Source organism: Ceratotherium simum, chromosome 7 (assembly GCF_057802395.1).
Source record: "Ceratotherium simum simum isolate JZ-2026a chromosome 7, ASM5780239v1, whole genome shotgun sequence".
Classification (NCBI taxonomy): domain Eukaryota; kingdom Metazoa; phylum Chordata; class Mammalia; order Perissodactyla; family Rhinocerotidae; genus Ceratotherium; species Ceratotherium simum.
Window position 1 is genome coordinate 81,977,130 of NC_141906.1, and position 72,089 is coordinate 82,049,218.

General features: G+C 40.8%; 1 protein-coding gene across 5 annotated transcripts; it reads right to left on the bottom strand.

The window, feature by feature from the left end:
- Positions 1-8,852: 8,852 nt before the first annotated feature.
- Positions 8,853-48,639, bottom strand: SNX19 (sorting nexin 19). 5 transcript variants are annotated; one of them, XM_004438482.3, is made up of 11 exons: positions 46,457-48,637; positions 44,508-44,646; positions 43,289-43,389; positions 43,053-43,172; positions 40,596-40,726; positions 39,247-39,343; positions 38,573-38,753; positions 35,687-35,816; positions 11,206-11,390; positions 10,221-10,308; positions 8,853-9,118 (listed from the first exon to the last, which is right to left on the bottom strand). In XM_004438482.3, the coding sequence occupies exons 1-11, from the start codon at positions 48,146-48,148 to the stop codon at positions 8,986-8,988; spliced, it is 2,997 nt and encodes a 998-aa protein (XP_004438539.3). In that variant the 5' UTR covers positions 48,149-48,637; the 3' UTR covers positions 8,853-8,985. The 5 variants fall into 5 exon arrangements, 2 of the variants coding, with proteins under 2 accessions (XP_004438539.3, XP_087290066.1); XR_015552763.1 differs by lacking the exons at positions 8,853-9,118; positions 10,221-10,308 and adding exons at positions 27,516-27,587; positions 28,521-28,722 and having other exon boundaries at positions 11,251-11,390; positions 46,457-48,639; XR_015552762.1 differs by lacking the exons at positions 8,853-9,118; positions 10,221-10,308 and adding exons at positions 27,516-27,614; positions 28,521-28,722 and having other exon boundaries at positions 11,251-11,390; positions 46,457-48,639.
- Between the last annotated feature and the right edge of the window lie 23,450 nt (positions 48,640-72,089).

Below are 72,089 nucleotides of genomic sequence, written 5' to 3' on the forward strand. Positions count from 1 at the left end.
ATCTTCCTCATAGAATATTGAATGTGGAGTCAAGTAGAAGAAATGTATATTTAACCTTTATATGTAACCTTAAGTTGATGTCTATATTAATTTATCAAAAAGACAGACTAGTAGGGCAGTCAAGTCAACCCACAATGATTGGTAAGCTGATAGAGGAGAAAACTTTAGGGATAAAGAGCAAGAAATTTTGGAGCTGGAAAAGAAAAAGAAATGACAGAGATATGAAGTTTTTTAAAAAGGTGTTTTTTTTTCTTTTGTTGTTTGTTTAGTTTTGTTTTTAAGAAAAGGATTTCAGAAATAAACAGAGAAGGAGTTGGGTGAGGCAAACTACTGGTCCAAGGCTACTTGCTATGCAAGAGACTAGATGACGAAAATTTCTATCACTTGGGAAAAATTCACAGAAACCCTAATCTTATAAAGAACTCAGGTCATTCCACTCGAACAGTGGGCATTCTTCCATATCCAAACCTCAGTCTCAAGAGCTTGCTGAAATGCAAGCTCTTGCTTCAGTCCTCTCCAGACTGCTAAAAGGAGGTGTAGAGCCCTGCTCTTTGAGCATTAAGGCCACAGATATTACTGCTGTATCCACACATGCACACTTCTCTCCCCTCTTACCTGTCCATACAAGCTTTTGCCTTGTAAATGCCATATGTAAGCCCACACCTGTGCAACGTACACACCTGTACATGGGGACGACTTCTGTTTCAAACGTTAGAGCAAAAGCTTTCTCTATCTCATCCAAATGGATCACCAAAAAGGAAACTTTCTGGGTCCTCACCATATGCAGGATATACAAAGCTGTCTGGAACAGATCTGGTACTAATTATTCAGTGCTCTACACTGGAATAAGTGGTTAATCCCAAGGAGGTTTACACTGGAGACTGACCAACCTGCCTCGGGATGGATACACAACCACTCTTGGCTCTAGAGACTATCCCACATCACGTGTTGCGCAAATGTGCACTGGCACGAGAATTGGGCTTCATTCCACAGCAGATGGGATCCTTCTTATGCAGGCCTACTTTAAGATAATATATGACCCAAGCACTGAATTGTCTAGTTTCCTTCTTTTCATGAAATGCATCGTTTCAATTCTCAGACTAAACTTCTTCCTCCTTTGCTCCTTTACCTTCTCTTGCCCTCTTCCAAATCATGGCCTGGAGGCTCATTCTGGGCCCCCCACCCCCCCCAGAAAGAGCAGGTGATTTTATCCCCACAGGGCCAAGACGTTGACCTGCAGCTAACCCAGATGTCTTAGATTCATTAGTTTTCATTCTTATAGCAGCTGCTGAGTTTTGAGCTGTTGTATTTGGGCAAATAGCTGCAAGAGCAAATGTGGTGGGGAAGACAGCAAACACCTGTAAGAGCGAGGAGACATTTTTGCTATCCTTTCTTTTCTTCAAGGTTATTACTTTGTCTTCGAAGAGTTTCCCTTGTAGTATCTTAGACATGGCTTAGATAAGCTGTTAGAGAATGTGTGAAATAAAGAATTTTAAATCTGGGACCAAAGGATTTCCAAGATAACTTTAAAGTCAGAGACAGCAAGCAGAAGAGAAAGTTGTCTTTCTCTTCACGGTAATTGCATTCCTTACAAATTTGTGTCTGGGGCAGGAAGGAGTTGAGAATATTTCCTGCAGGCAGATTTTTTTTGTTTTCTGATCCCAGTGAGATAGAGTAGGTGAAGGTGTGGGACTGGGGAGCAGACAGGGTATGTTGGGTATTTTTGTGCCTGGATGATTTTAAAAACCGTTTTCAAATCAGGATCGATTTTCTTTTAAAAAGCATACAGTTTTAGAACCTTATGCCCACATAGTTAGACTGCAAACAGTACTGTTATAAAACCATGTGGATTTTGGCATTGGAAATACAAAACCAAACTTGTTTCATTTGATATTTGCTGCTGAATAAAGATATAAAGTGATAAAAATGAAAATTTGCCTCCCCCTTACCCCTCTCTCCATCTTTTGTTCCCAGCAAATTCTTCTTTCATTGAGTTTATTCATATATTTTTCCTCCTAAAAGTCAATAGGCATAATCTTCTTCAATTAAATGAGCTTCAGTATTTATTTTGTATCTACTATGCACTAGGTATATATATCGGAAGGTTGAGGAGGCATAGGGATAGAATGAGAATAAAACAGATACAAGATATGTTCCTCGCCCTTGAAGAATTATACTCTCTTACTGAAGTCCCTGTATATATGCACATTGATCTAGGAGGCAGTGTAAATAACTCACAGGAAGGAGAGGGAGTCTTGGCTGGCACAATCAGATAAACCTTCATGGGGAGAGTGGAACTTGAATTGGCCCTGACAGATCGAGGGTGCCACCCGGAGGAAGGAAGGTAATTTATGTGGTGAAAGAGCACGGACAGAAGGACAGAAGCAGAACAGAATGCAAACCCCAAGACTTCTGTGAAACGATCTCATCCTACCTCCTCCTAAACCATCTCCGTAACACACTCTGCCCCAAGTAAAAGTCCTACTGCCAATCAAACCCACATGACTCGCCTACAGACACATGAAGCCCTAATGAAAGGTGCCCTCACTATTCTTGAAAGAATCATTTGTGTTCATAGATAAGAGAAGGTAAACTTCTGACACAACCACATGAAGCTGGAAAGGAACTGGCATGCCATCACTGTGTTGAATTTGGACTCCATGTGAGTATTTGTAAAGGATGTAAACTCCAAAAGGGTTTTTAGTTTTTTTTCTTAATAGGGCTATCCTCCCTAAGGGCAAGATACGAAAGGCAGACATTTTGCTAAATCATGGTTAATCTTTTAGCTAGCTACAGGGCCGATGATTCTTCAAAAAGGGCACAGGCAAAAGTGCTGCTAACCTGGGCTTACAGATCACCAAATCCAATTCAACCAGCACAGAGAAGTCAGAGCTTCTGCAGACACATTAGTGCCTTTATCTGCAACCGCAGACTTTTGTGTTTATCTAGCTCGGTCTTCACCTTCATTGATTAATCCAAATGTCTGGAAGTAATTACACCTAACTCTTCGTTGCTCGCAATAAGAGGGTGCAACAATGGCATGGAACATAAAGGGAAGAAAAAAAAGCCAAAGTGTGGGTTATTTATAAGCCACAGACTTACCTTCTTAATTATTATAACACTGTAATATTAATAAAATTAGCTTGCATTTCCTAAACACACTGGTGAGAAAGAAGTCTATTTTGGGTTAAAATGAGGAGATAATATCACTTCAAGATATGTTTTCTAAGTTTGGATCTCAATACTATTTACTTTTACTTTTTTCTTTCATTTTTCCCTCCCAACCTTTCACAGCCCAGAACCAGTGTAACAGGAACTTATACAGATGTGCTGTAGGAAAGGTTTGAAGAATCAAGACATGTGGAGAAACCAGATATTGTCATGTTGGTAAAGAGCCAGTAGTTCTCTGTATTCCATCACATGCTTATTTTCACTTCTAAGAAAGCAGAGTTCAAATGTCTTTTCAGACCAGAGACAGGTGAGAAGGGATAGGGAGGTGGGCAAGGAGGCTCAGCAAAGTCTGAGAATAGCACAGTGTATCTGCCAAGGTGACTTGGTGCCCAAATTTCCTCCACCACTTCAGAGCTGCCTCTGCTTCAAACCCGCCTCTGCTTCAAACCCTGTTGCTATCGGGTCATAGCAGGAAAAAGTTCTGATGATTTCACTTGTTTCTTGCTTGACACATTCTTCAGGGTTTATGTCTCTTCTTTTTCAAACCAGCCAGTGTTGTTTTTGTGTAATAAGAAATATCAGACAAGTCTTAGGATGTGGAAGTAATGTTTGGGTTAGTTTGCCCTCCCTGGCTCTCTCCTGAGAAATACTGTTTTCTGTAGCAGCATCTACCATCTTTTATACCACAAAGGAGTGATGGAGGTTTGCTAGCTGAAATTCACCCTTCAATGGTTTCATTCTCTTGTCCATAAAGGCAGTGCGAGCAACTACTGCCCTGTGATTTCTGGCACTCCCAGTGGAAAGGAAACACAGGAGCTAAGTTAGGGCAGAGCTTGCCCAGTTGGGCCTTCAATTACAAAAGCATCATGGTTTCCCTTCCTCCCCAATTACCACTCCTTCCCTGGTTCCCACTTCCATTTGCATCCAGCTGAGTTGGCTAACCTTCCTTTCCTCACCCTGAAGGGTGAAAGAAAACACATCTTGCTCCAGAGCAAAGGAATACTAGGATAAATGGCAGGTTCTGAGGGGGCTACGGAACCTGAGGCTTGCCAGAGGACAGCTTGGCTGAATGGGTTCCTGAAGCAATGCATCTCCAACTGTCCCTCAAACAGCAAAGGAACGGGATAATGCCATTGGCATTCTCATAACACAGCACTTGTACTTCATAAAGCTTGTTCTTATATATTATCTCCTTCAATTCTCAAAATGGTTGTATTTGTCCCTTTTTCTAAGAGAGAAATTTAAATCTCAATGAAGCTAAGTCACCTGACCACATCCTCACAGCTGATTAAGTGGCAAAGCTAGCATTTCAATCAGGGTTTTATCACCTTGAGTTTATTATACTCCATAGACCCCTGAAGCTATCTCGTATATAAAAAATAGTGGAATAAACTTGAAGAAATTAAAGAGGGTCAGAAAGTGACTGAGACAGGAGTCAAATCCATAGGGGTAGGACTAAGGGCTATTTACATGTGTTATCAAACCCCCTTGAATGCCATAAGCGGGAACTGTCAACCTTGATGAAAACTACTCCTCAGGAAGATTCTTCGATTCCCTATTGTGGAGAGGGAAAACAACCTGAGGTTCCTTAGCACACCACGCCAGATAGGCCCTCTCCCTTCTGACTCCGTGCAGCTTTCAAGCCTCATCTCTTGCCACTCCTTTCCTGCACGCTGTGCTCCTACTGTGCTGTGCCACTTGCAGCTCTGCATGTTTCTAATTTTTAAATTTCTTAATTGTAGTAAATACAATTTTAAAATTTACCATCTTAACCACTTTTAAATGTACAGTTCAGTAGTGTTATGTATACTCACACTGTTGTAAAACAGATCTCCAGAACTTTTTCATCTTGCAAATTTGAAACCCTGTACCTATTACAGAACTCCTCACCCCCTCAACCTCCCACAACCACCACCCTACTCTGTTTCTATGAGCTTGACTACTCTAGGTACCTCAGATAAGTGGAATCATGTAGTATTTGTCTTTTTGTGACTACTCTTTGTCTTTACACACATTGTTCATTGTTTCCTCCATCTGGACACCCTCCCCATGCTTTCACTGGCTAATTCTTATTAATCCTTCAGGAGTCAATTCAGATATTATCACCCCAGACTTTCCATGGTCCCTCATTCTCAATTAAGGGCCTTCCTATATATTTAGTAGTGTATTAATCACACCCAATTGGAGTTGTCTGTGTTCTAACCCCTTGATACTCAAAGTGTGCCTGAAGATCTGCATTCTCATTGGCATACATCTGGGAGCTTGTTCAAGTACAACATACTAGGCCTTTAACAAGATTCCAGGTTAATCACAGTCACACTAAAGTTTGATAAGCACTCACTAGATAGACAAAGGGTGTGCAAACTACTCTTGGGCCAAATCTGGCCAGCTGCCTGTTTTTGTAAATAAAGTTTTATTGGAACACAGCCACAGTCATTTGTATATGTATTGTCAATGGCTGCTTTCATGCTACAATGGAAGAGGTGAGTAGTTGCAACAGAGACCTCCATGTGGCCACAAAGCCTAAAATATTTATTCTACGGGCCTTTACCAAGAGTTTGCTGACTTCTCTACTAGACTATAGGATCCTTAAAAGTGAGAACCTGGTCTTATTTGACTTTGTAAGAAGAAAGGCAGATATATAATAGTTATGCATGTAGGCTTGAGAGTAGACTGAAAAGATTTGTATCTAGGCTCTGCCATTTCCTTGCTAGTGACTGTGGCAAGTCACAACCTCTCTGTGCCTCATGTTCCTTATCTGTAAAATGGGGATATATAATATAACCTACCTTACAGGGTTGATGTGTGGGTTAAATAAGTTATTGTATGTGAAGTGCTTTAAGTGGCGCCTTGAGCAAATGTTACCTCTTAGCTGGTACCACCCCTGTAACAGACATTGTCTATCAACACCCATTCTCTGCTTCTTCCTTGCTAACATCTAATGATTTTTTTTAGGTATTTAACCTTCCTGGGGTGACCTCCTGTCTGGGGGGTAAATACTGTTACAAGCCAATCATGCTAATGCCCTTCTCAATGTCAGTGGATTGGCTTAGGGGTAGGCAGTTCTGGCCAATAAGTCATGAGAAGAGGATTCTTGAAGGGCTTCTGGGAAATGGTTTCCTCATACTTTAAAAGAAAACATGGAAGAGATACCCTGTTCTTTCATGGGTATCGTTAGGTATGAATACGATGCCCCAAACTGCAGCAACCATGAAGGTAGATAGTCTGAGAACAGAGCTAACACGTTTACAATGGCAGAGCACAAAGATGGAAAGAATCTGGGCCCTTTATGAAGTCAGAGTTGCTGAATCCATCAACGCCTGGGGCTTACCTACTTAGGTACTGATTTTATGGAAGAAAATGAATTTTCCTAGTAGTTGAACTTCAGTCTAAGGCAGCCTAACTCATCTACCCAGGGATCAAGTTCACACATATTTTTACTTCACCCAGAACCTAACAACTGTTGTTGGGTGCTATGAGCAAAGAAGAGTGGTAGTTGGAAATGAATGGGCTGGGTAGGGCAAAAGAATCAAGAATGTTCTGGGTTAGTGCAAGCCCAATTCTTCACTGCCTGTTATCCCTGTCTCATCTGGGAGTATCTTTTCCTGATACCTGTGGCTCTCTCCCAAATGCTTATCTTCTTTGTTGCCTGAACCTGCAAGCCAAACTTGGCAGGTCATTTCAAAGCCAGATGGGTTTTGATTATTTCCTTGGCAATATCCATTATTTCCCTCCTGGGTAGGAGAGTCTGAGAACAGCTTATCTTTTAGGGACAGAGAGAGTAGAGGTGGGGTCTCGTATACAGCATACAAGGAAGTTTTCTTTGGGTTGGAAGTGTCAAAAGATTCCTTAGAATTTATAACCACAGGGATTTTACGGTGTGTCAGCTTATGTACTGGTTTTGTGTCACATTTGAGCCAGAACTAGCAGCAGAGATGCAAAGTCATATAGGTGGCTAAGTACAGATGAGGGTAAAGTATGGGGAGAGAAGGGTACAGCAAACAGGCGGGCCACCTCCACCGATCCCAAAAAGCATCTTGGCCCCAGCTGAAGGAGGCAAAGGATCAGCTCCAATAAGTCAGGCTGGCCTCCCTGCAATTCCACACTCCTGCAAATACTTACCAAAGGTAGACATGCTGAGCTGCTTGTGCCTGTGAGTGTCTAGGGTCGGAGATGCTTTGAGAACCGTGGAGCCATAAAGTCACTGTAACAATCAACTTTTAAGGCTGGAAGGTGCCAAGAGATATTATCTCATTCATCTCCTTGCCTTCAGGCAATAATAGCACACCTAAAGTCTCCTAATTATAGCAGAACACATTTTATGGTTAAAAGCCTCCAGAAGGGGAAAAAAAAGTAAAAAGATTTCACAACTTTCTTCCATAAGTCACTTTAATTGTATGTACACCACCTACTTTAGAGTCAAAGAGAACCTTAACGCTTGTTCTAGATCCACCCCCTTCTCGTCAATCTAACTCCAAGACCCTCCTCCAAATGGGAGGATCTACAATTCAGCGAAAGCAGGGCACTAACAGGCAAGAGCGAAGCTAAAAGGATGAGGGGTGCTCCCAGTGACACCCTTTAAACCTTTTTTGTCAGCTAGCCACATGCATTTAATGTGTAGCACTTCCCTCATGACTTCCTGTCTGTCTCCTTTCCTACTAACGATTTCTCGTAATGGCTCCATTTTTCTAATAGACACTGCAGCCCGAGAGAGCTCCTTTGCCTTATCACTGGTGTTCTTAAAGACTAACTGGATCCTTAAGGAACAGGAAGCAAAGAGTTTTTCATAGGTAATCAATTTCCTGCAAGTTTGCTCATCTATCTTATCGGTGCAGATTAAAAGTTCCCTGCCAGAGACTTGTGAAGAGAGAACCCGTTATTGCCCTTGGTTTCCTTCTCTTTGGGCGTTCTCAGCCGTGAGCAAGTGTTTCCCCTCCCTTTGGAAGCACTGGGGTGAATATGCAACTTGCCATGCAATTTTGTTGAAGGCAGACAGAGAGAAGGTCACAAAGGAAAAAACTCAACTGCTCTTGGGGAGCGTGTTAGAAGGAAAGCTAATAAATAAAACCTGTGGTGCAACTCTCTTTCAGGAAAGGGTGTGGAGGGTGGGGTGGATCTACCAGAAGCTTTGTCAGTCTGCTTTGAAGTCTTCTGGACAGGAAAAGTGTAGCTACCCAGAGAAGTAGACTTCAATGGCATCCTCCATAGGGCTGATGTGTTGGAGAACAGCCAATGAGCAAGGAGTCCCTTGAGAAACATTTTCCCTCCCTCTTTTGGAATTGCTGGGAAACTAGGTAAGACGCACAGGTCTGGCTTTCAAGAGTGGTCCTGAAGGAATTTTCAGTTTCCTGGTGGGAACAGAGAGCTCAGAAGATTGTCTTCTACTCCACGGAAGTATGGCTATTGTTTTTTTCTTGGTCTATCTAGAGCCTGTCTGTTGGTGGATTAGGCACATGTATGCACAGGGCCAGGCTATCAGCAAACAATCTTAAGGAGGAAGGCAAAAGGAGGGGCAAAAGGGGCTCATTTTTCTACTTTACAGGTTCCTTTTCCAAAAGAAACAAGATCTACCCACCAGCAACAATCCAAACACTACAAAAAATGTATGGAAATTGATATGCATGCAAGTGGTACATAGAGCCCCCCGTCACCTGCTACAATCGGAGTAGAACTGGGGGGAAAACTGTGCCACTGAGATCCCATGCCTTCTGAGCAGCAGCCAGTTCCAGAAGGCACAGGCTTCCTGACTGGTCTCTGGGTGGCAGAGTAACTCTCCTTTCCCAACCTTCAAAGACTGGGTGGAATAACCTATGGCTAAGGGGAGTCACCCATCCTCTTGAGGTCGCCTGGGGTATCGGAGGCAGAGGTGGTTATGGTAGACTCCTCAAGGGAGGCACTGAGATCCAAGAATTCCAGGACGATGTCCCAAAGGCAGTAAATCAAATGCCTGAAATAAATGGACAAAACAACTTAGAGGAGGGTCTGGCTCAGTCAAAAGACATCGGATCCTGTTTATGCCATTTATTTTCCCTTCCCTCCTCACCCATTACTGATATCCTTAGTGGACACTAAACTTCAATAGCTTGATGAAGACTCTGCCATGAAATAAGTCTGTTGAACTAATAAAGGCTATGACCCCAATAAAGGTAGAAATAGTGCTTGAGACCAGATTTTAGGAAATTCCATATTTATTTATATAGCTACATTAGCACATCAGCACTGCTCCCAAGAACTGTGAGAGAGGAAAAATCCCTGTGATATCAACTTAAGAATTTTCAGAGCTTCTGACTACTGCTATTTCTCATAATTAATTACTATAGATTTACAGGTTACCTTATAGGTAATGAGGCAAAAACCAGGACCCTTAAGGACTGGGAGTTAATAGACGCAGTCTGCTTTGGGACAGGGTTTGAGAGAGGAGTATAAGTACTCCATACTTTTCAGAAGCATTCTATCCCAAGGTACCAGCCAGGGAAATACCTACCTCTTCTGGATTATTCTAGGAGTGTTCATCCAGCACTTCATTTCTGGTCCCTTTGTGGGAGTCCAACCTCATTATCTTGTCTACCTTATATTAAGCAAAGACAATTCCTGATCTTTACACTAATCATAGCTTTGCTGTGAGGTCATAAACCTATGGCTGAAAAATCATAATTTTATTATGTAATGCACAGGCCAGGGGATGTTCTTACGGTGTTCACAAGAGTTGGGAGATGTTGGAAAGAACCGTTAAGCACACTGAAAAGCCTGGAGGCTGACGGTATTTTCAGTGGTTCATGTGGGGGCCTGCATCAAGTTTTTCTAAATGCAACAGCGGCTGGTCCAACACTAGCTTACTACCACATGACAACCTACTCAGAAGCCGGCAGTGTGGGTTTTACTTAGTGTGCGTGGCCCTGGACTCCACACTCTGCAGTCAGGGCCCAGGGCAAGGAAAGACTGCAGTCCCATTCTTCTCAATGTGGGCTGTTCACTTAGAAACCCTGGATGCCTCTGATATCAGAGACAGCTTCAGCTGTGCTGATGTTGGGTACACATTTTCAGCCTACCTGTTGATGAGGGGTTGCTGTATTGACTCCAAGACTAGACTCCAGCTCAGCTGGCATTTGTTCACCCCAAGGATTTCTACTACAATATCTGAAGAGAAAACAATAGATACGATTTTAGTGTTACCACTGAAGCCTTAGATTCTAAGTGGATTATCTCCTCACGATATCTGCTACCTTTATTCAAACTGGGTATTTCTGGCATACCGCTGAACCACATAGCCATACTAAAATCCTCAGAAAACAGGGGAAAGCTAAGAAAAATATTTCTTAAGTTAGGTGTCTAAATAAGAACAGGCCTCAAGAAATAATTTTGTAATCTGTTACTAAAGTAACAGTGTAGGTACTTCTTATGTAACAGTTTAGGTTGGAGAACAGAGGGTAATAAGAGTAAACAAAATTGTCAAGAACTAAGAGTTCACTACTGTTCCCTGCTTACCATAGCATGGCCATAGGCAACAAACTGCCTTCCCTGCCCTCTAAAAACTACACAAAGTGAAGGAAAAAAAACCCTTTTCAGAGTTTATTTTTATCTACTGCTAAGGACCATGTACCTTACTCAATGGCTCTAATTTAGGAAGGTTGAGCTTCTGCAGGACATATTTTCTTCCCTGGTCCAAAATGCCATGAGCTGTCAGAGAACCTGAAGTCTTCATCTGGTAGGAATGGCTCTGAGACCTGCCCCTGTGGTGTACACAGAGCTTCCCCGGACCTGCCCCCAAGTTATTACCCCAAATATCTGCAGGATTCTCACCTACTACTTATGGTGTGGTCATAGCGATCCTTTCCATTCCCTCAGCATCACTTGGCTGAAGGGTAAAAGAATCAGAGCCCTGATCATTTTCCTATTAGCCTAAGAAATGGTGGCTTTCTGAGTATAGCCACATTCAAGGCCCTTTTACAAACAGGGAACGGTGAAGGGTAATGGTGGCAAAGCAGGATGGGAAGGGAATGGTTATCTGTAGAATCAATCTCATTGTCCAATTACCTGGCAAGACTCCCATCAGGCTCTGCAAAGCCTGTTTCTCAGCAGCCACCTTCTGCTCCTGGGTTCTTATAGGCCGCGGATACTTAGGCAAAACTCCACCAGGCCAGATGGATTCCTGAAGAAGCTGGAGGTACTGCACCCAGCGCTGTGGACATGTAAGATTAGCTACTTGCACCTCTAGCCACCTGTGGTGGAAGAGAGAAGGAAGGTCACATAAACCTAAAGAAAGTGCGCAGCAAGGTGTGAATCACGTGAGCAATCAAAACAGGGCAGAGCAAAATTAGCATCAACTCTCACAAATGAAACCAAGCCAACTCAACAACTTGGGATCACAGCATTCGAAGATCAGTAATAATAATAATAACAATATTGTTATTTACTGAGTGTCCACTATGAGCCATATATTGGAGCAGGGGTTTTACAGAACAGAACACTAAAGGGGCCTCTATCTCTTGGGCAAGGATGCACCTTTCAACTCTCTTCCAGTGGGAAGCATTGTAACTTCTCAGTAACGTGTACATGCAGCCTTTATAGTTACAGGTTTGGTGATTTTACACAAATCCGGTTGGTCTTTAAGTACCCCTGAGCTGTCTTGAGGATTTCCTACATTTGCCCTTTGCTCATAATAGTCCTCTCAGCGACAAGGCCCTCTCCTCTCCAGGAGAAGAAGTCTGCCCTTATGGCAAGATCTGTTCAAGTCCCATATCCTCCATGAAATCCTTCTTGACCATTCCAGCTAGAAGTAATCTCTCTTCCCTTAGACTTCCTTTGGCACTTAGTTCTACAGTACAGCTTTGGAACTAATATTTTTTTTAATTATAAATAATTATAAATAATAAACTAATTATTTTCTCATGTGTTTATAGCTTTACTTTTCCAACTAAATTATAAGTGCCACAAGAGTTCTGTGTCATACTTTCAAAAAATTTCCCACAGTGCCTTGGTGCTCAAGAAATGTTTGTTGATTGACTGACAATTGTTCTTATTAACAATGAAAAATTCCCCCTCTGTCTTACTTTCAAAAATGAGTCAATAACTCTGAGAGGGCAGATACAACAAACCTGCAGTTCCTGTAAGACATTTCAACCTTATTCTTTATTTGTCCCTGCATGTTTTCAGAGTGATACGTTACCAGCTGAGGCTCAGGACTGCTGAGGCCTCCTTAGTATGTACCACGGTTGAGACTGGCATGGCTATGACTATAATGGGTGGACGTCAACAACTTCTACTCATGCATGGAAGACTATTTGCTACTGACCACACGGCAGCTCATGCCATTGCTCCTATAACCAAGTTACTGGTCGCCCATCCAAGAGCAGAGGGAGCTGCCAACGCAAACTTTATTTAACCTCCACTCTGCCAGACAGTCTGCATTCCACTCAAGCTAAGCATTCCAGCCTTGGGGGCTGCAATCCCCCAAGCCCAGGGCTCACAAATGATTCTAAGAATAGGAAGTCTGAAAGGTAATGGCAGGGCAAGAATGGCAGACATCGACGGAGATCAAGAGCGGCACAAAGCTGCTCTTGCCCAAAATAGCCATCACGATCGTATTTGTTATTATTAGGGCTTCATCTCCTTTTTATAGGGCTTTTCATTCAGCGAGCCTAAGACGCCTGACGAAAGGGATCCAGTAGCAAGAATTCCTGTTCCTGTTTATAGAAGAGGGTCACCAAAGGGAGGTGGATTCAATGACCTGATCAGGTTCTCTGTAGGGAATCAAATGACTTCACTCTCTTAAGCCAAGTTTTCTCTTCTACACCTCAAGCCACATATGCTTGTGTGACTTTTGCTAAGGTCAATGCTTAGTCTCATCTAAGTGATGTGAGGGAGAGAGGCAAGGTCTTGAAAACCAACATCTTTAAGTCCTCCAAGGAGCCAGGCGAATCCTAAACAAGAACCATCAGCTAGAATTAGTTCTAGCTCAGTTTTTCATTTCCATGTGCATATCATAAGCCAGAGTGCTCTTACTTTTGTCCTCTGGAGCTAATAATGCCTGCCACTCAACTCTTCAAAGGTATCTCAGCATCCTCTCAATGTTTCCTAGACTAAGCATAATATACAACAGCAAATCTGGGTACCCTGGTCATCTTCTGGGCATGTCTTACGATAAGAGTCTAATTGTTTTGAATTAATGTTAATTCACCCCATGAGAACAGGACCTCATGCTGCATATGGTAAGGATGTCCTCTTTGTTCTCTTTCATGGTGACTTAGCAACTCAAGCACACAAGCTGGGTCCAAAACAAATTTTGGCATGTGGCAAAATATGAATTTATAAATTTATACAAATCCACAGGACTATAACTTATCAAGCACTAAATGGGAATGTTGGGAAGAAGAATCAAAGTTTTTTAAAAAGGGAAAATAAGCCCTTGATGATGAGGATGAGTCAGTGAGTCCAATCAAACTGTGGGAGCTAAGCAGAACTAACTGACAAAAACGACTGAAATCTCCAAGTAAAATATCAGCTGCTGATAAAACAAGGACACTGTCAAGCACTGTAAACCTTGAGGCACAGAACTGATCAACAGAAGGCCCCAGAAATAAGAAAAAGGACTTGTGCAAACTGGCAGAAATAAAACAAATTTCATGTCTAAAAAGAGGAAATAGTTTAGAAAGGGGCTTCTGCTGGCTAGGTGCTGCAGTTTCACTTTCCTTAGTCAGTTTCATACCTCAAGGTAAAAGACACCACACACACTTATACTACACAGATTGAAACAGTAACTCTTTTCAGGATTCTCCTCCTGCCCAGAATGCCTGTGCCTAAGAAAGTGCAGGCATTCTCCTGGACATTCGGGATTAGCCTGGTTTCATTTCCCAGCCCCAGGCAGTCTGTGGAGCAGACTAAGGGCAGCAAATCTTTCTTGTTCACAGAACTTTTCAGGTATGGTATCTCATCATGAGTGATGAATCCCAATCTGGAAGGAAAAAATGATAAAGCCCAAACCAAGAAAATCACCACCACCACTACCTCCATGACCCAAACTGCCCTGCCCCTCATACAATACAAAAAAATCTATGAGCTGTAGACCAATTTCTAAGGCATGCTTTATTATTACACACAATGCCTTTTTTAAGTTGTAAACGGCGAGATTCGAGGATTCCGTATAATGTGCCTTGCCTATCACCTAGCATAGAACCAACCACTGGTAACAATGAAGAGAATGGGATGTCTTCATCCGATGATCTCTTCTCTCCTTTCCATCTCCATTTTCCCTTTTATTCTATCATCCTCTCGAGGGAAGCTCCATACACACCACTAGTGCTTTAATCTAACTTTATTAACTCTCTCAGTCCTGCTCGACTTATTCTGAAACCGAGCTACAGCAGAGAAAGCAAAGAGATTAGGCATTGGAGTGTTAAAAGAGAGACTGACGCCTTGACTCCTCCTCACTAGTTCCCTTCATCTCTCTATCCTAGATGTTGTCTTTCTATTCTTAACCTAGGAGTGGGAAGGTTAAAAAGAAATCTGCATCCCTATAGCACTCTTGAAGCAAAAGGAATGGAATTTATGTGTCTGAAGTCCAATGTATCACAGGAGCTTTTCCAGCATCAGTTTCTGGAATCTGTTGGTACCACTTACTATTATGCTAACAGAAATCTAAAGTTTCAAGGTGGATACACACACATATCCCTCTGACTATTTATTATAAATTATTTATAAGAAATCCTTTACTAAATACTAACGCTAATGTTTATGTAATACAAGACAGATGAGGTAACTATGCTAAATTAAATATGGTAGAGAACAGCCTCAAATAGCATTGGCTTTATTTTCTACTACTATTCTAGTTTTGATATTTGATTTAGAGATACCTCCTTCTACCATCCTACCTTTTTCCCATAGGAAAGAAGAAGAAGAAAAAAAGCCAAACCAGGTCTGTTCTGTCAGGCCATCTCTGAATAACTCAGAGCACATGGAAGCCTTAACAGGGGGCCCAGAAATAGCCAATAAAACGAGAAAAAAGCAACAGCGGATTGACACTGAGACATTCAAGAGCTTCTCCGATGCCAGACATGGAAGGAGGGAGGACATGGAGATTAGAGCTTTCCACTACAGAGGGAGTGCACGTCTAGGCCATGTTCAAAGGAACCTGGTCTGAAATAGCTATAGATAGAGGAATGAAGCAGTGGCTAAAAAGGAGACAGTTTAATACTAGGGCTTACAATGGCACTTCAAGGTTAGTAGAAGGTCATTTCCCATCAAAACAGCAGAATCAAATTTCATGAGTAAGGGGAGAGAGCTTGAGGGACAATGTCAAATCTAATTAGCCCAATTCCCTTCACTTCTTTTCTAAGAAAGCTGCTATGGCTGAGGAGGAAGGGCCCTGAATGGCTTAATGGGGAAGACAGGGGGAGGAGGATAGTGAAATCATAACATAGAAAATATTCATAAGAGCAATAAACAATATTCTAACCAAATGCCTGGTGCAGTCTAAATGGAAGAGAAGAGCAGACTCATTCCTTGTACCCTATCAGCTGGGCTGTACCTCTGTAGACAGACCCAAGGGTGATTATGCTCCAACCTCATCTTAACGTACAAATACAGTTCAGAGGAAAAGAGAGAGGAAAGGAAGATCAGGTTCAAGCTTCTATCATTCTAAAGAGATCTACAGTAGATTGGAAGTGTCAACTCATTTTATTACCCTTAGAGCGGGCTTTTCCAATCTTGGCACTACTGACGTTTTGGACTAATTTTTTGTTGTGGAGGGCTGTCCTGTGCATTGTAAAATGTTTAGCAGCATTCCTAATCCCCCCAGATACCAGTTGTGACAATCAAAACTGTCTCCAGACATTGCCACATGTCCTCTGAGGGAAAGAAATTGCTCCCAGTTGAGAATCACTACCTTAGACTTAGGGTCTTTTGGATACAATGTGTCAGGCCACTTTTATAGTCATTTTAAACCTGGTGGACGTAGCACAACATTTTTCAAATTGTGTGCAGAACAGCATTAGAGGCCGTGTCATCAGCTTTGTGGTTTGTGACAACATTTAAAAACATCTAAATAAAAACAGATTAGAATAGAAAACATAAAAACGCATCTCATGTTTTGGGACCCTTTTGTTTCATATGTCTATGTATATATAGATATATCAGAAGTGTATCTGTGCGTGTGTGCGCGTGTTCATAGTGGGTCAGGATGTAAAATGTATTTCTTACTGTGGATTAAAGTTTTTAAAAAGTTTGAAAATGTTGATATAGTATAAGGAATTAGGAGTTTCAAGAGAAGGGGGGAAAAGCCTATGCCACATTTTTAGCTGCCTGGAAACACTCCCCACCTCCACCCACGCCCAAGCACCCTGTAACATGTTTATAATGGCATAAACCGTGAACACTGTGTTATGTACCCACAGTCCTCACACATTACTACAAGTATTTGTTCATTAAATCAGCAGCCCCAATCTATAGGGTGGAGAGAAAGGAAATCTTAAGGGTGATAGTGTGGATGCAGGGCATTTCCCATTAAACAACTGCTTTTGCCAATTTCGCATCTGATTAAAAAAAAAAAAAATCTGAAAAAAAAAAAAAGTAATACTTCCCTTCCCTCTGAATCCTTTCCCAGGCTTCTGCCTTCCTGCCATGGCCCCTTCACATGTTTACAGACAGTTCCTCCCTGTCAGCTCTCAGCTCTAGACTGCTCAGTCCTGTAACTAGCTAGACCCATGATATTCAGCTGTGTCTGAGAAAGTTTAGCATTGTTGCCCTCTGACTATGTATCTGGGTCACCATGCTTTCCTGCCTTGTGTTGGGAGAAGAATGTGGAGGAAATGAACTTCAAGGGCAAGAAACTCTTGTTTCTTTCTCCCAATGACTATCGTGAAATCTAAAATGGCTCATAGAGTCTACACAACTTCTTTGATTTTTGCTTTCATGTTTTAAATCACAGATCCACATCTTTAAAACACGTGCTTCAAGGGAAGACTAAATACTATCCACCACAATTTAAGAAGCTGAGTTCCGTACTTTTATATCAGCCACAAATAGTTTTTGTTTTTGATTAGCCATGTACAAATTACAGATATAAAATTAATATGCATTAAGAATTGAAGCATACTTACTCAAGGAAAGAAGTTAAAGAAATCATCTGCTGAACCTAAGAGGTTATCTATTCCAATCTCACCAATTCACACATAGGAACACCGAGAACCAGAAAGGAGCACTTCATAGCAAGAGGCTTATAGGAACACACAACTTTAGAGTTGGAAGGAAAGCAGTTATCTCTATCTAACCTCCTCCCAATCCTTGTGTAATGTCATGGCATAGCCAAGGGCTCTGGCCTGTGAACCCAGAAAGTTGGGCCTTTATCTTAGGTCTGCCACCAATTAGGAATGTGCCATTGGGGAGCTTAATTCCTGAAAAGGATAATTTCAATTCATTAGACATGCTTCTTAAATACTGGCAACCAAAATCTGTCTCCTTATAACCTCTAGTCTTCTACCCTCTGGAGTTGACAGAAGGTATTAAAGTTACTAGGTCAAATCTCTCTTCCAAAAGACAACACTTTGCATTTGTAAATTCAACTATTATTTCTCCCCTAAGTCTCTTCTGCAAGCTCTACGTACTTGATTCCGCCAACCTCAAAGTTGAGCACAGAGAAAACACTCAATAAATGTCTGATGAATGGACAGAAATGAACCATTCCTCATTCTGATTTCATCCTCTGGGTATGTGCTGCTTTGTTATTCTCTCTTAAAATGGAGTGCCCAGAAACAAACACAACCTCCAGATGTGCCCTGACCAGCAAAGAATGCAGAGGATTAGTGCCCTCCCTGATCCAGACACTATACTTCTATTAATATAGTCAAAAACTGTGTTGGCTTTTTGGGCACACACATCAAAGCACTTGACTCATTGGATTTGCAGTCAACCAGAACCCAGGTCCACATATGTACTTTAACAAAAAATCGCATGGCCCTCTGTTAAGTCTCGTCTTGCCCTTCTATACTTCTGCAATATTTTAAAAATCTAAATTCTGATTTATAATATTTGCTTCTATTAATTTTCATCTTGTTGGTTTTAGACTATCATTCTAACCTTTCTAAATCTTTTTGAATCTTGATTATTGTTATCCAGAGTATTAATTATACCTCTGAGATTAGAGTTACTTACAAATTTACTGATGAAAAATTGAACAGCATAAGAACAAGAGCAATACTCTATCAGAGAAATTTTCCTCCAGGTTGACATCCATGTATTAGATACTCTTGGGTTAATAATACTCAACTAGCCACGAATCACTTAAAAGTACTACAGTCCAGGCCACGTATGTCCATTTTTATCTATATGGATGTTATGAAAATATGGCAAAAGGTTGCTGAAATCTATACGCAGTGTAATGATCGCTGCATTCCTTTCATTTAACGGTCTAATAATCCTGCTAAAGAAAGAAACCATACTAATCAGGCAGTGTATGTTCCCAATGAACACAGACCAGTTTCTAGGGCTCGTCATTTCCCTTCCCAAGTGTTTACAAAACGTCTATTTAATAATCTGCTTCAGAAATTTCCAGAGATAAATATCAGGATCGACAATCTGTATCCCTTTTTTAAAAGGCAAGGTATTTGTCCATCTCCAACCCACACATCTCCATATGGCAATATTCTTAAGGATCTTAGGTTTTCAATGATAAATATAAATTCTTTCAATTCTATGGCATATAATTCATCTGGGTCAGGTACATGAGCTTTACAACAGGTTATATGCTCTTTTATTATTTTCATTCCCATTTTAGTCTTCAATTCTAATTTAATCATATTTGCTCAATTCATCTGTTAGACCATTTTCCTTGAAGGAGAAAATAGAAATCAAATGGCCTAGCAAATGATAGACCAATTCACTGTTGAATAAATGAATAAATACTTTCTCAATGTAACCAGTTAATACTGCAGCATCTGTTCCAAACAACTTACCTATATTTTCTTTGTTCTTCTTTTTGTTTTTTTGTTTTTTTTTTGTGAGGAAGATTGGCCCTGAGCTAACATCTTGCCAATCCTCCTCTTTTTGCTGAGGAAGACTGGTCCTGGGCTAACATCCATGCCCATCTTCCTCCACTTTACAAGGGATGCCGCCACAGCATGGCTTGACAAGCGGTCTGTCGGTGCACGCCCGGGATCCGAACCAGTGAACCCAGGGCTGCCGCAGTGGAGCGCGCACACTTAACTGCTTGCGCCACCAGGCTGGCCCCCGGTTTTCTTGTTTTTAATATGTGTTTTTTTTAAAAAAGTATTCTCATAACATTTATCCACAACTTCAGCTCCTTCTGAGTTTAAGCTTACTGAACACCATTCTTATTAGTTCTATTGCTTATTATTTTCCATTACTCACTATGTGTCCCATCTCTCTACTTTTTATATATGTTCCTCTAGAATCTGATCCCAGTTAACTACCCTCGTTTCATGAGATGATGATTCTTTTCCTTCCTCACTGGAATCATGTGTTTGTTTATTCCATCTACGCAACACACATTGGTTGAGCTTCTTCTAAGTGCCAAAAGAATAAGACTGTAAGGTTTTGAGGGCAGGGATCTTACTTAATTCATTTGGATATCTTCCGCAGCACTTACTGTAATAGTCTCATTCGTGCAATTAGCCATCAAATATTTACTGAATGAATTAATCATATTTCAAAACTCTCAATGATAACTTCTCATGTTAAAATTTTAAGTTCATGTGTTATTATGGCATATAAAACTATTATTCTTTATCTCATTCTGTTACATGCTTCTGTAAATTCTAGTACCTCTCATTACCTCCACTGTCCTTTCTCTGTCAAGTGTTTTCCATAATATCCAGTTTTAGCTTTGTCTCAATTTTTGTTTTTTCAGTTTCTTCCTCTTCACTGAGTTGATGGGTCTCCTGGCAAGTACATCTTTCCACTATCCTTGAGTTACTCTAACTACAGCCATCTATAGTTAGGAGTCCACCATGTGAGTATCCCATGCCAAGGTGCAAAAAATTAAAAAATCTTCCCTTTGTATTAGCTACACAGTTTACTATTCATTCCACATTTTCCTTTTTCTTCCAAAGACAGAACTTACAGATAGAAAAAAAGATGAAAATGCAATCTAGGTCTCCAGGTCTTTTTCTATCAAAAATCTCAAAATTATTAGAGATACAGTCCATGCTTCCTCATTTATTTTTACACAAAAGTAGATAATCTATTGATACGCTGTTGATTTAATAAGCAACAACAGACTTTTAATCAAAACTCAGATACACTGTTCAAAAAGATACTATACCATCCTATCAGTTATGCTTCTCAAACCACAAGGTAGAAAACTGAGTCATTCTTGATTTGCCCTTTTCCTTGTCCCTAGCCACGTTTCCCTGCAATACTACATAATTATTTAAACAATTACTAAATCGAGTTGAGGTAGCCCTGGTGGCCTAGAGGTTAAGGTTTGGCAGTCTCACTGCTGCAGTCCGAGTCCCAATCAGGGAACCACATCACTATCTATCAGTTGTCACACTGTGGCAGCTGCATGTTGCTGTGATGCTGAAAGCTCTGCCACCAGTATGTCAAATACCAGCAGGGTCACCCATGGTGGGCAGGTTTCAGTGTCATTCCAGAGTAGACGGACTAGGAAGAAGGACCTGGCCACCCACTTCTGAAAAACTTGGCCATGAAAGCCTTATGAATGGCAGCAGAATGTTGTCTGATGGAGCATTGGAAGGTGAGAGGATGGTGCAAAAAGACCAGGCAGGGTTCCACTCTGCTGTCCACAGGGGTGCTAGGAGTCAGAATCAACTCAACGGCACTAACAACAACAAAAACAACTCTAGTTGATCCTACCTCCCATATCTCAGGAATTCATCACCCCTTTACCATCTTGATAGCAATGATCTTAGTTTAGGTCCTCACCACCTTTCATTTCTATCAGTGCAATTCTTTCCTAATTTGTCTCCGTGGTTCTAACTTCGCCTCCTATAATTAACCCTCCATAGCACTATTTAAGTGATTTCTGTAAATTACAAAGTTGATCATGTCATCACCTGTTTAAATTTTGTAAACGGTTTCCCACCAAATGGGGGACAAACTCTATGTTCTCTGAATGGCTCAGAGGGCTCTGTATGAGTCAGCTCCTATTAAACTCTTCACTGTAATCTTTGGCCACTCTTGTTGCACATCACGTATTCCCAATCATACCTGACTTCTCTGAGTACCACAAACATGCCATACTTTTTTACTGCTCTGCCTTCAATCCTTTATTTTCCAATGTCTGCTCTCAACTTCCCTTCATCCTTTAAATCCTGTCTCAGATGTCATCTCCTCTTTAAGCCTTCCCTGGGCCTCTCATAATTGATTACTTAGCCCCTGCTCTGAATCGCATATACAGTTCTTTTTAAAATGCTAACACTACGCTCTGTTTATTTATAAAACTGCACCTCTGATGGGATATCAAACTTCCTAGGGTAGGAATTTGGGTCTTTTCTGTATTTTGATAATTTAACATAGTGTCTGACACAGAGCAGGTAATCAATAAATATTATTTACTAAGTGAATTAATGCTGTATGTGGGACAAACACCGGTCTTAAAGCATGGCACATTGCTCAAAATAAGCTCTGCAGAAAGCAAACACCCCAATGCTTAAAGCAGCAACAGAATAGTGAGCTCTTAAATATTCAAGCATATGGACGTGGACAATAAAAGATTAAAAAAAAGTGGACAATCTAGAAATCTTTTGTATTTGGCATTTTATATCTATTTATATAAACATTTGGCAGATTTATTTTCCTAATAATCTTTTGTTTAAGCTAATATTAAAATTAAACTATGTGCCAATACACCAGCTGGAGGGTAGATGTTGTAAGAAGTATACTGGCTAATAAGTCTGCTGAACTAGAATTAAGAAGTCATCATGATTAATCCATGCAATTCACTCCTGGTTATACACTCCCCTAGAAAGGAAGAGAGGTGGAAGTCAAGGGAGTGGGTCAGCCATGCTTCATATCCGGCACATTCTATAGATCCTAGAGGAGAGAGACAGCTGCCAGCAGCCTATGTTTTTGTCAGTTCTCCTGGCAAATAGGCCCAGAGAATAGAGGAGACTGAAAGTCAAACAAAAGCAAAGGGCTTATAAAGACTGAGAGCCACACTTGTGTTCTGGGAAGTGTCCCTAATGGATGGAGCAGCATCGAACTGATTCCAACCCATTACTTGAAACTGGTAAGAAGAAACGAAGGCAGCAGAATGTTTAGGGGAAAAAATGAACAAAAGCAAAGGTCAGGTTACCTTTCTAACAGATACAGAATGAGGGGGAGACACTTGGGGGTTCTGTGTTCATGGGATAAACGAGACTGACTGCAAAGGGAGATGTCTAGAAATTTGTTCTAGATTTGAGTATTGTGACACCCTTAGGATTCCTATTTGAAAGCTTATTACACAAATCTAGTGTACCTCTGAAGACCTTCAGATCAACTTTTCTCAGCCCCATACTATGTTGCTATCAATGCACCATAATCCAGCTCTGAAAAATCAGGGGTGACAGACTCGAAAGCTAGGCAGAATCAAAGTCATGCTTTTTGGGCAACTGCCTGCTATTCATCTGATGCATGTAAAAGCAGCAGCAGGACATCTTTCTCCCAATCAGCAACTCCCTCAGAGTCTCTGGAACAGTGAAGGTCTCTGCTCCAAGCCAGAGAGATTCCTCTGTCAGGAAGACGCCATCAAAGCTTGACCCCAATACCGAGCATAAAACTAGTTCATACCCTTCTGGGGAAAAGATAAACTTGGTAGTCAGAAGAGTCACAAAAGTTTCACAAAGGCAGTGTGCTGTAATGAGTGAATATAACACTGAAAAGCCACAGACAGGTTTGAGGCTGGTGTGACCACTTAAAAATTGAATAAACACTGAGTTCTGGCTTCCTTCTTAATAAAATGGACTAATTCTTGCCTTGCCTTCTTCACAAAGTTATCAAGATCAAATGAGAAAAATGAAAGCATTTTTGAAACTGCTTCTGTGGGTTTGTGCATGTGTCAGAGAAAGACTCCTTTAGATCCTCTTAAAAAATTCTGCCAGGTCCAAGGAACTAAATGATGGCAAAATCCTGAATGAGTTTTGGATTTCACGCCTGTTTTCCCTTTTGTAAAATTTACCTTCCTCTCAGCAGGCTCAGGGATATAAATATTAGAGCAGTGAACCACTTTTGTACGGAATGTTTAAAAAGATTGGAGAGGGACCTCATGGGGTTATGGGTAATTTGAAGACTACAGTTCAAAATCCTTCTTAAAATTAGACCTCCATATATTAAACAATGAAACTTCCATTCTGCAGAGACTGCAGAATCCAAAATGTCTCTTTCCTTCTTTCCTTGGTCCCAAGTGAACAGCAAGCCTGGCTCATTCTCAGTCACCACGTAGTTATCCTGACCCTTTCCTTTCTCAGTGCCTAGGGAAGTGAGGCGGGTAGAGAAGAGGAAGGCTGATTGAAATGGCCACCCATTCAGAAGAATATTGGTAGAGGGGAAAGAGGAGTGAGAGGGAAAGAAACATTTAGAGCTGGAGCACTAGGAAGAAAGGCAAGACACAAAGGAGGGCAGAAGGCAGGAATTTAGAGGTTGTCTTAACAATAGACCCCCTGTTTTTCTCCCACAGGGAAATCTCCAGGCTCTGCTCTGGGCAAAAACCACCACTACAGGAGAGGAGGGAGGAGGGAAGACTGCAGGAGGGAGAGGTGATAAGTATGTGCTCTACTTGATGGGGCCGACCCCCAACTTCTACAAATATTAGAGATCAGAGAATCAAGAGTATGCTCCGCTCTTCTGATTTGGAAGAGAAGAATTAGGGATTATATTTAAGTAAGCAGACGTGGTAGGGTTCCAAATTATGCTGTGAAAATGGCTAGAGTAAGCTGGAAAAAACTAGCCTTGAAGAGAACAAAGGATAAACATGAGAAGCAGATGTCGAAGTTAAGAAAGCAAGAAAAACATTGGGAGGAGCATGGGAAGGAGAAATGACTATAATAAACAGAATTACCTTGGGGTAGAAGGGCTACCTGAAGGTATTTCTTTCCAGGTTCCTGTCTACAGGCTGAATTTTAAACGCTTTCCAAATAGAAAGCTATCTATTCTGACATTAAGGATAGAGAACAATGCAGTGGCATCTCCAGTATCTCCACATAGTAAGGACTTTACGGGTACCACTCGTGGTTAGAAAACAAGAGGGAAAGAACAGGAGGTGGTCAAGGAACTAACCTTGAAGCTGTATTTACACAGCAAGCATACTGTGTTTACAGAGATTATATGTTTATTGGCGGAGGGCTAAATTTCCCTCAAGACAACCTTTGGTGCCATAATTACATCAATACTAGATTAAGGTGTATTTCCCACCAATTCATCCCTATTCCCTCCCTGTTCCAGTACCAAATAGGTCTATTCCTCCATGGGGCAGTTGGTGAAGTCTATGTCTAAAGACAGAGATCAAAACTGAAGCATTTAAGCAAAATAAGTGAGAGGGAGAAAGTCAAACACTGTATGATCTCAGTCATAAATAGAAGATAATAGCAACAACAAACAAATGCGTAGAGACAGAGATTAGACTGGTGGTTACCAGAGGGAGATGGAGGAGGGAGAAAGGAATGATTAGGCACATGTGTGTGGTGATGGATTGTAATTAAATCTTTGGGTGGTGATCATGATGTAATCTACACAGAAATTGAAATATAATGATGTACACTTGAAATTTTTATAACTTTATAAACCAACGTTACCTCAATTAAAAAGAAAAAGAAGCCATGTGATCATACACATGGCCAGGGTCAGAAAAAAAACCCCAAAAAACCGAAGTATTAACATGTGGCTACGTCTGTAAAACTAAGTTCATAGGAAAGAGCCAAATGACTCCATCTATGGCTGAAAGCAATAGTAAATACCCTTGATTATTTAACATGTTGATAAGATTCCCAATATCAGTGCAATCTAGCACAGACAATCTCTACCTCAGTGAGATGTGTATCTAACACTTTGGTATCCAAAAAGGCTCTGAAGATAAGACCTACTAGCTTATAGAGAGTACTAACAAAATTTTTCAACTTCAGATGTCCAGCTGGTTTCATTAATGTAGGCTTTCTGGTTCCCTTTGGGGTCCTGAGTCAAAACTGTTCTTAACGAATCAGCTCTGGCACTGAATCCTTGAGGAGTGGATGCACTCAAAGGGGCAACTTCTGGCAGTACACACTGCTCAGAGAAGCAAGTGTATGCTGAAGACCAATCAGAACAGAAGGCAGAAGGGTGAAAGCTGAAAGAAACTGGACTTGTCTAAAAGTCAGTGGCAGATAAGTAGCCTCTGAATCCTGGAGCAAGAGAGCGAATGGTTTTGATTACTATCACCACCAAGGCAAGGACCTGTAATTGCAAAATAAACTATGGCTCCCTCAAAGGTGAATGGGTATTGTTTAACCTGCAGCGCCACCTGGTGCCCAGAGGGAGAATCCCTGTCCTAACTCCCCCAAATAGCATTAGCCTGGTGGGCTTTCCATAATGTATTTAACAAAACAAAAGGATCTCTCTTTCTGTTTTGTGTGTGCGCACACACACAAAGGGGTGTGGCTGAAAGGGGCTGGCTGAAAATATTCAAAGTATGTTTAAAGCTTACTTTTTATTTAAAAGTAGAAATACCCCTTCCCCTCTTTAAAAATGTTTCAGTGCCTGAAATATTATTTACCCTAAACCAGTGTAAACCAGTGTAAATGATATCTATCTTACAAGGTCTAGCTTTAAACACTTTCTTCTATAAAGCCTACCTAACATTTACTCCCAAGAATCCTTCTGATTTTTTTACTGTGTTTATGATCTATATCTCATATTGTTCAATATTTCTAATTGATTCTTAAGGGTTATCTCTTCTCTTAGGCTGAAAGGGCTTTGAAGTAGAAACAATGCCACACTATGTCTGAAGAATTAATAAGTACACATAGGTGTCAAATCTTACACAGACTTTTCAAAAATTATGTGTAAACAGGTCACCATAACAAGAACTAAATAAAGTTAATTTCCTAGAAAGCAAAGGAAGAGGGTTAAGAATACTTGGGTTAAGGGGTAGTTCCCTTGTTCTAAAGAAACTGAATTTCTGCTCTGGATATGACTGGGGGAGATTTTAAGTATGTGAGTAAGATAGGATGAAGTACATAGATAGATAGATAGATAATATGAAGGAAGAGACCCTGATTTGAAGGATGCAGAAATCACTTTCTGTCTCTTAGGGTCTTTGCTATTAACAGATCACCAAGAAAGCTCACTATAAAGACCTCTCCAAAAAAACCATTAAAATGTAAACATATTATCTACTCTGCTCTACATCAGATGTGTTACTATCCTAGCAAATAAGAATCCCCAAGGAAAAGGAATATGGAGCTTGTAAGGACGGATGAGAACTCACATTTACTGAGTGCTACCACGTGCCAGGCATGCAACAAGAGACTTTCATTTATTATCTCTTATCCTCCAAAGAACTTCATGAGCTAGGCACTGTTATTCCCATTTGGATAATAACTGAGGCAAAAGGAGGTTAAGTGACTTATTTTAAGTCACACAGATAGTATGCCTCAAAGAGAATTTGAATTGAGATCTGTCTGACTTCAAAGCCCATATTCTTATTTCACCATGTGGAAGGAAAGAGGTTGAGAAGACACAACATCTCTCAGGAGATGCTTCCAGAGAGGGCAAGCTTAGATGGGGCCTCCCAGTGGGAGGCCCATGATGGCAGAGGGCACTGTGTTCTTTTGGAAAATAGTGCGCCACCAGAATGGGAGACGCCTGAAGGGCCTAAAGGAAAAACCTCTTTGCTCAGGCCCAACCATGGCTCTGGAAATTGGAGCTGTCAATTAAACAAATGTGGGGGAGGGATGTAAGACAGATTCAGTTTACATTTGTGTTTCATGTCTCTCAGCACTGCTGAGGAACTCCTGAGATTCTTACTAGTGATAAGCAGAGGGACTGATTAAATTGGAATGGCACGTGATCTTCATTCATTTGACACATATTTATTAAGTGCGTTCCATGCATACGGCTAGGTGCTTACAACAGAATGGTGAATAAGACATAGTCCCTGCTCTCAAGATGCTTACAGTCTGAAACTGTCCTCAAAAGCTGTCTTGGGTTCCTATTTGTAGTTACAGATGGGCAAGAGATACCAATAACCTGATCTGAAAAAAAGGTTCTGAGGTTTAAATACCTCATGAAGATGTTTTTTTCTTAACTGTTACAATGATCAATTCTGTATCTCTGTTTGAGTGTATGAGGATTTAAGAACATGCACCACACACAGGAGTGCAAAAACAAACATGCATAGGCACACACAAGTTACTACCTACCTGGTACAACCTTAAAGATGTATTCAAGTAGAAGCTATCAGTACATGATAGGAAAGGCATGATGTCTTCATCCTAAGATGGGTGTAGAATAAGTGACACCTAAGAAATATGACAGGGAGGCCACTCATATATTAGAAGAGACTCTTGGGGCCCATCCTGGCCCAGTCTATAGAAGTCAACAGCTTCTCTTTGTCAAGGTCTCGTGGAAGAAGCGTGGGACAAGCAGCTTTCCTTTTCCCCAAGGAAGCACAATACAATCTGAGCAAAGCCATCACTGCAAAAAATTAATTTCGGCATCTCTAAAAACAGTCTGAGTCAATAATTAGAGGGCCAGTAAATAATTTGAAAGGAAAATTTGAAGACTTGGAGATAATTTTGTATCTGGGGCTCTTGAAAAGGTATGCATTTTTCTATGGAGGCTGTGCATAGAAGGAGATCAGGTGTAAGATACAACAAGGCACCAGAGCTGAACTGAAGGAAAGAGTTTACAGAGCAAGGGAAAAAACTGTTAATTTGTGTTTCCTGAGAAACTGTGCATCTTAACTTTGATAATCTTTTTCTGATTGGGAATAGGATGAAGAATAGAAATACCTCAGGGAGATCATACAATCTTTGATCCAGGAGTGCTTTAAGAATAAAATCAGAATATGCAGATGGAAATGAATTTATATGCTACTATTATATGCATGTGTCCCTGAGGCCAATCAGATGGAAAGCAAGAGAGAGGAGATGAGAATAAGGCACAGCAACTTTCAAGTGAGGCCAATTATAGTGGCCCCTGCTTTGTAAGAAAGCTTGCACAGTGGGGAGGCTGTATGGAATAGTAGAAAGGGCTTTGAGGCCAGGATAACTTAAGTGGAATCTTGGGTGTGGCACTTATTAGCTCTATGATTCTGGGAAGGTTATTTAATCTGAGTATCATTTTCCTCGCTTGTAAAATGTGGAAACATGCGTCTATCTCAGAACTGCATTGTACATTAGTACATAAAGTACATAGCTGCTTACCTGGTACAGTTAGTATTTAATAAATGTCAGTTCCTTTCCTGTTACAATTGCTTGTGCCCTTTAGGTGGCAGGCCTGGAGTTTCCCTTAAGATATAATCAATGTCAGAAAGAGGCTTTATCCATCTGCTACTTAGTTATGCCCACTGAGAAAGAGGCCGTTGAATGGACTCCACTCAGAGAACACCTAAGATTCTGGAGTGACCTAAGAGAATAGAGGAGGCAAAAAAGTTCGTGGTCATCCATTCACAATTGTCCTTAAGGAAGATGAATGTTCCCACCTCATAACACAGCACTCTCCAATGGCATCATACTGTCCACAAACCTTCCCCTGACCTTTCCTGAGAGATGGTTTGTAGAGAAACCTCTTTTCTATGAAGATAATTCTCTGGCCTGGCATAAGGTCCAGAGCTTGCCATTTAATTTTCTCCTGGGTCCACTGCTTGTTGGACTCCTTAAACCCGACACATTCTTTCTTTTCTTCTTCCTTCTATATACTATATCCTGACTTCACATACTTTTCTACTCTCCTTTGCCCACAGATCACAGAACCTTCTTGTTTTCCTTACTCTTTTTGCCATGCTATTCCATTCCCTAGTGCCCTGAACACACACACACACACACACTCACTCTTCAACTAAGAAATCCTGATGCAGATGCCAGGAATGTGTCTGCTGCCCTTTTGACACAGAGTCTGATGCCATCTTCGGGGCCATGGGGAGGGCAGAACCACAGGACGTGGCATTCGTGTACTCTACTGCTGGCCTGGCTCATATTTTTATCATGGCATTGCTCTGGGCATCCAGGCAGGGAACCGGTCCAGCTTCTTCTCATTCCTTCACTCTACATCAGGACTCCATAATAATCTCACTCCTTACCTTGGCTGGATCTTCCTGCCTAAAACCTTCTACCATCAATGGAGCATAGTACATCTCTCCTCTTTCCCTCCAACCCCATCTATGCCTGCATATTTGTCCAGTTTCCTAAACCTGATTCTGATACATGCAGGGACATTGTCAAATTTCTTCTGTTTTCAGATATGAGCAGTCTGCACAAGCTGGATTCACTCCTTGGCTTAGACTGCTACTCCCACGCCTCTTCCCCTCCCTTGTCTCTAATTCCAAATAAGGAGTACTCTTTTTTACATAATTGGATGTTCCAGCACAGAAGCTAACAGAAGAGGTCAGGCGCATGCGTGCAAGACTTCCCTTTGACTTAACAATGCCTTTTTTGGGCATCTAACTTCTCTTCAGCTCCCCTCCCCCACTCTCTCCACACCATCAACAATCAAGCGAGATTTATGAAGCTTGGCTCAGATCAGAACTCTTCCAACCTTGGCTTAGAAGAAGGGGTCATGAGGTTGAATTTACTCTCTTTTTTTTTCCCTTGCAGGCTAGAGAGAGAGAGAGAGAGCAGGCAAGAGAGAGAGCACGCGAGAGTGAGAGAGTGCACGCTTAGGATTTGGCAGGAGTCCTTGGCATCCAAGGCAGTTATGTTATAAGTCTTTTAAGGGAGCAAGGAGAGTAAACAAAGCTGAAAGCAGAAGAAATTAACTTATCTTCTTGGCGATGATAATGCTGGAGGTTAGAAGATGACATTCTAAGGAGGAGATGCATCTAAATCTAGATGGCTGTACCATCCCTGATGCCAAAACTGCAGTGTGTTCAAGATAACTAGAGCAGCAGCAGTAGCTACCTGTGACAACAATATCAACTATTCTTCTCTTTAAAGTGCAGAACTTAAAGAAATAGAACCCAAGTACTCTGCAAAAGGATACAGCTCAGATACTTGTGGTGTCAGAGAGAGAACAAGCATGCTGCTTCCTAGGCAGCAGTCATGGGGACAGCATCAGAGAGGTCAACACTGAACTGGGCTGGGACTATACCACACTTCTTGTAGGGGGTAGCAGAGGCAGGTGGAGGGGGGAGGTGCTGCAGCTTTGGGGAGATATCAAATTCCAGCTTATTTGTTTACCAAGGCAAATAAAGCCAAAGAATGTAGCACTGCATGAACTTCTTTTCAAAAATAAAAAATTCAAGCTGTCCAGGGGACAAGTAACATGGCTGACTTCAGGATGTTGCAGGTCCCTTTGTGTTATATGTGAGTGTGCATACATGGAAACGCGGCTTGGATTTTACAAACTAAATAATCATCTTCTCTTGGGGAATGTATACTCTTCTGAGTCAAAGATTTTTGGGGTGGCTTTTATCCCTCAGTCATTATAGCTGAAAATCAAATAAACCTGGGTTCACATTCTGCCTGTGATACTTACCACCTCTGTGATCTTGGTTAAATAACCAATTCTTGGAAATCCTGGGTTTCCTCATCTTTGAAATTGCGTTCATAATACCTCTCTTACAGAGCTTTTGAGGGGATTAAATGATACAATATGCTTATAGTTAGTGTTCAGCACAGTGTCTGCACAAATTCAACTCTCAATCAATGTTTGCTGGATAGTAAATATCCTGAAGCTGATAAGATGATCAATGTCTATACTCTGAATTCTTAAATAAGCCCTGTCTTTTCCACGTGTACTATGCACATGGGAACTTGCTGGTAAGAGACCATGAGCCACAGGCATCAGATCCTTCGAGTCTCTGGAGGGGGAATTGGGATTCTTTCTCTGGATACCCATGACTTCTTGATTCCTATCTTAAAAAAAAACTTCAGGAACACTGTGGACCCAGCACAAGATATTTGAGAAGAGGGCCAAGATTACCATTAAAAAGATGGAAATAATGATTCATAGGGAAAGATGAAAGGCCTTGAACAGGGAAAGATAAGACTCTTCATTTAATTCTAGTCTATGGAGGCTTAGGGTGAGGAGGTGTCAACCAAGTGTGTTCCTATTTCCGTTGCAGCTAATACGAAACAAAATGGACTTAAGGATAAAGTTTCATCAGATATAAGTAAAAACTGTTTGTCAGGAAGGGATATGAGACAACTGAACAAGTACAAAAAAAATCACCACCTGGAAATATCTATGATGAACAAAGGTAAGAGACCACAGTTACAAAGAATTTTCCAAAAGCAGCTAGCCAGAAAATTCTGTTCTTGTACAATATTCATATTGGTTTCATTCAAATTCACTAAATATATTAAAAAATTCCCCCCTTTAACAAATAGAGATGCTATCCCATTAAAAAAAAAGTGAAAAGAAAGTCAAGGGAAATTCAGCTGTAAGTCTTCTCCCTGATTTTTTTTATGGCATGAGCTACATGTGGGTCTTCCTCATTTCCATTCACCAGACAGCCATCTACCCAGCTAACTAGAGTTGCGGTTCTAGTGAAGTGTCAGGGGAGGAGGATGGAAAAGTGAGGAACTTACCCCGATTCAAAACTTCTTCGCATGAGGAAAGGCACTACTTGATTCCAGTAGCTCTCCCCACCCATGTACCCAGGAGCACCAGTAAACCTGGAAAATACTATGAACTTGGTACTTAGCCTATGCTTGTCTGTGCTGGAAAGAGACCTGAGTGGTCTGCTTCCTGATGTAAGACATGGGGATGCTCTGGTTGTTGCTTTAACAAATGAGCCCACTGGCACAAAGTCACCTTGAAAGGATTCACAAACCCTTGACTGTTTAGAAGCCCTATTCTGTGTAACTCAGAGACACGGGTATAACAGGAATAGTGGTAGCTGCAGGAGACTGGTATGGGGTGGGGCATCCTGAAGACATAAAAAGTAGAGAGAATTTGAGGCCACTAGCTGGAGGAATTAAAAACAGAAAATACTTTTTATCCTTTTTTCCTTTTTCTGAAGAGCAAATATTAAGACTTAACATTTACTGGACGTGTTCTATGCACCTAGATACCTAGAGATAGATATCATCATTATTCCTGTTTTGTAGATAAGGAAACCAAAGCTCAGAGAGACTAAATACAGCAGAGTAGTAGTATATTGTAGTTGATAAGAACTTGGGCTTTGGAACACCTGGGTTTGATTTCTGGCTCTACCTCACATTAGCTTTGTGATCATAGATAAGGCCCTCAGCTCTCAATCCCACTAAACTGTAAAATACGTGAAAGTAGAGACTTGGTCTGTTTTGTTCACTACTGATCAGCCCTTAATATTTTTTCAATGAATAAAGGAATAAGACCAAAACAATTTCCCAGTTGGACAGAGAGAGATGAGTATTTTAAGGTGACGTGGGATGAATGCTACAAACAGCCTGGACAAATTTCTACCTGTCAAGCCAAGAAATAGCTTAGACTGGAGTGCATAATAGACTTACTTCTTTACATCCCATCCACTCCATTTTATTCTTGTCTCTTCCCTATCACTAGAGAATTTGTATCATCAGCTACTGAGGTAATGCAACCCGGCTTTGAATTCTCACAGCCTGCAATTCCCTTGCATTTAATCTTCCTGTTTTACACCTCCAAGAACCCTAGCTACATAAAATACTACTTTTTGAATGATCTTCCTGTAATTCCCAAAATATACTTCTCTCTCCTTTACCTGGTACTAGCCCAAGCCCTTTAATATTCTGAGTTAGTCAAACTTTAGGAAAACTTCTTTCTACCTCTTTTATATATGAATCTTAATCTTTTTTTGAGTTTCTCCTGAGTCATCTATACTTTTCTGTTCCTACTGAATAATTTCTTGTTTTCTGAAACAAATTCATCACGTAAATAACTTCGAGGAGGAAGAAGTAATCAATTATCGCATACTAGCTAGTTTTAGGATCTTCCCATTTTTTTGAAAACACTTGGAAGATCAGCAAAAGAAAGCCTAACAGAGGCAGAAGAGAAATGAAGGTTCAATAAGCAATATTCACAAGTGACTGAATACAACATGACTATACTTTCAAGTATAAAGGTATTGAAAAGGGAATTGTTTATTTTTTTATCCAATATTTAATGAGCATCTTCTACGGCCCTGTGTAAGTTGCTGGGCAGATAAGCTGGTTCTGGCCCTTAAAGAACTGATAGTCTAGGACAAGGTTTCTCAACCTCTGCACTACTGATATTTTGGGCAGGATAATTCACTGTTGTTCAGGGTGGCGAGGGTGCTGTCTTGTGTAGTGTAGGATGTTTAGCAGCATCCCTGGCCTCTATCCACTGGATGAAATAGCTTCCTGCCTCCCTTCCCAGTTGCAACAACCAAAAAGGTCTCCATATATTGCCAAATACACCTGGGGGAAAACTGCCCCTCAGTTGAGAACCACTAGTTTATGGAAAGTAGATCATTTCTCTAATACACTGTGATAAGGATTATTAAAACTTTGAGAGTAGAGAATAGGGCTTCTTAATACTGGGGGAAAGTGGGAAAGGATGCCATAGAAAGTTTCACAAAATAAACGACATTTAATGCTTAATTTTTAAAAAACATTTAGCAGTAGGCCAAGCAGACAAGAAAAGGGAAAGTTTGGGATATAGGTAGGAGAACAATGAGTAGAACAAGACAATTCAGGCAGAGACAAGAGGATGAGTAAAGGCCTGAAGGAAGGAGTCCAGAGAGCGTTCAGGCCATGACAGATGATTTGCATGTGGGAGAACTAGAAATAAGGCTGGGACCAGATCATGCCATGTAAGAAAGGAACTGGAATTTTAATATAATAAATAAATGTGTATTTTAAACACAGTGGAGCCCTCAAAAAAAAACCTTACCTAGATCCCCAGTCTACTAAACTGATCAAAATGGAACTGCTTTGATTGGATCATGGTCCACTCAGTTTTCCCCTTAGCTTCTAAGCTGGCTTCTGAAGCATCTCTGCGGAACCCTAGAACTCTGGGTAACATACTAGAAAAATCACTCTTGCAGGCAAGAGGATACCACTGAAGGATATTAAGCACAGAATATATGTTCATATTTGCTTTTCAGAAAAAAGCACTCTAGTAGCAGATCTGAGTATGGAGGAGGGACAAGGGAGAAAGCCTAAGGTACACAGAATAGGCAGCATTTTATGTGTGGGTTTCACTTGGAGACCAGTCTTCAGTCTAAAATACGTAGGAAAAAGCACATCGGCTTTGGAGTTGTACACATTCAGCTTCAAATTCCACATCTATCATTAATGTGACCTTGGACATGTTAGTTGACCTTGCCAAACTCTACTTTCTTATTCTGTAAAATGGGGCTACCAACCTCACTTGGTGGCTGTAAGAAAATATCAGTAAACAGAGGTCAGGTGCTGGCATACGATAAGCACTCAGCAAATATAAATGTGCATCCTATTCTTTCACTTAGTCTCTGTCTGATTAAAGCTTTTTAGGCTTTCCTGATCCTATGTAACATTGAGTGTGTGAGGCAAGACCTCACAGTTTGTTGTTAATGCATTTTCTACTTGTAGAATAGATACATAATTCTTTTTTTAAGAGAAGTTTTTGTTTTTGGAGTGATCTATTAGCATGAACCACATGCTAACAGAAGAGGTCAGGATTTGGCTTCTTACTTTGGGATCTGCCAGGATGTCTTATAAGAGAGAGATCAAAACAAGAGTGGCCAAAGCTCAGCACGACATGTGCTGTCTGGTTCAGAGAGTGTCTCTGGCCTTCCCCAGTTTAACAAAGCTTGTATTGGTTTCATGGTTAGGAAGTCAGCAGCTAAAAACTCCTTCTATGTACACCTCTTTCAGGAAATTCAAGTGGTGTTGGGATCATAAAGCTGATTTATACAATCCAAGTTTTAAATTCAAGTATCCTTCCATTCCTTACCATCCTGTGTAAGTACTTCTTCAGTTGTGAATATTTACACCCCCTTCAGAGAAAACAATTTATATTTTGAGAGCACTGATTTGTTTTCTCCTTGTCTTTCTCATTGTTTATCATCACAGTGACTATATATCATCACTTAAGAAAAATGTCCATTGTAATAAGGTGAAAGGTACAGGGCTTAGGGGTATAACTGGGTGGAGAAGTGATCCCAGAGTAGGAAGAATTCAGCTGAAGTATTTTGAGATCACAGCAGTGTCTGTAACGCAGTGGATTATGCCAGAATTTTTACAGAAGCAGACCCATTCCAACTTTACACAACAAGGCAATTAATGAACGCTTTCTGATATTTTCCAGGCAGTCTTCATCCCTGGACCCCTATAATGCAAGTGTATCTTTCCTTACGGCCACAGGTTTCCTGGACTCTATACTTTCTCTTTCTAGTGGAGAATTTAGCATCACATCCAACCCATGTCCATTTGAGACTCTAATGTGAAGGAGAACTTAGTGGTCTTACCTCTGAATCAGGGTCCCAAAGATAAGATGAAGAACTTTCTGCATGTTTTCCGTACATAACCACTTCCACTGTTCCATTAGTAGCAAGAGAAGCAGATCCAGGGCTGTGTCAGCTAACGCTGTCTCTGTTCCTGGAGAATGAAAAGGCATCAAAAGTAATTCCGAAAAGACACATACTGGAGGAATATATTTCAATGTACTGGGTCTTTTCCACCTTTTTATCAATCATCTTGTATTTCTGTAATCCTACTGTACTTAAATCAAGTCAAGAGATGTTTACATCATATTTAAAAAGTTCAGTGACAGGCTCTATTTCTTTACATTTCCTTTTTTCTTTTTTTGGTGAGGAAGACTGGCACTGAGCTAACATTTGTTGCCAATCTTCCTCTCTTTGCCGAGAAAGATTGGCCCTGAACTAACATCTGTGCCCATCTTCCTCTATTTTGTATATGGGATGCTGCCACAGCATAGCTTGATGAGTGGTGCATCAGTCCATGACTGGGATTCGAACCTGCGAACCCCGGGCCGCTGAAGTGGAGTGCGCGAACTTAACCAATAGGCAACCGGGCCGGCCTCACGTTACAATTTTTTTGTGTTCCTTAGCCACTTAGTAAGTATTTTTTATCTTTTTAAAAGATTTTGCATATAATTCTTTTGCTTACCTAGCTTCTCTTTCTTTTCTATTTCCCCCAGGGAGCTGAATACATTTTGTTCTAAGTAAGTGCTCACAACTGGTGACTAACTGGAATTGGCAAGGCCCAGTCTCTTCCATCCTTATATTCCACTTGCTTCCACAAAGCATCATGGAAATGTTGTGGGCAGCAGACTTAGAGAAAGATTTGGGATTCATTTTCCCAAAAGAGTTGCTTTGAAAGCATCTCCATTACTCAGAGCTGTTGGGTTGTGATCCAGGAAGCTTCAGTTTGATTTTGAGATAACATGTAGTTGTAGGAAGAGCATTACACCTCTGGGAAAATGTCATGACAATTACCGATTTCTTTCCTGTTTCAAAGACTGGAAAGGCCACAAATGAGCTCATACCCACACTAAGCTGAAGTCTCCTAAACAGATGTGTTTGATGGATGGAAGCATCTGTTTTCTAACCCTGTTCAGGGGGTCCCATGTCACCTCTGATTTGCTTCCTGGGAGACCTCCCCAGGTGTACATAATGTTCCAGAATGAATCTCAGCTTTCTGGTGCCACTGCTGTGATTAATATTATAAGTAATCATCAACAATAATTTTGTTAGTTTAGGACCAGTGGGTATTCTCTGGGCCAGCTTGCCCAAGCTGTCCTCCCTTAAGGGTTCTTTTGGAACATGAATGACGTCAAATTTGGATGAATCTGCTGGAAATGAATCCTATTTTCTTCTTAATCCCATCTAATATATATTTTCTTTTTTCTGCATTGTATTTCAAGGTGTCATGGGAGCTTATGTATTTGCTTTCTACTCATTTGCTCAAAGAGGGGATATTCAGTTCCTTGGGAAACAGCATCATCCTGAGCCTTAGTCACCCTCTCCAATTCTATTACTCAAGGTTAGCATCTACCTAGAGCTGCCACCATGTGGTGACAATTAGTCATAGCAGCAAAAAATAAGAAGGCAAACAAGGCATCAATCTTCTTAAAGAAGAGAGTAAATTTTCTATCATATGATGAGCATTTTGAGTCTCTCAGGGTTAGAAGAGAGGTTTTAGAGATATGATGTTCAAAATTTACAGGCTTGATTTTGGCTATAATTATTGTTTTACCCATGCCATTTTATTTATAATTTCTCACACTTCTCTGATGCTTTTGCTGTCATAATACTTCATTTATTTAACCAGTGAGATAAGTGTGAAGAGATGGGGTTGTAAACTCCATTTTTCACACAGTTAAGTTGAGGTCCATAGAGCAGAGGACAGGTGACTGTTCATGAGCACCTGAGAAACAATGGTGAAATCAGCCTTTTTTTCTTTCTGAACCCAAGATTTTGTGATCTTTTATTTTCAGTGGGAGACTGTCTTGGTGGAATTGAAAAACTTTTTTCTTCTAAGTTCTAGCTCAGCAAACACACTAATATCTGGGGCTCCCAATTTTTCCTCTGTAGAAAACATCTGCACTTCTTCTGGGAAGCAAACCCGCCCTGCCTCAAATCCTTACAAGGAGAGAGCAGTGTCCTCCTCTCTTCTCCCTCCCTGCTCTACCTTTGGTAACTAGGTGGTGTCATTTGCCATGGCTAATAAATAAAACAGAAGGAACAGATCTAGGGAAAAAGATGAATTCCATTTTGCACATGTTGTACTTCAGTTGCCCTGTGGTATATCTAAGTGGAGATTTCCAGAAGGCAATTGGAAATACAACATCCAATATTTAGGCATCATCAGCACATGTGTTAGAGTTGAAGCCAATAGTACGGATGAGATCACCCAGGGGGAGCGTGCAGAGTAAGAACAGTGAGCCAAAAATAAAGCTCTGGAAAGCTAATAAGAGAGCCAACAAAGGGGACTGAGAAGGGACCCCAAGAGAGGCAGACAGAAAACCAGGAAAAGTGGTACTAAAGACACTAAAGGAAGAAAGTTTCTAGATAAAGGGAGTAGTCCCAAGATACGCCAAAGCATGCCAAAAATATCTTAAATAAGATAATGATACTATAAGTATGGATCCTATCTTGCTGGATTGGAACTCACTGTTTTTGTGCCTTGCTCTTCTGCTCGATTCCGTTCCAGGGACTGTGCATATCCTTTGTATCCCAGCACTCTGCACAGTACCTGACACTGGTGTTTAACACATGGCTTGCTTAGCTGAACAGAAGAGAAATTACAGCAACGAATCCCAACTACGACAAGTCCCAAGTGGACGGTACCCTGGCTCCCTTCTCTGTGGGTGCAGAGATCTTGTCACTCACCTGGATCCCCGTGGCTGAGGTCTTGGGCTGGCACAGCTGCATGTGACAAGTAACCATCCACACATCCTTGGGGAATTTGTTCAGGATCTTTTTCTGGGGTTTCTGCTGGCTGCATTTCTAGTAACTTTGTCTGTTTTTCAATAAAGGATTCCATTCCAGACATGGATAGTATCTCTGACTCCTGAAGAAAGAGCCAGTGGCATTATCAGATAAAGATGCAGAAAGCAGGAGAGCAACCACAGCACTTTAGGTCTTCCCTGTTCCTTCTCTGTGAAAGTATCATGAGGACAGAACCCAAATGACTCTGTGACCACCTTCGGAAAGTTTTTATCTTTTACCTAGGTTCCAAGTAAAACAGTGCCTTTGTATCCTCACCTGCTGCAAACAGTTTCGGGTCATGTGTTCGCTTCCAGGAACTGGCTTTCTTTCTCATTCTTGCATCCATTATCCCAAACCCATGACCCTTGAGAAGCCAACCTGCCAACCTAGGACTAGTAGAAATTCCAAACCACTCAAAGAAAATACTTTTAAGAATAAAAATTAGAGCTTCCAGATGTTGGTTAAGTCCTTCAGCAAGTCCTAAGTCCTTTCTGACTTTGGAGACTGTCTCAACTGCCTATAACTGCAGGATCAACACCCCAGCTATTAATTCTAGTTCTCTAGGAACTTCTTACCACACTGCCTTCCTGGAGACAATAGAGAATCTTCTCATGTGCTTCAGTCATATTCAGTGCTGGAGCAATTTTACTGGATGAGAACCTCAGTCTGGACCTGGAACAGAAACAAAGAGCAGAAACGGAATGTAATTCCTGGTCTTGATCCCCATACAAAGGGCTGACAAGTATTAATACCTCACAACAAGAACACCCATACTTGTTCTTGGGAGCTTTCTGTGGTTAGAGTTGCCAGGAGAGATCTGGCCCTGAAATCTTCCAAACAATATATATTCTGGCAATCCTTAATATACAGTGCAACTCTTACACTAAGCTATGTCTACAATGCATTTGTGAAAGGGCTTTTGCTAATGTAAAATAGGGACCAGTATCCCCATAGGCTAGAAAAGTGGCTAGCACATACTATGCACTCATGAAAATTTTGTTGAGGATTAAACAGATAAGTGGCATTGACCAAAGTTTTTGTTGTTGTTGGTACTCTTTGTGCACATCCACTTATTCCCCTTGTGTTCCAAATAAAACCAGAGAAGGTTTGCAAGTGCTAACCTCAGTGCTTCAAGGAATAGTGTTCTCATAAGCACAGGCATCATGGTCATCCTTCAAAATACGGGTCTGGTAAAAAAAAGGCTAAGAACTGTGAGTCTGTTATTGCTCACCCGTGAAACGAACACAGAGACAAAGACAGACAGTCAGACAGACACGCATACATACAAACACTCTCTACTGCCTCCCCTATCACACACACATTCTTTCTTCATAATGGCCCAGATACAGATAAGAAGTTTCCAGTAAGGGTAAGTATGGTGCCCTTCCCTTCCACATGTTTGTTGGCTTTGAGTGATGCCAGGGAACATCTGGGACCTCAGTGTAGGAGAGAGTAGCAGCAGTAACCAGTTACTAAAACAGAGCCTGCAGGTGTCCATTCTAGTCCGTTTCTGTTTATTGCTAGTATATGCAACTTCTGAGCCAAGATTTCTAGAAATGATGGCAAACAGAGATTGGTTATAAGCCTTAATTCTTAATAGGAAAGAAACATCTCAATTTTCCAGGAAAACAGAAAAAGAGAATATCCATATTCTAGAGTTTTCCTTCTAGTCGAAAATCCCTGGCCACTTTGGGCTCTGAGTTCCCATAGCAAGACAAACATTCAGCAGGGCTGCCTATGCAGGATCTCAGGCTCCTCTGGGTGGAGCATCGAGGAGTCTGGGGTCTGGCTTCACATAAAAACTGGTATGTATGACACATCTCCTCTCTTCTTGGGCTTGAGAGTGGGGATAGGCTTTGGCTGAGGATTGGGGATCAACCTGAGAACTGGGAAAGAGTCCCTGGGTGACTGAAGGGCTTCTCACTTGCTAGCCTTCTTGCCTTCTGTCTGGGGCTTGCTTTCTGTCTCGGCCTCACTCAGCTCCTCTGTGGGGCTCTGGGGTTCAGAGCGAGGAAATGCTGTCTTCAAGGTGTCCACGATAGCACTCACCACCATCTGCAGGGGTCAGAGGTGCAGTGTCAGATGGAAACCACCAAAAGAGCAGTTGTCTTTCGGTGCTTTATGCAATCAGGACAAGTAGATAGTTAGGCTATCTAGCAGAGCGTTATCCATCAGTACAGTCAAATACTAGCTAATGACAGTGGCAAATATCCTCCCTTTTCTCTACAGTCATAAAAATCTTCTTCATCACAGAGTTAAGACAAATAATGCCATGGGAAAAGAAGCCAAAACAAACAATGGGATAAATAAAAACCTGGGAGCTCAGCGGGCTGGTGAAATATTTTTCATTTTCAATTTCTTACTTTGTATATAAAAGAATGATTTTTAGTTTCCAAATTGATAATACTTTCACCCAGATGTGAATAAGTAGAAGTTACATAGGTAGGAATATATGGAGAAAAGAAAGAGTGAAGAAGATTATCAAAATAAGAAATACAGTCTAGAGGCATATATAATGTAAACATGCTCAGTGTAATTCACACAGAGTAAAGAACTGTTTTTTTCCAGTTAATTCAAACAATTTCTCTTCTTTAAGTACAGAAAAAATAACAAAAATCACTCAGGTCAAAATTAAGGAATTTGGAATTGATATAAACTTCTCTATTCATAAAGACCAAATAAAACAATCCTCACTGAAAAGTAAGAATTATCTCTATTTCTCAGAATGAGAAAATGACATATTTGCTAAAAAGGAAAATGTACAATCAAGTGAAATCCTAAAATATCAAAGAAACGCAAAGAAACATTTTCTTTCCCTTTGGTGCCTCTTGCTAATTAACACTGCTAGCTGACAGCAGCACCATGCCTTCTTTAACTCATTCCTGCGTTAACCCTCTACAAGGAGCATAGCTAGCACAGCTAAGACAAGGCTGAAATGGTTGAGCCAGACTGCAACAAAGACTAGGGGATAACAAAGCAGGGAAAGAACAAAGACGATAGCGTGAATGTAGACAATGTAGTTTAGAAAATATAACTTGCTCTTTAGCCTCACAAAATTGTAGTGTGTGGGGAGGGTCCTTACCTGTCTTGCTGACTGTTCTATCATGAGCAAGTAGTACAGTACATGGCTTTCAATAGGCAAGCAGTAAGTACATGCTGAAAGAATTAATGAATGAACACATCTGCATGGAACTCTGGGGATTTTACTTCATTCATCCTTTTCTAGTTTGGTTTCTTCCTCATAGCAGGGAATGCCTCCTGACTCCTACCACATGAAATTCCACATCATCATTTTATCCCCTGAAGTCTAGATGAGAAGAGGGAGGTCCCTCTTCTACCAATAAGTCAGTTTTCTAACCTTTTAAAACATATGCCATTTTTTGATAAACATAAACCTCAGACTTCTGCCCCGAGACTCTAAAAATCAGTTGGTAATCACTGCTTACAGGCTCCAACGTGTTACACAAATGTCCTTCTCCTATCATCTCCAAAGGTTCTGATACAGGCTCTTGAAGGTACAATTTTCTCCACACTCTGTTCTCTAGCAGAGAATCACTTTGTTGTTAGTGATGCTGAGTTGATTTCAACTCCTACCGACTCTGTGTATAGCAGAGCAGAACCCCGCCCAATCTTTTTTGCGCCATCCTCTCACCTTTTGGCGCTATATCAGACAATGCTCTGCTGCTGTTCACAGGGTTTTCATAGCCAATTTTTTCCGAAGTGGGTGGCCAGGTCCTTCTTCCTAGTCTGTCTTAGTCTGGAAGCTCCACTGAAACCTGTCCACCATAGGTGACCCTGCTGGTATTTGACATACTGGTGGCATAGCTTTCAGCATCACAGCAACACGCAGCTGCACAGCTGCGACAACCTACAGACAGGTGGTATGGTTCCCCAACTGGGAAAGGAACCTGGGCCATGGCGGTGACAGCACCGAATCTTAATCACTAGACCACCAGGGCTGGCTATAGAGAATCACTAAATCAACCTAAATTCAGCTTAATGTCCTGCCTTAGCGCTCTCTTTCCTGAGTGACCAACACTGGGAATGATCTTCACCTCCAGAAGAGACCTTCCCGCCCCCACTTATTTATAGAGGGACTGACCTATCCTTACATCTCTCTACTAGAATGACAATCTCTTGATATCCCCAGGAGATAGGTGTACATTTATAGTGGCAGGGGTATTGTATCCTCATAGTTGCTCATTGTAATTCAGCAAGTTGATGATCCAACCAATATTTGACAAAAGGTCTTGAAAATTCTAGTCTATGTTCCACTGACTCCTCTGTGCTACCTTTCCCCACCTCCCACCTCCCTTATTTTTCAAGCATTGCCTCCACTCTGATGAGACACTAAGACTGAGTACAGTGGCCCTGCTAGTACCTTGTCTATCCTGGAGACCATGAACGGTTTCTTGACAAAGGCAATACGAGCATCTGTGTTCAGAGCAAGGAACTCCTGCACCTCCTCACTGTTAGCGATCTCAGGAATAGAACACAGTTGCTGCAAAAGACACAAGAAGGACTTCAAAGAGAAATCCTGGTCCCCAGATCTCTCCAACATGGCTTGAGTGTCTGGTGGTTAGAAGGAGAGCAGAGCCAAAACAGAAGGATGCTGACCTTTAAGAATGATTCCAGGAGGCTCTTACGGGCTTCTACTCTGTCACTATCCATGTTTCCAAATGGAAGATCTGGAAAGAGTTTTTTAGGACCCTTCACATCTTAAAAAAAAAAAAAGAGCTCAGTCACTTAACATTCACTGAGAGCTATTCCATATAAAACACATCATATATGTCAAGAAAAGAGAACTGTTATTTCCCTGAGATTTTTTTATTTCAGGAGTTCCAAATATACCCAAATATAAAAATAATAATAATAAATAGAATAAAATAAAATAAAAAATAAAAATAATTCCAAATATAAAAATAAGGAGAGAATACATACAACCTTCTCTCATTATTAATGTGAATATTAAGGTATAAGAGGCCACACACTACAGTGGTTATGAATCAAGGCTCTGAAATCCAACTGCGCAAGTTTAAATTTTGGCTCCAATCTATACTATAATGACCTTAGGCAAGTTGCTTAATTTTTGTTTCTTTTCTGTAAAATGGGGATAGTTGTAGTATCTATCTCATAAGCTGTTATGAGAATTAAACGAACTAATGCGTGTAAAGTGCTTGGAAGAGAACCTGGCATATATTGTCAAGGATGACTGAGTATTATCTAATCTTATTAAGCTATGTTATTATTAAACTAATGTTATTAAGAAAGAAAATGCATAATCGAAATCCACAATTTATGCCTAATTTATTAAAATGTTTGTGTGAGCGTCAGCATTCTTTTAAAAAACAAAGTAGCTGCTTACTAGCTGATTTTTAGAGTTAAATTTTATTACATTTTCTGACATCCCTGTGCCTTATGGGTGTCAAACAGCACACAAAAAAAGCCTGGTTGTTAAAGAAAAAGTGGCAAGGATTTCTGGATAATATTTTAATATTTAAGAGCAATCTATGAATCTAGAAAAGTTAATTTAACTCTTCATGCTACCTCATAGGCACAGATGGCAATGTGAAAGTTTCTTTCTTAAGTTTAAACTAGATAGGGTCCCAGAACAAAGCATTCAGTGGCGAAGCAGCACCTCAACAAGAATGTGATCAGTGCTGTCTAGCACTAAAACCCTAAAACACCTGAAAGCAACCTGGGGGAGCACAGTAGGACCTTTGATGCTGCATTCTCCTCCATCCCGCCCCACAAACCAATAGGCCTCCAGCCTCTCAATCAGGGTGGTTGGATATGAAAAGCAAGCAGGCAGTCCGGGGCTGGGGAAACTCCTGACTTTTGACGAACTTTCGCAGATCTGATTTCTCCTCCAGACGGGTCTGCAAATTCAGGAATTCGCGGTAGCGGCGATTCACAGTGTGGTAGGCCAACTGCTGCAGGCCGCTGCTGTTCTCACTGTCAAGGGCTGTCTCATACTGTTGAATGAACAAATCTGTTTACTGCATCAGCTCAATGGCCACAAAGAAAGAGCAGAATAGGGGTAAAGGGAGGGAGATGTTCCTATTCTGTTCCTGAACCAATGATGTCTGATTGCTACTCTAGGTTGTAATGAATAACTCAAATTCCAAGGGTGGCTGAAATAACGAATGAGATGCATTTCCCAATATATGTGGCCCAGAACGCGAGAAATGACTTTTACTGTTCTCCACTCCTTCTTCCATCTCAAAGCTCCCTCCAACAACACTTCCTTTACTTATAAAAATGGCTACATAACTATTTTTCAAATCCGTAAGACAGAGAATAAAACAGAAGGTACAACACCAATAAAAATGATACCACCTCTTTCACCCCTAAATTGTGGGGTTGGACATTATAAGGGGATCATCATTTTGCCATTATTCTCAACCAGTGGTTATCTATGTTAGTTGGGGGAAGAACAAATAATCCAAAACAGCTGATGAACAAAAATCATTTGTTTGCCTGAAATGCATTAAAGGGACATGTGTTTTGTTTTGCTTTGGGCAGATTATCATTCTTGGAGCTAAACTGAATTTTATTTTCCTAAGCGTGTATCATCTGTATGATTAGAAGTCATGTGAAGATTGGAGGTGTTGTAAGGAGTCAAAGGCTGTCTTCATATGCTTGGAAGGCCAGAATGTGGGAAAAGAACTTGAATTGTATGTTCCCCCTAAGCGAACACCCTAAACAGCGTGAAAGCTGCAACTTAGTACAGGGGAACACTTTTTGACAGAGTACTTAAGATATAATGAAATGCTGTGGAAGAACTATATATGTGCTTGTTCTCATTACAAGTAGGTTACCATTATTACTTGGTCGAGGTATTATACTGTGGGCAAGTGATGGAAGAAATGATCTCCTTGTTGGTGGGACTTGAGGACGGTATTTTAAAATTCTTTAGAGCCAGAGAGAGAGCTGACATGAGCAAAGTCATCCCTCAGACCAGTACTGAGAAGGAAAGGCCTAGGTAAGAGACAAAGGTGGAATTCACGGTGGGGATCTTAAACTTGGAGCACTTAGAGTTATGATGCTTTCTGTGGAATATTCTGCTCCTTGAAGAACACTATTCAATACTGATATATTCCCAAATCTGGCTGCACCTCAAAATTATTTGGGCTGCTTTTTAAATATACAGATTTTGATAGGCTTTGGTGGAATCTGAATGAGAATTTCTAAGAGTGGGTCCCAAGATTCTATATTTTTTTAAAAATACAACTCTCCAGGTGACTTACAAGCAGCCTACCCTAAAGCCAGTTTTAGGGAACTGTTGTTCTAATCGAACCAGCCATCTGATACATGAACCTCCTTCATATCATCTCCGCCAAGCAGCTCCTACTTCTGTGCTTAAACATCGCTAGGAATGAGGAACTTGCTGCCTTCTAAGGTATGTACAGGTATATAATAGGTATATAATAACCTTCCTTCCTAAAACAAATTAGAAACAAAACTAGTCTTTAAAAAAAAAAAGAGAGAAATTAGCAGGGAAGAAGTTTGGGAAGAGAATTTCTGGACAAGACTCTCTACATTGGGAACCACGGAAAAATATAACCCTCGATATCCTAACAATCCTGAGATTCTAGGATTGTTTGTGGGGGTATTGCATAGAAGCCTACTCTGCTTTACAAATGAGCTTCAGACCGTTCATGTCTGAATTAAACACAGCAAACTAAGTAAGAGTAGCTTCTCTCAGAACACTAGCTTCACTGACTCTGCTTTCCAAACCACTTCCCAGCCCAGAGTGGATGACCACAGTTCTAATCCTGTTACCTTCACTGTGTAGAGTGTGTATGGGTGGAATCCGGTGCCACTGTGCTCTCGAGCAGTAATAGTGCCAGTGATTCGAAGGTTCTGGATGACAACAGGGCCATCTGGACTGCTCAGGGGCTCAAAGCTGAAGGTGGCTGAGCTGAGAGGACCGGGTGGAGAAGAGGAAAGCAGAACCTGTGGCAGTCTAGGATCTGGGGAGCTCACATCATTTGTGAGATCCTTCTCTAAGCATGAGGGTCGTGGGGGGCAGGTCCTTTCCGAACCTGCCAGCAAAGGTGTAAGAGAGGTGACATCTCCTTGCTCTACCTCCTTGTCTGCTGTGTCAATCTGGATCTCTGGGCAGGAATTCAGCATGGAGACCAGGAGGCCTGACTCTGCACCCTCCTCAGGCTCTGCTTCTTCAATTCCTTCAGATCCTTCACCATCCTTAGACTCTGGAGACTGGGAACTCCGTAAGGTACACAGGGCATCCTGGATCCTGTCAGAGAGGAAGTTGCCTGGGGTCATGAGCATGATGGTTTCTTTGCCCAGTTCAGACAATGGAGACTCCAGCTCTGCATCTTCACATAAGAACAGAGGGCCTCGAACATCTGGCTGTAGGAAATGAGATGAGTTATTTCCTACCTTTCTTTCTTCTGGCACTCCACCCAAATCTCCCTCTATAGCTTCATGGCCTTCTTCAACTTCTGGGGAGCGGCGTGAAGACCCCTCTGGCTCCCTACAGTTTAGGAGCACTGGGGCTGCTGCTGGAGAAGGGGCTCTCACTTCTGGTAGGTTCTGTACTTCAACAATCAGTGGCAGAGATGTAGGCACTGTGGGATGTTCCAGGGCACTTCCTGGGCGGAGTGGTTTAACCACTCCTGCCGGATTATTTCTGGCCTTGGAAAAGATGCCCACGAGTACAAGGTGGATCCAGTCAGGATCTGACAGCTTGCTGATCAGCGGTAAGATAACATTGCAAGTAATGAGTTCCACCACCACATGGCGTCCGGTCCGGGTCTCTAAGTGGGGCTTTGGTACCAGCCCTTGAAGCAACAAATTCACAGTGCCCCGTGTATAGGCGACCTCAGCACTGGGGCTTTGTACAGCAGGGTGTGGGGCAGCAGCCCGGCAGTAAGCCTCCCAGAGCTGGGAGGGCTCCAGAGTACCACTCTGCTTCCCTGCGGCGGCCTCCTTTGCCCGAATATAGCTCTGCAGGTGACAACCGCAGAGCGTCAGAACCCTCTGGGCGAGAGCACGACTGTCCACCACGCCCATCCTCCTCCGGAGTTCCTGGACCAACCCTCTCATGGCTGCCTCCATTTCTTCCTCGAAGGCTGGCTCCCGGCTCACTGAGCGATACCAGGATGACACAAAGTCTCGAACAATCATCTGGATGGTGCGGTTGATCTCCTGTTCCAACTGCTTCTCTGCCTCAGGGTTGGGAGCGCAGACGGCCATCGGGATGAAGCGTTCCAAGTGCAGTCGACCTGAAGCCCCCACCACGGCGTCTGAGCCCAGCCATCCTCCCAGCACCGCCAGCAATGCACACAGAAGGCACAGGAGCCACACGTTGACCAGAAACTGGATGACCAGGAGCCAGCAGAGCACGACCCCTACGGCCATCAGCTTCCGGCTGCTCAGCAGATTACTGAGGCCACAGCCGGACCCCGCTGGGGTCGCCTGGAACGCGGACCCTGTCTCCGCCTTCATGGCTGAGAGGCCCAGGCGGCTCCGCGCGACGACCGCCCTGTTTTGCTTCAGAGCCGGGGACCGGGGCACTCGCTGTCCGGATCCGGGAGACCCGGGCCGCTCCCCAGGCCCCGGGGGCTCGGGGCGCTGCACGGCCTACAGGCGCCGCGGCTCGCCCGCGCTCCAGCCCCTGCCCGCGGGGCCGCTGCTCTCCAGGAAAACTCGGCGGCCCTCACGAGCCGCGCTCGGCCACAAGAGCCTCTCGGCCGCCTCCGGGGGCCGGGGCGGGCCTCCGCGGCCCTCACCCAACTTACAGACGCCGACCGCCGGGGCCGCACGACCGGGCCGCACACCGCGGGGGCGCGCCCAGCCCGAGCCCGGGGGCGCGCCCAGCCCGAGCCCGGAGGCGCAGTGGGCTCAAGGGTGTCTTCTCCGCAGGCCCTTGAGAAGACCTCCGCCGGGCGCGGCGGCCCAGGTCCCCGCGCTCCACAGGTCGCCTTCCGTCAAGGCTGTCGGCCGGCAGCGGCCGGCGACAGCTTCCGGGTCGACGTCGGCGGAGCGTGGCACGCTGGGAGAGCGTCCGCGCGCCCCAGGGCGCGGCACTGCCCGGCGCCCCCTGGTGGTGATGAGCCGCAGTGAACGCACCGGCGCCAACTGATCTCGGAACCGGAGTGCAGGCGGGGCGCGTGCTCGCGTAGGGTGGGCCAAAATTCCCACAGCGATTGGGACAGAGAGCGGCCTTGCAGGCAGTGACGCTCAAAGACTCAGACTTTCAGCTCTAATAACTAAATGAAGTCTGCAAACACCTTTTGCTGCTTAGGCAAACTCTCAATAATCCAGTTTATTTTAATCCCATGTGGGCATGTTTTCATTGGCCTGATACATTTTAAAATTCACCCGGCTTCCCCCAGTACCCCCTCAATCCCCAATACACAGCCCACTGAACTTGTTTTGGGGAATTGCAGAGTGCAAGGCATAAAACATTAATACAGAGACAGACTCTTCCTTAAATTTCATATAATGTATGACAAAATCATATTTGTGATTTGGGGTTATTTGCTGGTGGCATTACCCAAGCAATCAAATATTTTGAGACTCTGCTATATTCAGTGGCTGTGATAGGTGGTGTAGAGCAACAGAAGCAGCCCTTGTCCTCAAGTACCTTGCAGCTAATTGGGTAGAAAGTTCTTGGATCATGAATGGATATCTCATAATGCAAGTCAATATGGGATATAGCAAAATGAAAAATCTTATAGGTATTCAGGGGAAGGAACGATCACTGTGGGTTGCAGTGGTTAAGGAGGACCTCATGGAGAAAGTAGGCTTTCTGCTGGATCTCCAAGAGTGTGAGTTTCTTTCTGTTCTCCTCCATCTCTTTTTCCCCTTTTCTCCCCAAATATATAGGAAAGAAGGCAGAAGTAAAGAAGTGTTTTCAGGCAATCTTCGAATATATTTGCTTTGGAATGTGCTCTATGTCTGATTGTTTTTGGTTTTAGTAAATTTGCCTTCAGTTGTCTACTCAGACAGAGTTACCTATAGGAAGATTAAATATCTGACAGTAGTGGTGACACATGCAGAAAAGTGTTTATGCCAGTTTCGTGTAAAGCTAGCTTCCTTCCCCATCTTGCTTCCTAGGAACTCTGTCTGTAATGTGGCTCTCCTTTTTATTTTGGCACAAGATGTACACTATTTGTATAGAGCTGCTCATGGTTGCTCATCTTCAGCCTTCTCTATGCTGTTAGCAGCCTTTCACCATTATAGCATTAGTCCCCAGATGTTTAGAGGAATCTTCAGGCAAACTCCCACCAAAAATGTGCCGACAAGAAGCATATTACATCTTCGTCTCTCATCTGCACTTCTACTGTTGGGGCAAAAATTTCTTTTGTATGCAAAAGGAATCATGATTCAGATGTGGGGCATAGTTCATGACTATTACTTCTACAGCAAAAAGTTTGATTTAGGATCAAAGCATTCATGAAGCTGTCTGAGCACATCCCTGAGGTCCCAGAATGCTGGTCAGTATTTCCAGCGTTTCTGAGATCCCAGAATTCTGGCCACTTCATTGCTGCTCTCCCTCACTTCTCTCCACAGAAAAGGAACATCAGAAGTGGGTGCTGCTCGTCTTTGTCCTCTCAGACCATTCCATTGTCCTCAGGGGCAGTTGGAAGATCACAATGATGCTCAAGAGAAATATCCCTGCCACCTAACTGAGAACTAAAATAGAGAAGTGGCTGAGGGGAAGACTAACGATGATTCTGAAACTTCCCTATGACAGTTCAGAGAGAAAGTTTACTCTGCAGCATAATCTGGAATGTTCAGGGCAGTAAGAAACTGACCTTGTACATGGGAGCTGTGCCACCTGAGCAGATGGTCTGGAGCACCACGGTAGCTAAGAGTGCCTTCCTGATTCTGAGTGGATTTGATGAAGCAGGACTTTCAGATGAATATGCCAGTGCACTTGTCATTTTGACTGGTGTGAGCTTCTGCATAGGGGTCTGGGGCAAGCCTCAATCTCCAAATAGATTAATCACTGGGAGGAGGTGAGAAGCAGGACTGATGTTTGGTGGTGGTGTTGGTGAGTGTTGTGGTGGGGGGAGGCTGGCTGTTTGGCCACATCACTCCCCATCCCGCTTGGTCTTTCTTTCTTACCATTTCTCAAAATATTATAGGCACAGTGCTAGAGTGCTGGGGATAACAAGACAAACAAGACACTGTAATTCACCTCAAGGAACTTTCAGTATAGTTCAAGGAGAGAGACACATAACTGTAATTAAACATTATCATGTGTGGTATGATAGTTGCAATAGAAGAATGTACGATGAAATGTGAACATAAAGGAGGAGTGGTCCATAAGACTTTTGGACATTTGGCCCATAAGACATTGGAGCAATGCCAAAATGTCCTTGATGTTTGGTCCTGTTCAAAAAGTCCATGAGCATATTTGGTCCATGCCAAATGGTTTTTTTTTTTTTTTTTTTTAAAGATTTTATTTATTCAGTTTTTCCCCCCAAAGCCCCAGTAGATAGTTGTATGTCATAGGTTCACATCCTTCTAGTTGCTGTACGTGGGACTCGGCCTCACGTTGGACGGAGAAGTGGTGCCTCGGGGCGCGCCCAGGATCCGAACCCGGGCCGCCAGCATCAGAGCACACGCACTTAACCGCTAAGCCACGGAGCCGGCCCAATGCCAAATGGTTTTGAACAGGATCAAATATCAAGGACCTTTTGGTGTGGACCCAATGTCTCCATGGATGTTTTGGACAGGACGAAATATGACAAAATATCAAGGACCTTTTGGCATGGACCCAACATCTCCATGGACATTTTGGACAGGACTAAATATGACCAGATATCAAGGACCTTTTGGCATGGACCCAATGTCTTATGGATGTTTTGGACAGGACCAAATGGTCCTGCAAATATCAAGGATCTTTTAGTGTGGACCAAATGTCTTATGAACCAAATGTCTTATGGACATTTTGGACAGGACCAAATGTCTGCTAATTGGTAGAGAGAGCAAGGAGAAGAGGGAGGGAAAGTCTTTTAGGCAGGAGCAGCAGTGAGAAACAAGCAGGGACAATGAGAGCAAGGGGAACTGCAGCAGGAAGACGTGCTGAAGGCAACTCATGCCACACCTCAATTTTCTCTCAAAAATGGAAGTCAAGGTAACTTACTAAAGAGAGGGGTAGTGACTTGAGAAGAGAGGCAAGTGACTTGAGAAGAGTTGATGGTTTGAAGTTATTATTATGAGAAATAGAAGAAGGAACTAATGAAGGTCATGTAAAGGAATAAAGAGGGACTGAGGACCTAGTTAAGGTTAAATATCATGAGTTTGTAGTGGCACAAATACATATTATATTGAGTTATTTCCTCCTGAAGTGTTTGGTATCCTCAGTACAGGAGAGAAGAAAGAAGGAAGTTGGTCTGTTGCAACATTTGAAGTATCAAGGTAGGTGAAGTGAAAGGATAAGTGGTTAGGACCTTAACATCCTAAGAATAGAGCTGTTAAAATTTAAAATCATGGTGTCTAGTGTCTAGGAAAGGAAATGAGGCCGGGAGAGAGATAGTTAATCGTGAGAACAAGGTTAGGTGTACTGGAAGAGAGTGAGCGAGCCAGAAGAACACAAGTTTAAGGTTATAGATTGGTTTGTGGGAGGCTGTGTCAGTTTCCTATTGCTGCTGTACCATATTACCACCAACTTAGTGGCTTACAGCAACATAAATTTATTCTCTTACAGTTCTGGAAGTCAGAAGTCTCAAAAGGGTTGGCAGGGCTGTGTTCTTTTTGGAGGCTATAAGGGAGGATCTGTGTTCTTGCCCTTTCCAGCTACTTGCATTCCTTTGCTCATGGCCCCATGTTACCTCTGCTTCTGTTGTCACATCTCCTTCTTTTACTCTGACCCTCCTGCCTTCTTCCTATAAAGACCCTTGTGATTACGTTGAGCACTCCCAGGTAGCCCAGCCCATCTCAAGATGGGAATATTATCTTAACTTAATCACATCTACAAAGTCTCCTTTGCCGTATAAGGTAACATAGTCACAGATTCTGGAGATTAGGGTGTGGACATCTTTGGGGGGCCGTTATTGGGCTTACTACAGAGCCTAAGTATTTAGAGATGAGAACATTTTTATGGTTATAAAGTCTGGGTGTGGCCAAGTAGTGAGTTCCTGAAGTAAGGTATGGATAACATGTTAGGGATGAGGAAGAAATTTTGAATCTGTTTTTGAGATGGGTGATCTGCATGGGATTGGAAGTCACCGATGATAAGGTAGACAGGACTGTGGTCTTGGTACAAAAGTTCTCAATAAATGAGAAGGATGACTGGAAGGTTGATAGATAATGTAATGAGAAGAGTAGAGTATGGTAATACCAAAATAGGAGGAGGAAATTTTGCATAAATTGGAAGGCTAGTCATCTGCAAGAGGCCCTGAAGAGCTAGTATATTACCAGGAGCATCTCCACACTCTTCCTTAGATGTGGTGTTGGACAATAAGTAGCCACCAGAGGGCAGCAGGGAGTATGGCATTTGAGAAATTGCATCTCATTTATTTATTCACTCATCCATCTGTATAGATATATATCCATCCATTCATCCAACAGGCATTAAGCTAGATATTGGGAATTCAAAGACATATTTTATATGGTTGCTCTTAAAGGATTCACAATTTGGTACAAGAAACAGGCACTGATACGATGTAAAAGTGCTAAATATAGGAATGCAGAGAATTGGGGAAAGTTTCACAGAAGTGACATTTGAGTGGGCTTTGAAGGAAGGGTTAAGTTTGCCATGAAGCCAATAAGAACAGGTCCTTCTTTTCTTAAGGGAAACATGTTCATAAGGAAAACATGAGGAAAACTGAGTAAGCTCCTATATTAGTTTGCTAGGACGATTATAACAAAATACCACAGACAGGGTGGCTTAAACAACAGAAATTTATTTTCTCACAGTTCTGGAGGTTGGAAGTCCAAGATTAAGCTGTTGGCAGGGTTGGTTTCTCCTGAGGTCTCTCTCATTGTGTTGCAGATGTCCATCTTCTTGCTGTGTCCTCGCATGGCGTTTCCTTTGTGTGTGTGCATCCCTGGGGTATCTCCCTCTTCTTTTAAGGACACCAGTCCTATAGGATTAGAGCCCACCCATATAACGTCATTTAACTTCAATGACCCTTTTAAAGGCCTGTATTAGTCAGGGTTTTCCAGAGAAACAGAACCAGTAGGATACACAGTCTGGATTTATTCTGCAGAATTTGCTCATGCCAGTGAGTCTCAGTAGTCCCACGATCTGCCATTGGCGAGCTGGACAGCCAGGAAAACTGGTGGTATAATTTAGTCCGAGTCTGAAGGCCTGAGAACCAGGGGAACCAATGGTGTAAATCCCAGTTCAAAAGCCAGAGAAGATGAGATACGATGTCCCAACTCAATCAGTGAGGCAGGAAAAAAGGGGCAAATTCTTCCCTTCTCCCTCTGCCTCTTATTCTATTCAGACCCTCAAAGGGCTAGATGCTGCCCACCCACCTTTGGGAGGGCAATGCACTTTACTGAGTCCACTGATTCAAATGTTAATCTTTTTCAGAAACACTCTCAGAGACACACCCGGAGATAGTGTTTAACCTGGGCACTCTGTGGTCAGTCAAGTTGAAAAGTAACCAACATAAAATTAACCATCACAAGGTCCCATTTCTAAATACAGTCACATTCTGGGGTGTACTAGAGGTTAGGACTTCAACATATGAATTTTGAGGGGACACAATTCAGTCTGTAATAGGTGCTGTCTGTCTGTGGGTTATCTGAATGGTCACATGTTGATGATGCGGATACTAAAAAGAGGACAATAATTTTGTTCATGCAAAATAATCAATAACCATTCCATAGATAAGAGAGAGAGGTGAGTTTTACTTGAGTCAGAGTGAGGATTATAACCCGGAAAGGCCTTTTTCAGAAACAAAGAAAGCATTCCCCAAGAAGCACAGTTTTCAGTACAGTCATAACTTTTTAGAACAAAGCATATACATTAAACACACCCAGGATACACATTCATCAAAGTTTCAAGAGGTATTCAGTTGCAATTTAGCAGGTCATCATGACCCTGATGTTAGAAAAGGAACTTATTTTAGGAGTACTAATATGGGCATTACCGATAGGGCATTACTGGCTTTGTAGGAGAGGAGGTATGTGTTCTTATTTTAACGCTTATAGAAGATGTACAATGTATGTTTGATAGGCCATAAATCAGGCTTTTTTTGGTTCAAGCTGAATCAGTTTTGAATCAGAATAGTTATCCCATATACCCCAAAATGTGAAAATCTCTTGTCAATTTTAATATTTCCAAAGATTTGTTTTCATGGCATATAAAAATGTAAATAACACGGAACTACAAGTTAAACAGATCTAGACTTAAATTTCCACATCTGGCTATACAGGATACTAAGTGCTCTAATAGACCCTCCCACTGAAGAACAACTAGATCCTGAATAGAAAACTCTTTTTGATGAAGTAATGGGCTCATAAGAGGACAAGAAGTAAATGATGAGTTCCAAGTACACTATCCTGTCCATTCTGAAAACAGAACACAAAGAAAATTGAGATAAGGGTGGAACTGGGAATAGTGGGCAGTGGGCAGATGAAAGGGGCAGGATGGCCCTGAGGACAAATGTCCTCAGCAGGACTGTAATCCAGGTTCTGAGCCTTGTTCCCGAAGAAGGAGGTGGAACTGAGCCCCTCAGTCCCACGTTAGCCATAATCCTTGTGGGGGGTTTGAAGAGGTCCAGGTCAGTGGATTTCCCTAGCTCCTGAAAGAACAGATGAAAATCCTTTCTGGAAGAAAATATTCTCATTTTAAGCCCCCCAAATTACCACAAATTTAATGTGGAGTAAATATGAATTCTAAATCCGAATCATCAAGTGTATGTCAAATATATACCACATATTTCCACCTCTCCTCTTCCCATAATTTGCCTTCTCTCACCCAGAAGCACAGAACCCCATCCCTTTCCTTAGCTCAGAATTGTGTGTAAGTCTCAATCATCTGGCTGCCTCCTTGAGTCTCGTGCTTTCATGAAACTCCTGTGCTTACGTATGTAATTAAAATGGTTTTTTTCTCCTGTTAATCTGTTTTATGTTTATTTAATTCTTAATCCAGCCACGGAACCTAGGAAGGTAGAGGAAACGTTATTCCTCCCTTACACTACTGAAAGAAAAATCTTAATAGATGTCTTTAATAGTTGATTATATGTAGCTGAAGAGAAAATTAATAACCTGAAATGTGTGTTGAAAGAAATTACTTAAACTGCTGCACAGAGAGCAAGGGGATAGAATATATGAGAGGGAAATTAAGAGATGGAAGATAAAATAAAAATTTTAGTATTTCTATAATCAGAGTCCCAGGGAAGATAATAGAGAGAATGAAGAGGAGGAAACGTTTAAAGAGTTATTGGCAGAGAATTTTCTAAAACTGGAATGAAAACAGAAACACAGATTCAGGAAGCATTAATAATGTGAAAGCAGCTCAACAATGCTGCCAGTTGATTGTTTGAAAAGACTAATAAGAAAAAAATCAAGTGAAGTTGAGACTAAAAAAGAGAAACACAATAACAGTATTAAGTCAGAAAAAGGAGACATACAGATATGGGAGAGAGTAAAGAAAAATTTTATGACAGCAAATTTAAACTCGAAGATAAAATGGGAAAAATTTTAGACAAAATGTAAATTACAAAATAATTTCAAGAAGAAATAGAATGCCTGAACAGATCTACATCTATTAGGAAAGTAAATAATATTTTTAAAGTTTACCATAAAGAAAACACCAGATAGTTTTACCAACCAATTTTCCCAAACCTAATCCAAATGGAATATGGTCATTCCAAATTTACATAATCTTATATAAATTCCTTAAGAGGATGAAAAGGTGCATACTTTGCAACTCATGAGTATGCCGTAGATGTGAAATCAAAATTGGACAAAACATCAAAAGAAAGAAAATTTATAGATTAGCCTCTTCAATTGACTCACATGCAGAAATGTCTTAAAGTATTAGCTAACTAAACCCAGTAGTGTATATATATATAAAAGATAACAGGAGGGTGGTTAATATTAAAAATTCCATAATCTTCAGCTATGGAATTAACATTAACAGTTTATACATAATCAGTGTTAATGCCCAGGATCCCAACAGTTAAAGGAGAAAATCCATGTTATCTCAGTAGATGCAGAAAAAGCATTTAATAATATTCAATATCCATTCATGACCTCAAAATAAAAACAAAACAAAGCAAACTTCATAACAAACTATGAAAGGAGAGTATTTCCTTAACTTACAATATCGTTCTGAATGGGAATCATTGTAACATTTCCCTTATGCAATTATTTTCTTATATTTAAATATTTTTAACAGCTCTATTGAGGTATAATTGACATAAAATAAATTGCACATACTTAAAATGCACAAGTTGATAAGTTTTGACATATGTAACCCATGAAACCACCACTGCAATAATGATTAACATACCCATCATTGTCAAAAGTTTTGTCCTGCCCTCTCGGCATTGTCCCGCCCCCTCCCCCAGGCAACCACTGATTTGCTTTCTTTCACTTTAGATTAGTTTGCATTTTCCAGAATTTTGTTAAAATGAAACCATACACAATGTCCTTTTTTTGTGACTGGCTTGTCTTTTTTTTTTTGATGAGGAAGATCAGCCCTGAGCTAACATCTGTTGCCAATCCTCTTCTTTTTGCTGAGGAAGATTGGCCCTGGGCTAACATCTGTGCCCATCTTCCTCTACTTTATATGTGGGACACCTGCCATGGCATGACTTGATAAATGGTGCATAGGTCCACGCCCAGGATCCCAACCTGGGAACCCCAGGCCACCGAAGCAGAGCGCACGAACTTAACCACTGCACCACCAGGCTGACCTGGGACCGGCTTTTCTTATCAAGCATGATTATTTTGAGGTACCTCCGCATTGTTGCCTGGGTCAATTGTTTATTCCTTTTTATAGCTGAGTAGTTTTGCATTGTGTGGATATATGGTAATGCGTTTATTCATTCACCTCTTGATGGACATTGGATTGTTTTATGTTTATGACTATTACAACTAAAGATGGTGCGAACCTTTGTGTGCAGGTCTTTGTATGCTGATATCCTTTCATTTCTCTTGGGAAAATACTTATTGGGGTCTGCCAAAGGCTCCAAACAGCATCTTTATCTGCCACTGATACTTCAAGCACCAAGCACCATTGATCTGATGGATCATATGGCCCAAGTGGCAGAGCAGCTTGCGTGTCAGCCTGGACCTGTTGCAGAGCCTTCCCTTGTTCTGAGCCCCACTCAAAACTAGCAGCTTTTCAAGTTTGGTAATGGGCCAGAGTAACACACCCAAATAAGGAATATGTTGCCTCCCAAATCCAAAGAGGGCCATTAGGCATTGTGCCTAAGATATATATATCTCAACATGTGCCATACCACTGGACTTCTAGAAATTTCACTGAGGTAGAAGGCATCTGAATTTTTGTTGTATTTATTTTCCACCTTCTGACATGCAATTGTCTTACTACCAACAAATCTAGAAGAATTGCCAATTCTAGCTCACTAGCTCACAATGTCATTAAGGTAATGGAACAGTGTAATGTCTTGTGGAAGGAAAAGGCAATCATGTGTCTGCACACTAAATTATGACACAAGTCTGGAGCATTGACATACTCCTAAATTAGGACAGTGGGGGTGTAGTGCCAACTGAAAGTAAAATGCTTCTGGTGGTCTTTATTAACAGGTGTCAAGAAAAAAGCATTTTCCAGATCAATAGCTTCATACTATGTATCAGGGATGTATTAATTCGTTCAAACAATGAAATCATATCTGGAACAGCAGATGTAATTGGAGTCACAACCTGATTAAGTCTAAAATAATCCACTGTCAATCTCCAAGGCCCATCTGTCTTCTGCACAGGCCAAATAGGGGAGTTGACTGGGGATGTTGTGGGAATCACCACCCCTGCATCCTTCATGTCCTTGATGGCGGCACCAGTCTCTGAAATCCATCAAGGAATGTGGTATTACTTTTGGTTTACTATTTTCCTAGGTAGGGGCATTGTTAGTGGCTTGCATTTGGCCTTTCCTACCATAATAGCCTTCAGTCTACAGGTTAGGGAAGTAATGTGGGGATTCTGCCAGTTGCTCAGTATGTCTATTCCAATTATGCATTTTGGACCTGTGGAAATAACCACAGGATAGGTTTGGTGACCACTCTATCCACTGTGAGATGAACTTGAACTAAAACTGCGTTGATCATATGACTTCCATAAGCTCCTATTCTGACTGATGGGCCACAGTGACATTTTGGGTCTCCTGGAATTAGTGACAGTTCAGAGCCAATGTTTAATAATCCCCCCAAATCTAATTATTTTCCTTTTCCTTAATGTACCTCACCCTGGTAAAATTTGTTCAAGTCTGAGAATTGATCAAAGGGGCATGACCTTCTGTTTTGGTGATTCAAGTTAGAGTTCTGTTCACTTGACCTAGAATTCTTTCACTTAATTTAGTAGACTGCCCATCTATTTCTCTTCTAGGGACAATGATCAACTGGCCAATGCCATAGGTCTCTGTGAGTCAGATTCTTCTGATTGCTGCTTTGACCCTGCTGTCCATTATGACAACCACACCTACCTTGTCTTTGATGATTAAGTGCTACTACTTGAATCCCTGCTATCTTGGAATCCAATTATCTCCATTGCATTTAAGTGTCCTAGTTTAGAGGCAGCAGATCCCATTGTAATTTCTGGCCTACAGAGAAGAGTGACCACAGACAAGCATGCTAGGGCTCTCCTCACAATTTATTTCCCATAGTTGTAGTGAAAGGCATGTCACTTGGACCCTCCCACAGAGGTTGAGCAGGTCTTATGCGATAAAGTCATTGTAACATTCTAATCTCCCTAAGCCTTTGGATACTTTTCTCTACAGTATACCAAAGCAGTCTGGCATTTCAATTTCACTTAGTGTTGGCCAACTTTTGGTCTGTGTTCTAGCCAACCAACCAACCAACCAATCTGTTAGAACCCTTTCTAACTCCTGGAGCTATAACATCGGATCTAGAATCTCTGCATAATAGGCCCATATCAATAAATTTGACCTGATCCAATTTTATGTTCCTTCCATTATTTTCCCACACTCTTAATATCTATTCCCACATATATTCCCCAGATTTACAGTTGTATAAATTAGAAAAATCATGTAATTCTTTTAGAGTGTAATCACTCCTCCTAATGGGCCATGCTTTGTGTCTCACCCTTGAGGGCTTACTGGGACTTGAATCTTGCTTTTGATCTGGAAGCAAAGAGGGGTCATGTTGGGGTAATTCCTGAGGAGAATCAGCAGTGTTTTGCAAGACAACTACTTCAGGAAAGGCCATTACAATTTCCTCAGGCAATGCAGGGTTAACCTCTTCAAACAAGGATGGAAGGGCTCCTTCTACTGGCAAAGAAGACTCAGAAGAATTTAAGTGTTCAATATCTGCAGCTTCATTAGGATCTGCCAGTATGTCCCCTTTCCAATTTTCCAGATCCTATGCCTTCCCAGACAGTGCCCTTAGTTTAACAGAATATACCCTATGAGATTGAGAATTCCATTTGCTTTGTAATTCAGATACTTGTAGAATGAGACTCTGAGTTTGATTTTCAGAAATCTCAGCTTTGCAGCTATAGGAGACATGATTTTCTTTCAGAGATGACATAGACACTTTCTGTTAGTTTATGCTGAGCTTGAGCTGGGAACTTGAAGCCCTGAGCACATTCTTTTCCTACTTTCTCCAGTGCACTTAGAAGCAAACAGCCAATTTCATTATACTTAATAGTTTAACTAAACTAGGTATCAAATACATGGTCACCCAAGACCTTGCCATTTATAAGTATTTGATTAGGAGTATCCAATAATGATAATTTTGATATCTCTATTGCCACATCATGCCACAGACTATCAGTGCCTTCTTCACCACTGGAAATAGAGTCATTAATGCCTTTAAATATAGTCAGATTAGAGAACCAATTTCAGAAACCCCCAAACCAATTCAGAAAACTTACCCTTAAGATTCTGTTCCTGTCTCTCTCTATTCTACATATATATAGAATTTAAATAATAAACATATTATAAATAATATATATTTATGAATATATTAACTACATAATAAACATATATTTATATATATAAATTATCTATATATCAAGATAACTATTTTAAAGAATCGCCTCATGCATTTGTCGGGGCTGGCATGTCCAAAATCTGTAGAGCAAGTCTCAGGCAGGAATTGATGTTTCGATCTCGAGGCAGAATTTCTTATCTGGAAAATTTCAGTTTTTGCTCTGAAGGCCTTTCAACTGATTGGATGAGGTCCACACACATTATCAAGGGCAATCTCCTTTACTTAAAGTCAATTGATTGTAGATGTTAACCACGCCTACAAAATACCTTCACAGCAACACCTAGATTAGTGTTTGATTAAACAACTTGGTGCTACAGCCTAGCGAAGTGGATGCATAAAACTAACATTCACATCATCAAATACTTTTTCTCTATCTATTGAGATAATCATATGGTCTGTTAATATGGTAAGTTTCATTGACTAATGTTCTAATGCTAACCCAACCTTGAATTCTTGGAACCAGCCCCATTTGGTCATAATGTATTAGTCTTTTTTTTATATTATTAGATTTGATTGGCTAAAATTTTAAGAATTTTTGCATCTATATTTATGAGGGATATATGTAGCTGTAGTTCTCTTTTCTTGTAATGTCTTAGGTTTGGGTATCACAGGAGTGGTGGCCATACAGAATGAATTGGAAAGAAGTCTCCCATTTTCCATTTTCTGCCATTATCCTTTTTTCTGCTCTGCCAAAAATTTGGCTAACAAGACCCCTTTCAAGCTATGTTCCAGCTTTCTTTTATTAGTGCTAGAATGGTATATAGTTTTCATATATTCTAACAGATTTGTGTTATACTTAAAGTGGGTTTCTTACAGTCAGTTCTGGCTTTTTTATCCGTGTGGATGTTTAGACCATCTATATTTAATGTGACTACGTGGTTAAGTTTCAATCTACCATTTTGCCGTTTGTTTTTCATTTGTCCCATCTGTTTGTTTACTTTTTCCTGTTTTTCCTCCTTCTTTTGGATTAATTGAACATTTTAATGATAGCATATTTTCTTCTTTGTTGCCTCATTTCCTATAATTTTTTTAAGTGTTTCATTTAAGGTTTATAGTATACATCTTTAATGTAATACAGTCTACTTTCAGGTAATATTATATCATTTTATATATAGTTTAAGAATATTACAACAGCATACTTTCATTTTTCTACTTCTGGTCATTGTGGTGTTATTGTCATACATTTAACTTCAGCATATTTTGTAAACCCCAAAATACATTCTATTTTTTTTTCTTTAAAGAGTGAACTGCCTTTTAAGGAGATTTAAGTAATGAAATGTATTTTATATTTACCCATGTAGTTACCACATCAGGCGCTCTTCATTTCTTTGTGTAGATTCATATTCCTTCTGGTATGATTTTCTTTCTGCCTGAAGGACTTCCTTAACGTTTTTTTCTGGTGCCATTCTGCTGGTAATAAAAACTTTCACATTTTTTTCCTTAAAATGTCTTTATTTTACCTTTAAAAGATATAACCGTTGGGTAGGGAATTCAAGGTTGTTGACAGTTTCTTTTTTCCCCCAGAACTTTAAAGATATTGCTTCACTTTCTTTTAGCTTTCATTGTTTCTGACAAGAAATCTGCTATCATCCTTATCTTTGTTTCTCTGTATGAAATATGCCATTTATCTCTTGATGCTTTGAAATTTTCTCTTAAGCTCTGGTTTTATGTAATTGATTATGACATGCCTTCTTGTAGTTTTCTTCACGTTTCTTGTGCTTGGGGTTTATTGAGGTTCTTGGATCTGTGGATTTATAGTTTTCATCAGTCAGAAAAATTTTGGCTATTATTTTCCAACTATATTTCTGCCCCTCATCCTCTTTTTCAGACTCCAAAAATATATGTATCAGGTCCCTTGAAATTGCCAGACAGCTCACTGATGCTCTGCTCATTTTTGTATCTTTTTCTTCTCCATGTTTTGTGTTGGATAGTTTCTATTGCTCTGTCTTCAAATTCACCAATATTTTCTTTTACAATATCTAATATACTGTTAATCATACCCATTGTATTTTCTATCTCATGACATTGTAGGTATCATTTCTTGAAGTTCAATTTGGAAGTTAAAAAAAAGTTTTTGCCATCTCTAACATGTTAAATATTTCCTCTAGTTTCTGGAATATATAAAATATAGTTATAATAATGTTCTTTTCTACTAATCCTATCATCTGCATCATTTCTGGGTTGGTTTTTATTGAAATTCATTTTTTCTTTATTGTATTTAGCATGTTTCTCTGCTTCTTTGCATGACTGATAATTTTTAATTGGATGTCATAAATTGTAAATTTTACCTTGTTGTATGCTAGATATTTTTTATTCCTATAAATATTCTTGAGCTTTGTTCTAAGACAAGGTTAAGTTACTTGGAAACAATTGATACTTTTGGGTCTTAATGTTTCAGCATTGTTAGGTGGAACCAGAGCAATGTTTGGTTTAGGGCTAATTTTGCCCTACTACTTCGGTAAAACCCTTCTGAGGTTTAACCTAAGTAGGAGGACTCTACTCCATGTCCTTTGACTTATTAGTTTTTCCATTCTAGCTGGTGGCAACAGCTACTATTCTCATACTGTGTCAGTGCTGGATACTATTTCCTCTAATCCTTTCAAGTGAGTTTTTTCCGCTTGGCCTTGGGTAGCATACTCCCTTGCATATGCTGATCAGTACTCAGGTGACGATTTTAGAGGGACCTTCTGCAGATGCTCAGAGTTCTCTCTTTGTCCAGCTTTCTCCTCTCCAGTACTCTGTCCTGCAAGCTCCAGCCACCTTGGCCTTCAGACTTCTAGTTATGTCTTCTCGACTCAAGGAGACCACCTGTTTTTGCTTGTAGTGTGGCCTGGAAACTCTCTTCAGGCCATTAGCAGGGCAATTGTAGAATTCACCTTGTTTGTTCTTGTTTCTCAGGGACCACTTTGCTTTGTTGCCCAACACCTTGGAAAGCATTGTTTCATATATTTTTTCTGGTTTTATAATTGTTTCAGAAGAAGGGTGGGTATGATCCCTCTTACTTCATCTTTTTCAGTAGTGGAAGTCCTACTTGCTTCCCACTCCTCTTTCATCAATCTTTTTCTCTTTTCAGACCTCAGATGCGGGGGTTGTTAGTCATTCTTTGCAGTTTATGGCAGGTAACATTAGTATACATAAGGTTCTTCTCTTATTTTAATTTTCCACTTTTTTCTTTTGACCTCTATTCTCATTTCTTTCCTCCACCATAGGTGGCCATTTTAATGAGTTAATTTGTATAATTTGTTGGAGTTCTTGCAAACATGTATTGTTGGATTTTTTTTGTATATTTTACATTTATATAAATAGTATGAAGGCATAAATCTTTTTTTTTTTTATTCAGCACTGTCTTTAAGGTTTATCCATATTACCATTTATTGTTAGTGCTGTCGAGTCAATTCTGACTTCTAGCAACCCTGTATACAGCAGAGCAGAACCCTGCCTGGTCTTTTTGCAGTATCCTCTCACCTTCTGGCACTGTATCAGATGATGCTCCACTGCTATTCATAGAGTTTTCATGTATGAATTTATTCAAAAGTGGGTAATAGATCCTTCTTCCTATTCTGTCTAGTCTGGAAGCTCCACTGAAACCTGTCCATCATGAGTGACCATGCTGGTATTTGAAACACCAGTGGCATAGCTTTCAGCATCACAGCAACATGCAGCCACCATAGTATGACAACCGATAGATGGATGGTGTGGTTCCCTGACTGGGAAACGGACCTGGACCATGGCAGTGAGGGTGCTGAATCATAACCACTGGACCACCAAGGCTGGCTTTCCATATTACTATGTATATATGTAGTCTACTACTTCTCTCTGCTGCATAGTAAACCATTGTATGCATCTACCACATTTAGGTATTTACTCTCCCAGAGATGAACACTTATATTTCCTTTACATCCTATCACAAAATAATGCTATGATGAATATCCTTGTACATTTTCCCTTATAGACTCGAGTGAGAAAAATGCCACAGTTTCTCCCTTATGGCATCCAAGTATTCATGTATTCTTTTCTTGCCACACATAGAGCAAAATTCTTCTCTAAAAACCCAAAGTACCATTCAGTTAATGCATTTGGTTCAAATCTAGGTTATCTGGATGATGCTTATTTCCCTCCATCAGATGTTATTTTAGCTTCTTGTAGTTTAGCAATGAAAAAATAAAAGGCAAAGTACCTTAATCCCGTTACTTCACACTCAACATAATGTAATTGATTAATGTGACTGCTAATCATCTCCAGTAATTCACTCTCCCTGTGCTATCTCCTTAAGTACAGGATGCTCACTCTGGACTTCTGGCTAGCAAGAAATTTACAACTTAGAAAAAGAGGTCCTGATTATGTATAAAGGATAACAGCTTTACCTTGCCAGGCTAAGACCTTGAGTTGCCTCTTAGAGTCCACTTTCTTTAGGCTATTAGCTCAGAACAAAATAAACTTTCATTTTGGTATCTTTTTTCTATAACAGCTTAGCCTATATCTTTACTAATACAAAGAAGAAAAAGATAATTACAACGAAAACTCCCACTTAGAAAGCAAAGAATGGGAAACACCAGAGGTCATCAAATCTTGCTGGGCATGAGTCATGAAGACTCCCTACACTGGCAGTAGATCAGGTGCCTTAGCACAGCTTAGGCCAGATTCTTCAGGCCAGCTTAGCACAGCTGGCCACCCTTGGTTCTGCTCTCTGGAAGTAAATCCATTGTCCATTGTTCCTTTCCTTTGCCCTCTGGGTTTTCTTCCCTTTTCCACCGTTCTCCAGAGATGTATCTAGAATAGGTATTGGAGAAGATGTCTTTTTTGAGATTGCACAATCTTCACAGCCCGATTCCTGCTAGTGCAGGTTTGGGCCCCAAGTATGGCTTTAAGGATTGAACAGTCTTACACTTCTAAAGGCCAAGGTTTGGGTTTTTGCGTTAATATAATGCCTCACAAACTAAATAGTTTTCAATCTTTGAGTTTCTAATCAGTTCCATGTAAAAGTAAACACATCCAATGATCTCTTCAGATTGTAGTTTTTAATATGTCGAATCTCTTTCAGTTACTAGCATTTGTGATCAGCTCATAACTCTCTCAGTCAGTTTAATGGTAGCTATGTTGAGGCTCTTTGCGAAGACAGTCTAGTGTGGGAAGGCATCATCCTTAATCTGATATTTGCCATGAGGTTATCTCCCATTCTCTGGTTGGTGAGAACAGTTAATGGGAGATTCTTGAGAAAGGCTTTCAATATCCATCTCATTGCCTTTCATTTGGGGATACAGAATCAGTTGACTTTTCTAATACAGCCAAATCCAAATCCTAGTCTCAGTTAATTAGTTTGAACCCAGTCTTTAAGGTTATAATATGAAAGTTTCACGTATCATTTCTGCTTACAACTTATTCTCCTGAACTTAGTCATTTGTTCACACCTAGCTGCATGGTAGCAATGATCACAGCTAAAATTCATAATGTTCTATTACTAAAAAGAAGAAGGAGAGTACGTACATATATATTATAGTTAGCAGTCCCTGCCACACATATGGATTAGAAATAAGAAACAAAACTGTTATCTTTTTCAGATACAATGACTTATCTATATAGAAACTACAAACAATTTAGCAACAAATTATTAGAAATAATGAGAGGGTTTATATAAGTGACTGGCTAAAGAACAATATATAGAAATTATTTACATTTCTATATATTATCAACAAAATATTAGAAAACAATACTAAAAAATAAAATTTACAATAGCAAAAAATTTTTTAAAATATACTTAGATATAAATCTAACCAACATGTATAAGAACTATGTGGGGAAGATTATGAAACTTGATTGAAATACATTAATGTTCAATGTTCATGGAAAGAAATTCTCAATACTATAAAGATATAAATTCTCCTCAATTGATTTGTAACTCAATTCCAATAAAAGTCTCAACAATATTTTGAGTGGAATATGACAGATTGATTTTATAATTTATACGGAAATTAAAATAACCAAAATACTAAAGGAGAAGAAGAAAAAGGTGGAAAGACTTGCCCTGCCAGATATCAAGTTTTATTATAAAATTGTGGTGATTCAAACTCTGTGGTATTGGTGCCAGGATAGACAAATTGTCTAATGGAACAAGACAGAGAGTCCTGGGACAGATTGATGAATATACATGGCCCAAGAAGCTTTCAGATCATCTGGAGGAAAGGAGGCACTATTCAATAATGGTTCTGGGACAACTGATTTTCCACACCAAAAAGATGAAATAAGATCTCTACTATACAAACAGCACAAATCTCTACTGTACAAAGAGTACAAATATGAAAGCAAAACTTTAAAAAATGTTAGAAGAAAATGGGGCAGGATATATTTCAGACCTCAGGGTAGAGAAATATCTCTTAAAAAAAACAAAAGTCACTACCAAGATAGAAGGATTGGTGAATTTTATTATAGTAGAACTTAGAGCTTCTGTTCATCAGAAATGACTTCTGTTCAGAAGTCATGATGAAGCAAGTGGAAAGGCAGGCCCTATACTAGCAGAAGTCATTTGCAACACATGCACTTGAAAGCACATTCATATCCATAAATATAAACAACTACAAACCAATAAGAAAAGAACCCAAATAAAGCAATGAACAAACTGGCAAAATAAATGAATAGGTATTCCACAGAATAGAAAATCTGGATGGTGAGAAAGCATTTAAAATTCTTTTTAAACTCATTAGCAAATCAGAGAGATATAAATCAAGACTACAATAAGTACATCCATTAGATAGGCAAAAATCAAGTAATCTGACAGTACTCAGTGTTAGAGAAGATGTGAATTACTAGTGCTCTGGTGGGTATGAGAATCTTAACATATTTGGAAAATAATTTGGCATTGTAAAATTGAACATTTGTGTAGTTTATCTTCCATCAATCCCTCTCCTAGGTACATATCCTGCAAAAACCTTCACCTGTATACTAGGAGACATATGAGATTGTTCGCAACAGTATTTTTCACAATATAAAAAAAAACTGGAAACATCCTAAGTACTCATTTACAGAATTTCACCTACATGTAACAATGTGAATAAATCTCAGTGACAAAACAAATCTTTAGAATAGCGCTTCTCAAATTTTAATATGCGGGCATCTTGTTAAAATGAAGATTCTGTTTTAGTGGATCTGGGCTGGTGCCCCAGATTCTGCATTTCTAGCAAGCTTTTGGATGATGCTACTGCTGCTGGTCCATGGATCACGTTTTGATTGGCACGGTCCTGGCTACATATGGTAAATACCTTCTTTATGGACCTCAAAACCAAGCTACATGAAACAGCGTGTTATTTAGGTAAATGGTATATACATATGGGGTAAACTAATAAAAAAGGCAATCATAATATTTAGGATAGTAGTTACTATTTGGGGGAACAGGACTGAAAGGAACGTGTTAGATAGATGCAAGATACTGGTAATGTTATAGTTCTTAAACTATATGGTGAATCATGGATTTTGTTATATTGCCTAGCTCTGTAACCTTGACCTCAACCTTTTGATGCTGATTCATAATCAGTAAAAAGACAGGATTAGGTTAGCAGGCATTTTCAATCCTCACTATGCACCAGAATCACTTAGGGAGATTTTAAAAGCACCAATACCTACTTTTAATCACCAGATATTCTGATTTAATTTGTCTGGGTTGAAACTTGGGTATTGGTTTTACTAAAAGATTGTCATGCAGTGCTAATGTGTAAGTAGGTTTGAGAACCACTGTAACAAAACACCTGAAATGTCCCTCCTATTGCTAAAAGTCTGTGATCAGAACATACAAAATTTTTTTGCTTATTAACTGGACTTCTTGGAAAGGGTTTCCTGGTTTAGCTTAAATATCATGTTCTTCAGTAATTAAAATAGGGGTTTTTAAACTGTAATCTTCCTGACCAAGAGCTGCTGTGACATCTGCCTCACTATTGTTTTCTTATTATCCAGTACAATGCCCAGCAGAGTTGTCACTTAAAGCACATGCATGTCCGAAGGTGCCAATGAACAATGGTTTGCTGAGCTCTGGTTCACTGAGTATTAACCAGAAGTCTCCTCCAGGCCAATTTTCATCTCTCCTCTGGGCTCCCCCAGCAATTTACATTTACTGCCTTAAGGTCCTTTTTTTTTTTTTTTTTAAGGCACTATAAGACTACTGCTCAGTAAAATTATTTGTTTGCAGGTCTGTCTCTCCCACTACACCGTGAGCTCTTCAAGGCCAGGGTCAGGGTTGTATTATTTTTAGACTCTCAGAGCTTAGTCCAGTGCCTTAATAACTATTTAGTGAAGTAGTAGATAAATGATTTTTGAAAAATTTTCTTCAATGTATTATGACCCTTACTGCTTCAGTCTTGGTCATAATTTAATTGTTCAGTAGTCAGGACTTCAGAGGCATCAGTCTAAAGAGAGGTTCTCACTATTCAAGCTCTGCAGAAAATACACTTAATGTTTTAGAGCAGTGTTAGGTACACAGAAAAATTGGGCAGAAAGTACAGTGTTCCCATATGGTCTGTGCCCCCACACATGCACAGCCTTCTCTACTATCGACATCCCACACCACTGTGGTACATTTGTTATAATTGTTGAACCTACGTTGACACATTATCATCACTCAAAGTCCATAGTTTACACTGGGGTTCATTCTTTGTGTTGTACTTTCTATTGGCTTTGACAAATGTATAATGACATGTATCCACCATTATAGTAGCATATAGAATAGTTTCACTGGCCTAAAAATCCTTTGTGCTACACCCATTCATCCCCTCTGAAACCACTGATTTTTTATTGTCTTCATAGTTTTGCCTTTCCCAGAATGTCATGTAGTTGAAATCATACAGTACGTAGAATTTTCAGATTGGCTTCTTTCACTTAGTAATATACAGTTAAGTTTTCTGTATGTCTTTTCACAGCTTGATAGCTCATTTCTTTTTAAAGTTGAATAATATTCTATTGTCTGGATATATCACAGTTTATTTATCCGTTTATCTACTGAAGGACATCCTTGTTGCTTCCAGGTTTTGGCAATTATGAATAAAACTTCTGTAAACATCTGTGTGCAGGTTTTTGTGTGAGCGTAAGTTTTCAACTGCTTTGGGTTGGAGTGCGATTGCTGGATCATATGGTAAGAGTATGTTTATTTTTGTAAGAAAGTACCGAACTGTCTACCACAGTGGCTGTCCCATTTTGCATTTCCAGCAGCAATGAATAAGAACTCCTGTTGCTCCACATCCTCACCATCATTTGGTGTTGTCGGTGTTCTGGAACTTGGTCATTCTAATAGGCATGTAATGGTATATCATTTTTGCTTTAATTTGCATTTCCCTAATGACATATGATGTGGAGCATCTTTCCATATGCATTATTTGCCATCTGTATATCTTTTTTGATGAGGTGTCTGTTCAGGTCTTTTTCTCATTTTTTATTTGGGTTATTCATTTTCTTATTGTTGAGTTTCACGAGTTCTTTGTATATTTTGAATAACAGTCCTTTATCAGATATATTTTTTGAAATATTTTCTCCCAGTCTGTGGCTTGTCTTAATCTCTTGTCATAGATATTTTTTTATATCTATGATATCAATCTGATATCTGATTGTTTGCCTTTGTATGCCAAAAGTGGAGAAAAGAAAAAAATCTAGTTAACTGAGGATTCAGGTTAATATTGTCCTGGTCGATTGAGGCTTTATTATCTTTGGCTTTGGCCAGCTGTGACATGCCCATTATTTCCCCACCTCTTAAGTGTGGGCAAGACAAAAAGTCTCTCATACCGTCATTCCCTCTTTGTGCCTGATCTCACTCTATCCACCCTACCCAAAGTATCAATAGCCAAAAAAACCTAGGTGAATAGTAGTGACGATGAAGCCTCTTCCTTCTCACTCCTACAATACTGTAGACTTTCATGGTGGCTGATAACCACTGAAAAGGGATTAAACTCACTGAAATAGGGATGTGGACTTGACTCAGCAAAGAGATGAGTTGCATTGAATATTCCCGTTTACCACTCTGTTAACTAATCACTCACTGGATAAAAGACTTCTTTGGAGCCTAAAGTTAGAGAGAGAAAGAGGGAGAGGAAGAGTGTGCATGTGGGCCTTGTGAATGTGCCCAGCATTTACACTTGGGGGTCCCTGGGCAGTGAGAGAGGATCCGTGGAAGTAAATTCTTTATGAAAGACAAGAGTCTTTGATGACAGACAGTCAAGAGGCTGTGGATCTTGGCTCTGTTTTGGGTCTGTACACTTGCTGGTGCTGGCTGAGCCCAAACAGCTGTGGGAAATTTCCTCAGTGAGCAGCCTGACCTCGTAAAAGGGGAGCCTGGTGACCTGGGGCACGTTTTCTGGGTTTCTCAGGGAAGAAGGAGAGCAAAGTGAAAGGGCCTTAGAAGGACAGTTTCAAGAGTGTCAGGGAAGGAGGACTGAATGTGGCTCCGGGGGCTTTCCTGTCCCGGGTCTCCCAGATAAACCTTGCCTTTTAACTCTTTAGTGAAATCCAAGGCCCTATGTATCTTGTTTCAGTTCATCTTTCCACCTAACTGCATCTCCTTATATTTCTCTGCACGGATTCTGTCTTGCAGAGACACCCTCCTCGCTGCCTTCCTGCCTCTTTTCTCCTGGGTGGGCCTTTAACCCTCTCCCTGGTCCCTCTCATTCCTCCTCTAATTTTACCCAAAGGGAATTAAAGCACACAAGCATAGTAGAAAAAGAAGGACTGTTCCTTCGTTCTTTTAATACTTGGAAAACAGCTTTAAACACTTATTGGTATACCGAACCTGGAAGAGGAATTGTGAATTTATTGTCTTCTACCTTGAGGCAGAACCTCACTGAAACCATTGCCAGGGACTCCCAATTCTCCGACAATGTCCTCTGGAAGTGTCAGCAATATGCTGGTTTGAGAGAGGACACTTAGTGTGCTGGTTAAGAGCGAGGCTCTGGGGCAGGTACTTGAGATGCAATTTCAATGCCATGATTTGCAAACTCTGTGTCTTTGGCCAGGCCACTGAGCTTCAGTTTTCTTAAATGGGGATAGCATTTACTTCCTAGGATTGTAACAAGGGCTAAGCAAGTTGATACATGTAAAATACCTTATATTTACCAGCACGATAGAATCTGGTACATAGTAAGTGCTGTATAATATATAAACGTTTGCTATTATTTTTAGTGAGAAGCTAAAAATTTGTTTTTTTGCTGGACAATATTTTTCAGACTCTTGGCACTTTTTACATTTTCAAACCCTTCCTTATTAGGGTGTGAGTGGGGAAGGGGTGGTGGTGGGGCCTTGGTGGTGAAGAAGTA

What these genes read in the sequence shown, in the direction of transcription:
- SNX19 (XM_004438482.3), bottom strand. Translation starts at nt 48,148, where the DNA reads ATGAAGGCGGAGACAGGGTCCGCGTTCCAGGCGACCCCAGCGGGGTCC. An exon ending in CCTGATGGGAGTCTTGCCAG is followed by an intron (nt 10,309 to 11,205) that starts GTAATTGGACAA and finishes TTTTCTCTTCAG; the next exon opens with ATATTGTAGTAGAAATCCTT. An exon ending in CAGCAACCCCTCATCAACAG is followed by an intron (nt 9,119 to 10,220) that starts GTAGGCTGAAAA and finishes CATTTATTTCAG; the next exon opens with GCATTTGATTTACTGCCTTT.